Below are 72,089 nucleotides of genomic sequence, written 5' to 3' on the forward strand. Positions count from 1 at the left end.
CAAATGGGTTGTCTTTTCTCCTTTGGGTTCATTTGAAGCCATTGGCATGAGCTGGGATGAGACAGGGGAGGTCAGAGGGACAGGGCACAGATGGGAGCTAGCCCATCCATCCTACTTCAGCAAGTCACTGCTATGGCTTCAGCTGTGCCAGAAACCTTCATCCTTTAGACTTGTCAACTGGGCATCTCTGTCCACTGACTAAACTTCTTCAGGATGAGTTAAGTCCTGACTATGTGAAAAGGTTTTCTATGAAATTGAGATCTTGTCTTTTGCCTCTATATACAGATGAGGACAGAGCTTACATGTGACTCATATATGAGAGCTACAGTTAACATTTTGAATACATTTGGTGATATATTTTCCTTTTTTTCCCATATTTCCTGGTTTAATTTTTTTTTTTTCTTTAATTATCTGTTTTTCTTATCCTTCTTTCTTTCTCCTTTCCTCCCCTGGCAAGTTACCTAACATTTTTGTGTCTGACTGATTGTGAAACCGGAGTAACAATACTGCATACGTAAAAGCAACACTGGACATCTTAACCTTTGGAGGGACATGAACTCATTGTCCTGACTCCCACTGAAACATACCAAACTGGAAGAACTTTCAGCAGAGAATGAGGAGAATGAGACCACAGACATGGACACTGAACTCTCCAGCTGTGTGAAAGATTAAAATGATAGTTGTAAATGTTGCTGTAGTCACTTGTTTCTTATCTTAAAAAATAGCATAAAGCCACTCAAGTATGTCTGTGGGCACACTGAGATGTCTACTGACATTAATAATCACAAATTTGGGTTGTTCTTGCAACTAATAAAATAATTAGCACCAGTCATATAAATGAAGACAGAAACATGCTAATTCATTCTGTCTCACAAATGAAAACCAGAAAAGAACTAACCCATGAAGCTAGATCATGCAGGCTGTTTAGCTCCCTCCCCACTGAATTTGGTAGGGGGCAGCAGAAGAGCACCCCCATCTCCCACTGATGACCCTTCTGCCTTCAAAGCCCACCATGTGACCATCCGGTCTGTAGGGTTATTAGCTGGAAGTGTAAAACCTAACAAAACAGAGCATTAAAAAACAATCCAGAAAGCATTTGCACAGAGATCAGGTGACTATGGAGATTCAGAAAAAGCAATGCTGTAGGTTTCTTGGCAGCACAGCTGGGCCTCATGATCCCTAATAGCAGGCTGCAGCCAGGGGACAGAACATTTAAATGCTCATCAGTGGGGAAGGATACAGCATTTTGTTGATTGCGTAGCTGGAACAGAAAAGCATCCAGATATTCTTTCATTCATTTATTCTTTCGTTCCTATTGATTCATTCATTTATTTCCAATACCTAAGCTGGGAGCTTTGACAAATCGGGAGGGAAGGCACAAAAGCTGCTTTTCCCTCTGACCTGTGCTTCTCTCCTGGGGAGAGGCAAGCAATGATCTATTGTTCGGGGGCTATTCATGGGGTCTGGAGACGAAAGCCAGCTCCTCTGGTTGTGATTTCAACCAGCCACTGAGGCTGGTTGACAATCCATGCAGCATCGCAGCCCTTGCTGCTGGAAAAAGAAGCAGCTCTGTCCATCTTCCCAGCCACATGCTCCTTTCCTCTACATGGTGCCAGCAATAGCATTCACCCAGCCTTTGGCGAGCCTGGGCAGAAAACCAGTCCAGCAACCTATTTTGGAAAACCAGTCCTCATCTCCTTCAGAAAACATTCATTTTCAATGAGATCAGGTGCCCAAAGGCAAGGTCACGTTTTTCTGCAGGATTTCAGACTTAAGTCAGCTCAAAATGATCTTGGAACTTCATATTTTAGCTTTTTTCCTGCATACTTTCGAGACAGTTAAAGTCTCCTTTTTCACAGAGCTCTTGTTAAGACCATGAACAGAAGAGGTGACAGCACAAAGATAGGGACTAGGCTGTATCCACGTAGTCAATCACCACCCTAAGGGACAGCAGCATGGTCAAGTCATGCATTAGTTGGGCACAGTCTCCAACACTCTTAAAGGGTTTTTAAGCACCAGTCTTACCCTCAGAATCATAACGGTAACTTAAAATTTATGAACTTTAAAAAGTACATATTTCTGAGTTGCTCTTATTTGCCTTCAGATGTTACAGCATCAGTATCTTCAAGCTTTTCTCTGTCATCAGAAGGTGCTTCTCCCAACTTTTTGTGTGTGTGTGTTGTTTTTGGTTTTTTGTTTGTTAGTTTGTTTTTTAACCACACCTAAAAAAACCCAGCAAGTGGAGTTTGGAGAAATCCACTAAATGTGATGTTGGCAGCATTGCTCTAGGTCCACATGGGATGGTAAGGCAGGTGTTGTTAGGACAGAGCTGGTCAGACAACTCAGAACCTTTTCTTTTTTAACAATGTAGATAAGCACATGCCACTTGTATAATTGGTGAGGAAGGGTGCTTAAAACCTGTGAGCTTGAGTGTTTGTGCCAGAAGTGTTGGGTGTTGGGTTTTATGGAAGATTAGACACTGCTTGACACAGCACGTCCTCTTGCCAGATCCCTGGTGCAAAAACAGGTAAATGAGCCAAATAACCGCATCCATCTTAGCATGTCCATGCATGCACAAACAATTACTCTGTGGGACTGTTATTAAAGAAAATTAAATTTTAAGTGTGTACCCAGCCAGGAATCCTAAGAGAGACTAATTTTCTAGGAACCATCTAGTGGGCACAGCCTGGGTAGCCCTCAAAAGGTTTATAAATCTGCTCTTAAAGTTCCTAATCCTGTTTATCTGCTACTGTACTTCTTTTAAAAACCAAAGACTTCTGAGAAATTGAGGAATTCAAAGCCCCAGGGACTCCTGCAAGTCCTTTGGACTTGCAAGAACTTAGATATTTTTTCCAGTCAAGGCCATTTTTGGTCACTTAGACCTTCATCAGTAGTTTAATTTTCAGCTGAAGTAAGACTGGTTTCTTACTCTGTCTCAGCAGCAAACTCAGTTTTTACTGTTCTACACAAGATCTACTCATCTGCTTTCAAGGAGATGAAGAGTGGCAAAACCTTATAAATAAAACAAACCAGCCTTTTGCCCCCAAACAGACAGGTGTTGGGCTTTGCCTGGAACTTTGATAAAGGCGCTGAGACCACGTGAGTCCTTGCGATGGTCTGGTGTGTGGTATACACAGGAGTGGAGGTGGCCCTAGTGTATCTGGGACACAGAAGCTCCTGTGGTGGTATAGGTGGTGCATGCTTGGACATCTCGGTGGGGACTAGAAAGGACAGGAAGAGAGAGCTGAGGTTGCTGGTGATGTCTTCACTCTCCTGGCAGTCCACCAAACTCATCGAAAGGCTATTTGCTGCCAGCCTGCAGAATCACCACTCAAAAATGTTTGAAAAAAGGTGGTGGTGGAAGAGGGAGAAATAAATGCAAGTGTGCTCATGTCTTCAGTTCTGTACTGTGACTCCATAGGGAATGGGCAGGAGGAGGATGAGTAGGCTCAAAGAAGAGGATGATGAAACAGGGCTAGCATCGAACTGGAATCTGAGTGCCTTAGTCCCAGCTCTGCTGCTCAGACCACAGGGGTACTTTTAGCAAACCCTTCTGGGCTGGAGTGGGGGGTCTCCACTTCTCCACACCTAGGAATAAAACTGACCTCTTCTCTGCAAGCATTTTGAGATCTGCTGCTGCAAAGAGCCATACAAATGCAAGATACCTTTTTTCCTGTATATGATAAATGTTCCTTTAAAGTCTGCTCGGGCTGCTCAGATGATTCCCGCTCATAATGGGGACAGCTGGCTCATTGATGTAAGAGGCCAGGCTGACCCACTGAAAGGTTTCTACTGTGGCTCCAGTCATAGCTGCCAAAAGAAGCACTCCAGAATTGCCTTTGAAATTTTGTGTTTTTAAGTGGATAAGGAGGGACTGGAATGTCCTCATCCAGCCTTTATTATTTGGCTGCTTTTGAGTGATCTTTTTCAAAAAGAGGATGGGCAGCTATAGGGAAAGAAAGAAAAAAAAAAAGAGAGAGAATAACAGGGCTTAATGCTCCTTTATACATTTCATAGATTTAATATAAAAATAGTTACAACAAAAACACAGATCCCACGGTCTGCCTTCCTGCACAGGCTGTAATGAGCTGACATTTGAATGAGTCTGGAAAATTGTATTTAATAACTCCTCAGAGGCCCCAGAGTGGGAAAACCTATTATTGCTGCCTGATTTGGAAGTTATTGTTTCAAGGACGTTTTCAGAGTTGCACATCTCTTTCAGGCTGCAGTTCTACATCTTCTGAACAAGGCTTCCCCACTCATAATACCTATGTGACTGCCCCATATTTTGAAGCTCCCATAGACTGATAAGCACAGGGAACTGCTCCATGAAGCTTTGCTTCAGATTTGTTTTCAGAGGTGAAAAAAATGAGGTGAAATCCATTGACCTCTGATTTCTGCTCACATCGCTGAACACCCTACAAGTGAGAGGGTGTGAACCAGGAGAAACACACTGGAATAAATGGTATGAGACCTTAATGAGAGAATAAACTCTGTGTCGGTGAAGAAGCAGAGGTTTCTGCAGTTTGCCTGGACTTATTGCTTCACTGTGTTTCAGCAGGGAGTTTGCTAGAACAACCTCTGCCATTGTTAACAGTGTGTTCCCATTTGCCTGCTTGGATGTTAATTTTTAAAAACAAGCTTGTAACCTTCTTGTGCAACCAAGGGGACTAGGTGACATCTCCTGTCATATTCCAGCTGATCGGTGACAGCTGGCTCAAGTATTTCTCTGTGCTCTTACATGGCTGCATCTGAGCCCAGCTTACACCAACAAGTGCCAGATTTTTTTACTAGTTTCCAAAGAAAAAAGGGGTTACACGGATCATGCTGTCTCTATCCCCTCTTAACTAATTGATCAGGCTCAATCGAACTTGGCAGAAGTGCAGGGTATCTCACAGGAATGAAGGTCCTACATGCTCTAGGATCTGTAGCTGTGTGGACAAGAGAGGTCCTTAAAGTGGCACCGCTGGCAAAGTGAAGCAAAGGTGGCAATGGTGGTGTATGTGCTGTTTGGCATCCAGATCTCACTGACCAGTCCATGCACACATTACTCAGAAACAACACATCTTTTGCTAGGTACACTGTGGTCAGGACAAGGATTTAGATGGGGGATACAGCTGAGGATGTGATTATTTTGGCAGGAGGTCATGAGACTATAATAAGATTCATAGGAAACCAGCCTTCATTAGCTCCATTGCCTAATAACTGACCTGAATTTTGGAGATACATCTGACAGCTCAAACAGAAGTTCCCCAGGACTGAGAAATTATGAAAAATAGATTACCTATTTTAAGATACAAAATGTAGTTTTAAAGCCCAAGTTTTAGGTATTCCCTTGTGGAAAAAGCATTATCAAGGCCCTATGTATAAGAAGAAGGAACCAACTTGTACAAAACAAGAACTTCCACGAAGAAAAAAATGTACAGGTTTGAACTCAGCTATGAAATTTCCTTTTTGCTTGTCTGTAGGAGTAGTATTGAAATGGCAGCTATGGAGCTGGTACCTCCAAGGAACTCCATATGGATTTTGGTGGGAGTATTAGCACTGCATGATGAAACACCAGATACTGACTGCACAGGAGGCTATGTGACGAAGAACTGACTTCTCTTATCCCCAAGTCCAACAATTAACGAGTCACACGACTCGGATCAGGAGTACAGACATCCTATAATGGCCCAAAGCAATAAGTCATAGCACTGACTAACATGTATGCGTGCGTATAGGAGGTGAGTATTGCTGCTTTCAGGTGACAAAGAGTGGGACGTATGTGCAAACATTCATTATGTACATATACGCTGAGTACTGGGGGATTAAAATTTTATTAGCTATTGCAGAGCTCCTGCATGGTAATTCCAGGATGGCAAACACAAAGATCTGCAAATGAAGACACAAAAAGGGATTTATTTCTTCCAAGTGGAGAACAGCTTGTGTGATTTAAAAAAATAACATGCTAACATGCTCATTTTAGCTTTTGTAGTTAATGTCTGAATGTGGAAGTGTACCTAAAATGCATTTTACAGTAAATGTCTCCACTGGCTATCTCTTCTCTGTCCATTTGCAGAAGTTCTGAAGGAAGTCCAGTTTAACACCCAAATATCCAGCTCTTCCTATTCATGGGGTACATTTTAGACCTCTTTGAAACATCGTTTTCTCCATGTCCACATGGCAAACTAGACAACAATGACTACTCTTCCCCCACTTTGGGGGGGGAAACATCCCCTAAAAGGCCAAGCCGTGACCTCTCCCATTTGCCTCCTGTGCCAGCTTCCCCAGCTCCCAAAGCAGAGGCAGGAGCTGGCAGGGTTGAGGGTGGCTCTTGCTCCCCAGGGCGCTGCTCTTTCCTTCTCCCAGGGTCCGTCTCCTCAGTGGGCAAGCATCAAGCTTTGCCCGTCAGTGTTTGGCACAGCTGGCCATAGATTTGGTTTCCCTGGACAGGTACCATGTGGCTGCTGAGCCGCTGTTGTGGTTTAACCTGAGCTAGCAATGTAACCACGATAGCTGCTCAATCACTGCCTCGCCTCTCACCCGCAAACAGGGGAGAGAATTGAAAGGGAAGGGAGAAACTCATGGATTGAGATAAATACAATTTATTAAAATAACAAAATAACACTATTATACTACTACTAATATATATAAAATTAAAATAGAATATAAAATAAAAGATATGCAATGCAATTCATCTCTAACTCCGTCCACAACGAGCAGCTGGTCCCAGGCAGCAGCACCTGGTCCCAAAGCCAATCCCAGAGAGAGAAAAAGAGGGAAAAAGACAGAAAGGCCCAGAGGCCTCTGCAAAATGGCAGGAGGGAAAAAGGCTGAAATAAGGAGAGACCCGAACAGAACTCCCCTGAACAGGTCTCCATCCCAGCTCAAAAAAAAAACCAAAACACCAAACAACAAAGAACTAACCAGAAGCTCCCAATTCTCCTTAGATATGAAGCATTGATGCTAATGGGGTGGAATACTCTCATTGATCAGTCTGGATGTCAGTCAAGCTCCATGCCCCCACTTCCCACCTCCCTCACACCTGTGGGCAGAGCTCAGAGTCTTCTTGGCTCTCAGACCAGAGCAATTAAAAATATTAACTCTGTCCCAGGGTGTTATCTCTTGTTCTCAAACTAAATCCAAACAATGACAGTGTGACAAAAAAAAAAAAAAAAATAAAAGAGATTTCTAACTGCATGAAGGAAAATTTACTCATTTTCAGTCAAACCAGCTGAGCTGCTCTGTGGGGTCACTCTGGGCTGCAGCTCTTCCCCTTCCCCGGAGTCACAGAGGGATGTGAGAGCCCACAATTTATAAGCTCACCTCCAGGAACTGAATAAATGCTTTTGGGTAAAGTTTGGGTCAGTACCTTCAGTCCTTCTGGCACAGTGTCAAGAATAAGGAAGGGGCAATGAAACTGTCCTATGAAAGAGGAGAGGAAGATGCTGTGAAGTCCATGGTGTCTTTGTGCTGCTTTGTGACTCCCTGAATTGGGGGAAAGCTATCTTCTTTTAAGGGGCTTCACCTGATGACAGTTTAGCTCCATGATAGAAATGCATCTGTACATGTTGGTATCAGTCAGATTTATTAAACTGAAATGGCCTTTTCTTCTTCTCATTTTCCCTGGAATTTCCTAAATATCTCTCTTCACAGGAGTTGTGCATTTGTATGTAATTATTTCTTTTTTGTGTATATCGATCCTTTTCTCCTTCCCCCAAATCCACCATAGTTGTATTTTCTTTCAACAAGTGTAAGGAGCCAACTGTCACTAGCACACAATGGCTCAACTTCATCAAACCGGAAAAGAAAAAGCCCCTGTTTTGGGGGATGTTTCAGGTGGCGGGCTGACAATTGTGGGTTCTGATTCATACCTGTGCAACCGCTACTCTGTAATCAGGCTGTGATTAGTCACTGACTACCAATTACTGCGCCCAGCTTCCTAAAGCAATTTGTCTATTCAGGAACTTTATGAACCCTGGTTAACTCTGTAAAGAAAAGTCTAGTGGTCTGTGAGAGCATCCTTCTGCGTGCCATTCTTGGGCTGGTGAGGAGATTAGGTGGCTGCCCCAAGCCAGGTGGGTGAGAGAGCAGCATCCCTCAACAGAGAGGTGACAGTTCTTCAGGCACTGTCACTTTTATTCACCATTCCAGCAGAGACAAGCATTTTTTCTCAGTTTGTGGTGACAAACAGCAGAGATGACCCCTCCCTACATGGTGGGATCTTCCCTCAGAGGCTTTGCATGCTGGAATTATGGTAGGTGGTGGAACAGGTTTGCACAAGCTGCTACCTCACTGCCCTTACAACTACCTGTCCTCTACAGCAGGACCACCCTTCCCTTTCCTGTGGACCTGCTCCCCACCTTTCTCAAACCCACCACTTGTCTGCAAACTACCTGCAACCCAAGTTTTATCAAAAGCTTCATCACTTTGCTCATCCACAGTGATGCTCAGAATCTGCCCACAGCCCTCTTGCCCCCCAGTTCTGTGAGAGGTGAATGTGGTGCCACTGTCACCACAGGAGTAGTGACTTCAGAGGGAACTGGGGGTGAGAAAAGTTCTGTGGATCACCAGCAGACTTTCCTTAACAAGCTCACTGTGTGCCTCAACAGAGTTATCATCAGCCTTTGAAGTCTCTGAGCTAAAATGGTTTCAGAGGGAATGGTCAATGGAGCCTCCACTTTTGTCTCCTGCTGGTGTGAGGAGATGCCCTGCACTACCCTCAGGTTCAGGTGGGTTTTCTGCAGAGGTCAGAGTATCAGTGAAAACCCAAATACCACAGGTGAAAAGAAATTTGCTACCTGCTGGGAGGTTATTCTTTCCCAAGCAGAAGTGAGCAGTGTTTGCTGGAAGCACTTTTACACTTGTGTAACTCTAAAGGAGCAGGAGCTGCTGTTTTAACCATAGCAGCAAGTGTGGAGTGCCAGGATATTTCTGGATAGATTGACCACCAGTGTCTTCTTCCCTGCCAAGGCTACACTGGTTTGAACAGTAGTGGAAAAGCAGCTGCTGAAGTTAGTGTTTACAAAACAGAAGGCAAGGACCTTGGGTGGGGACGGGGTGCTCCAGGCTCTCTGCTTGGGAGGGCTAGAGGAGGAAAGTCCCAGGTGAACCTCAACGCTTGTGTGGCTGGAGCTGGGGTTGCATGGAGGGGCATGTGCAAAGGGAAATCAAGCCTCTGATGACAGAGATGGTCCTTCCTCAAATGGGCAGGGTGCAAGCACCTGAAGCTGGTTGGCTGTGTGTGCCACCTGGCAGCCCGTAGCCCGCCAGAGCATGCTTTGGGATAAAACTGTAGTTTCTGACCTAAACATTTATTTTCCTTCACAGGTCCTTCTCTTGTTGCCATGACTAGAGAGCCTGGCTTCTTGGACATGTTCCCTGCACCCTCTTAGTTTCCATCCATGTCCAGTGCCAGCTGAGTCAGACGATCATGCTGGAGCACACCAGAAAAACACGAGAGATGTTAGGAGACCTAATCTGAGCTCATCAGGCCAAAGAGCTGGGAAAAAGTAAGGAGCCCTAGTGAAACTAGAACAGCTATGCCTGGTTCCAGGCATTCCGTCACTTGTCCATTCCTTGGAGGGAAAGGGCAGTGAGTCGTGGCATTTTGGTTAACATGTCCATCTCACAAACGAGATGCTACCAATGTACAAAGTGTTCGAAGCAAATATGCCTGCAGGCACTGTTAAATCACTTCTTCACCACCACGCTGCAGCGTGGTTTCAAAGACATCAAGGGACTCCTGGATTTGATTTGTCCTCATAAAGCTATTTTTCAGGATTTTCATTCTGCATCCATTTTTGCTAATGTGCTTTGATTTTTCTTCACTTATTACTCTAAGGTCCATTATGATCTGGAAACTGAAAGAAAGGAGACCTTTACGTTATGTTGGATAGTAGCCATAGACAAGATGGAAATGCAAATACTGAATACTTCCTACTGCAGAACAGCAGTAATACAATTGCTGGTGCCTTTTTTCTTCAGAGGCTGGGGACATGATCCTCTCACACACCTTGCATGCTTCTCCTCAACCCCTTGTGACTGATCATGTCACCCTGGAGAGCTGGCCTTTAGGGTCAGCATCTTGCTGAAGGAAGATCACAGTGGCCAGCTGGCCACCAAGCAGAGAGAGGTGGTCAGGGATGCTGGAAGCAGGTCTGGTGCCAGCAGGTCTCTCCCCAGCTATGGAAGTTTGGGGATGTCTTTGCACTTTCTGTCTGTCATTTTTTGACAACATTCAACTATAGTTTCTCTTCTTGCCTTCTTTTTTTTCTGTGTGTGTGTGATGATGGGCGGGGCGGGGGGGGGGTGGTTGGTTGGTATCTGGTTTGGGTTTTCTTGTTGTTTTGGCTTGTTGTTGTTGTTCTTTGTTTTCCCATCTGTTATTGATCGGTTTTTAGCAACTGCAACAATTATCCAACTATAATAACATAAATGTGACTCTGAGAAAGCAGAGTAGTACACAGAGCCTGTAGCCTCTGTGAGGAGGAGAGGAAGGGTTTTAACAAAATTAAAGGTATCCCTTTCAGACTCCCCACCACATCACACACAGGTTTCTCTCCTGTACCAGCATCTCCAGAGGCACTGGTACGGGAGATAGGCCTGAAGACAAACACACACCATCCTTCCACCTACCTTTCCCCAGAGACCGATTGATTGCCTAAGAGCCAGCAACATGACTGGTTCCCCTTTGTTAATCTGGTTGACATATCAATGACATCCACAATGTCTACCTGCTATTTTTTTTTCCCTTGCAACAGAAAACAAGAACAGAAGTAGTTTATTTTGTCATGCTTTTCATATTTTAACTGTCTCTGTCCCAGAGGCCCCCAGCCTCAGGGTATTTGTTTTGCTGCATTATTTCTTGCTGCACATTAGTCCAATAAACCTGAACTCCCATAAATTACCGTACTGCATGGGGAAGGCCAAGTTTAGATCTTGCATATTTTAGACATCTGTCAGGATAAAACTGGGACTGGAAGGAGCCTCTGGCATGCTCGTCCATATTGAAAGTGGACAGTGACAGAGGCATTTCCTTATTCTGTCTCCGACTAAATCACTTCAATATTATTAAATTCACATGAAGTTTCTTGGTGCATGCTCCAGGAATCTGCTAGAGCACAGCGCACACTTGGAAATGAGCCCCATGACTTCATGGCTCTGAAGCATGACCCACTACATTCTCTCTTCCTTCAGCAGGTTGGGTTTTGGCCACTTCACACAGGGTGTTAAAAACTGGCTGTGTCAAGTACCCACAAAATTATGTCTTCACCCCCTTTCCCACGCCTTTGTTGAGTAGAGCTGAGAATTGTTTTGTGAAGAGAATATAATAAACATTCTGGAGAATATGGCTTGAGGAATTTTCTTTGCATTTATTTTTGCTTAAAAACACATAGGCCACCATTTAAAGGGTAAAAAAGGGTGACATTATTCAACAAATGAAATGTCCTATTTTGGATGCAGCAAAGCATTTTGTATCAACTCCAAATGAATTCTTTCATTTTTTGTATGTGACTGGAAAAGTAAATCCAGTTTGACCTCAGTTTTTTTCCTTTCCCTTTTCTTTATTGTAGTAACCAGACATAAGAAATAATTATTCACTTTCTGCTCTTCCCACAGCTGTTCATGGTAATCTTTCACCTTTCTTTATGTGGACTGTTTCTTCTTTAGGTTGTTTAATGATCTCCCTGGCAGGTTTAAACCTTTGTAAATACCACTCATTCTTTCTCTTGCTTCATCTTACAGTTTTTCAAAATCTACCATTGCACAATATTCATGAGCACAGCCCATTTAAAGAATGAGCGTGTGCAGCAAATAATAAAAGAGAAAAATCTCTGCTAACTACCACGGGAGAGTTTTCTCAGACCTTTCCTCTGTGTTCACGACCATTTACGCTGGCCTTTTCTGCTCTGTGAGGCGGAGGGTGGTCCTGACTGGCCCAGGCAATATCTGGGAACAGAGGACCAGCTTCCCTTCACAGCTTTGCCAGGTTGTCCCTTCTCATAGTGCATAATTTTGGCAAAGTTCTATATTTCTTGCCTTCCTCTTCTTTTTCTTTTTTTTCTTTTTTTTTTTTTTTTTTTTTTTTAATGAAAATTATAATGTCTACCCGGGTGAGGAAGAGAGAATGTCCCAATTGATTAATATTGCAAAAGGGCCTCATAAATCTATAATCTCTGCACAGTAGTACAGTTCACTGCTACTACTCTGTTCCCTGGGTTAGCCTTTGAACCTCCTTGCAGGCAGCTACTGGTCTTGATTTGCAATAGAAGTATATTTAAAATTACAGTAAAGGAAACAGAAAAAGAATGGGGATCTGGAGCTGGAAAAGTTTAGTATCCATTTCCTACTCTATCAACAAGCTTTTAGATTTTTTCATATAGACCTAGCTAAGTACCACATATTTGTCATACATTTGATATAAGACAGGAGTTTCTGTGGCTAGTCTTCAGTCTTGGCAAAACCTTTAAAATCTTTCTGAAGGCAAAGAGTTAATTTTCTATCTTTAGGAGTGTTTTAGCCTGGAACACTAGATGGGAAATATCTTGAAGTTTTCACCCTCAGATTGGTTTTGCTGCAATTCTTGTTATGGGCACTGAGATCTTTGGGGTGCAAGTGCATGAGAAACATGAGCCAGATCCTGCTGACTGCTCTGCTCAATGTGTACAGTGCAGCTCTGGCTGGAAAGACACCCAGGAGGAGGGATGCTCTGCAGAGCTTCACATGGGCGCAGGAATCAGAGAATGGTTGGCGTTGGAAGGGACCTCTAGAGATCATCTAGCGGTTCACCTGGAGCAGGTTGCACAGGAACATGTCCAGGCGCGTTTTGAATGTCTGCAGAGAAGGAGACTCCACAACCTCTCTGGGCAGCCTGTTGCAGGAAGGGCTGTGCTGGCACAGCTAATGCTGGTGGGGTGGCCGCTGCTCAGCCAGGCACTGTCAAGGAAAAGTAAAGTGGGGGAACACAACCTGTTGGGAATGCTTCAGCCTCAGGTCTCATGGAGCCCAAGCACCAAGTGTCTGGGTGTTCCCCAGGTGTCACGTCTTACTGGGAATGAGCTGGAGGCCAGGGTAAATATGGACACGGTGCTGATACTTGTCCTCATCATCGCCCTGGGCAGCAGTGGGACACTGGAGGGCAGGGCTGCTTGCTCCTCAGACACATCGGGGCAGGCTGTAGACAGGGGCTGACAGGACCTGAAGTGAAGTACAAAATCCTGTGGCAGGATGGATGAGTCCCACACAGCAGGGTGGGCTGGGGGCCAATGAGGAGGAAAGCAGCTTTGCAGGAGACGGTTTGGGGGACCTGGTGGCAATGAGCCCCTCTGGTGTGGGCCTGTGCAGAAGATTGAGACAGGCAATTTCTGAATATCCACAGCAGCAGGAGACAACAAACACAATGTGCAAGAGGGAAAACTCCAGTTAACTTTATATGAGAGTTGTTTAGCACTGGAAGAGTCTGTCCAAAAAGGGTCAGAAGTCTCTGTCCTTGGAGACAGTCACAAATGAACAACAGCACAAGGCCCCAAGCAACCTGATGTAACAGAGAAGCTGGCCCTGCTCTGAGCTGGGAATGGGACCAGGTGACATCTAGAGGTATCTTTCAACTTAAATTATTCTTTGATACTTACCCGAAAACAAACAATTTTTGAGATTAGTTATTTCACATTGGCTTTTTCCTATCAGCCAGTCTCAGAATAAATGCATTGCTTCATGGGCTGTAGGGCAGCTTGGAAGAGCTCTCACTTCTGGAGAAGAATAAGGGGGGCAAACCAAGGGAGATTTGGCAGAGTGCTTGAGGCTTTCATGACCTAATTGAAAATAATGTGAATTTTATCTGACTTGACCCCTATTTAAATCCTCCACTCTCACACGTTGAAGTTTACAACCTCTTATTTTACTCACAGTGCAGAGTTACACCTCCTTCAGAGCTGGAGCTGCTGTGACTCATCCTGGAGGGCACTGCTGTGCACGGTTGTTTGCCTGAGCTGTTGCCCTGCTGTGAGCAATCTGCAGTAAAAGAAAACTGGAAACAAACTTAAACCTCATTTTGGATTGTCCACTGCCACCTAGGAGCAGGGAGAATTAGGAATCAATTTTTATTTATTCACTTTAAAGTGAATTGTCCTGTCTGCTCATGGAAGCATAGAGTGCCACTAAAGAAGATGCTGCCTTTGTGCAAGAAATGCCACAAGATTGAAAGTTCACCTAGGTACAATGCATGTGAATGAGTCAGGAGAACCTAGCTTCAAATATGAGCTGTTCAAAGCAGTGTCTGCCTTTTTTGGTGAGCCTCACACAGACCTCTTGCTTAAAGAATGCAAAACTATAACGAAATGCTGAGCAGCTCTGACATGTGAACTGAGGCTGCCGTCCACCTCAAAGCAGGATTCAGTGAGGGTTTTATTTCTGCCCCAGGCAGAGAAAATATTATTGCCCATCTTTCTTGTTCTCTATGGAGATGGTGCATGTGGCTGCCCACCCGAGAGGTCTGCTGCTCCTGACAGCCAGGCATGCTGCCAGCTCTGCTGGGGCAGAAATTTCCTGCTCATTAAAGAGAGACAAAGGACAATTAGGTTGCAAATAAAACGTGTTATCTCCACTTGGAAGACCTGCCAATCCACCTGGCCATCACTTTCTCTGGAGTTAGAGAAGGTGCTGTGCCAAGCTCTCAGGTCCATGTGAGTTGCTCCATCACTGCTTGCAGCAAGCCTGATTAGCACCTGAATGGGAAGATCTGCCCCCGAATCCAAGGGCTGCCCTTCAGTGCCTGGTTCACAACGCACAGGGTTGGCTCCTGGCCTGGAGCCCTCAGACAATGTGTTTGTAATTAGTTTTGGTAATTAACCAAGCACCTCTACACCCTGTGCTACACTATCCTCCTCCCAGATCATCAGAACAACACTATCTCTTTTAGTATTACTAAACACAGCCCTATCCACGGCTTAAACCCTGGCCTCTTTAATTAACTGACAACTTTAATCCACATGTTACGCTCTGCTTATCTGGCAACTGACTTTTACTTCTGATAAGCCATGATCTAATTGCCTACCATCCCTGGCAAAAACACAGAGTCGACGCACCGCTTCACCCAGGTGGTTACCTGAGTAACAAAAGCCCTCTCGCTCATTGCAGCCCTGCATTAATCCGCAACACTAAAACACAGTGTGCTGGATGTGAGAAGCTCTCCTTCACTCTTTCCTTTCCTCCCTCTCTCTCTCCCTTCTTCCCACAAGGCATCACAACCTGGACTGCGCTCAGCTGGCAGGAGCTGAGGCAGCATCACTGCCTGATGGCGTTTTACCTTCCTGCCTGCATAGGGCACCTGTTCCTAGGCCTAAAAGCAGAAGTCAGTTTTACAGGAAGAGGTGAAAGTCTTGGTCCTGCTGAACTCAATATACAAGAAACTGATGTGTGTTTTGCTGATATATTCTGGATTTATTTGCCCTCTGTTTTCTTAACTTTTAGGAAACTTTCAGACCCCAGAATGCATTCAGCATATGCTTTTCAGGCATTTGCTCCTCTCCAGAAATGAGGGTTTTCCAAAAAACGCCAAACGCATTTGGGCTGTTTTTCTAAAGTATCTAAAAGAGTGTTTACGCTGACGCCAGGTTTATATTTTATCCATCATGAGATCCTGCTAGTTTTAGCCTGTCCAGCTAGCTCTTTGCTGTTGCACTGTTACCAAGATCTGGCAAACCATTTTGATTTCAAGCTGTGTTCCCCACCACAGATATGTTCTCTTTCACATACGGCCCCTCCCCCTCCCACCTTGTGGAGAAACAAATGAGAGGGAGGTTTCTCAGGGAGATGCAGCAAAAATGCCAGCTCAAAATGAGACGAGCCTGTGTCCTTCTTTTGCACTGTTGGGGACAGGGAAGTGAAAGGGCGGGGAATGGGAGAACTACAGAAATACATGGTGGCTGCATTTTAGGAAGGAGAGGTAGGAAGGGACTGTGTCAAGGAGGGCTCCACGGCCAGCATCAAGGAGAGGACGTAGAAATGGCTTCTCTGTGCAGGAAGCACCGTGGTGTGGATGCAGAGGGATGCATGTGAGCACCTGCCCAAAGGCTCTTCGCTGGCAGCAGCACAACACAGGGTAGGAGGCAGCACCACTGGCAAGGACAATGCTGGAGGCACAGCTTGGCTCAAACCTGACAACTCCTTCAAGGAGCAGGAGAGAGATGGGGACCTGTGCCCTGGGTGAGCCCTGCAGTCTGCTCAAGAGCTTGTACTGGCCCTTGTACTGATCCCAGCTAGGGTAGCTCCCAGCCCTGGGCCTCTCCTGTACCATACCTGCTGTGTACACAAGCCCAGGAGAAGAGCCTGCCTGCTTGCCTCCTGTCCTTGCATGGTTCCCCATGGAAAGGGTTGCTGCTTGCCATGGTATGGCAACCCACGCATGGAAACAGGTTGCTGCTTCACCCTTCCAGTAGAGCAGCAGCTTCTCAGTTTGCTGCCCACAATGGTATCACCTTTCTTCTTCCTCCATTGTTTTGCCATCTTCTTAGTGGCTCCAGCCCCTTTGTGCCATGTCTGCAAGCTATTTCCAAATGCTTACTAATCCAGAGCAGGAGGCAGAGCCACAAAACATGGAACTCACTGGCTCCCAGCCCCTTTCCCATTGCAAGCAGGGGCTCATCTGCTGCAGCTGTGCATTGACCTGACCTGCACAAGCCTGCAAGGAAAACATGGGAGCTGGGAGGATGCCTGGTGGATGCACTGCTGTTCTGGAGGCTGGACTTACAGTATTTCTATGTGTTATGAGTCTGCCTCTCAAGAGAATCAGGGGAGGCTACACAGTGCTTCTCTGGTGCCTGAGCAATTCTCTCCATCCCGTGCAGCTGCCTCCCCTCAGAAATGTAGGGACTTGGCCACTTCACATCATGAATTGCAGGGGCGAAAATCTTAGCAATGCTCTGAGCCATTTGTAACACTTAAAGATGATAGTATGTGTAATTGCTGCAGCGTGCCAGACACATAGACTGCGTTGCGTAGCACTTGCCCCATGAAAAACAGATTTCCATTATCTGTTCCTCAGGTGGCTTTAGAAGTGACAGCCACTGATTTTCTACCAGTCCCCCTCAGGGAGGGGCAGGGCTGCACAGAGGCCTGTGGGGATGGGGTGGAGGTGGGCTGTGAAGGACTCCTCACACAAGGACCTGCGTCAAAAGACAAGTGTTTTCAGGGAGCACAGTGAAAAATATCCTGCACAGCCTGGTGCTTTCTGCAGCTGAAACCTTGGATATTTTCCCTCCACTCTTGTTTCCTCACCATCCTAGTGCCCTTTTGGCCCCTCAGTCTTGCAATGTCAGCAACGCAGGGATCCCAAAATGCTTCAAAGTAATTTCCATCTTGCTGTCCCTGACACAGAGACCTCATTATCCCAGAGTGCCCGAGCCCATCTTCCCTTTCCTAGGGGATTTTATTCCTGCGTGGTACAGATATTTTTACGAATGACAGAGGCAGAGCTGTGGGAACTGGGGGAAGACGCACGTTCTTCCTGCCTCAGCATGGATGTCCTACGGACCGCAGACACACAAACTGGCCCCTGTTTGAAAGCTGCCATAAATATAATAAAGTGCCTAAACCCCAAGCAGAGAGAGAAAAACTCAGGATGCCAAAGTGAGCCTATTTGTGCCTGCATGACACCCCAAAAAACAGAGATAACCTCTTTGGCTCTCATCAGAAATCACAGAGTACATAAGTATGCACAGCTGTGACAGGGACTGAGCTGCTTCCTCTCATTTTCTCAGGCAAAGAAAGAGACTTTGGTTGGAGAAGCTGGTTTATGTTTTTTATTTATGTCCTAGTAACCTTTAAGTCATGGTTTAATCACATTTGATCAACAAAACGTGACTGGAAAATTGAAAGTCAGATGTTTAATTCCGAAAGTACCCAACAATGCTTCGAGGTTTTTTTAGTTCTGATTTTTTTTTTCTCCCCTCTGGATTGTTTTAGAAGAGAAACTCTGTCATTCTTTGGTTTAAATGTGAAAAGGGTTTCATTTTACCTAAATTTCCCCTTTTCCAGTGAGTAATTCATGCATTCTGAACACAACACACATGGCAGCTTCCAGGCAGAACACCGTCCTCACACTAGCATGGTGCTCTGCCTGAACTTCTCTCCAGCCACCCCTCCACTCCAGGTCTGGCAAAAAGACAGATTGTTAGTTTACCCTACATGCAAACGTGCTTTTCTTCACCTTCCCATTTCCAGCTTGAGAAATAAGCAGGCCCTGCCCTACACCCTGGTGAGATCAATATCGAACCCCCCCCAGATGGCAGCTATGCACCCCCTATTTGTGGCTCTTAAGGCTGTTTTGTTGTCCTTGGAAGATGCTTTTGGTCAGAGTGGCTACCCCTGGTGAGGAATTTTGCCTCAAGAGGCTGAGTCAACCCAGGGTACAGCAGGGCAGAAGATACAGGCACAGCTGTGCAGAGACGCCAGGCTCTAAGAAAAGGGAGATATTGTCATCCCCTTTGCTGGCTGGCCTCAGCTTTTTCTTGCCTGACACTCACTATTTTCTTCCAGGTCTGCATGGCATTGGCTGCTTGATGAAATTCTGTGGAATTGTGTTTATTGACTTGAACATGCACCAAAATGAAGGGGGAAGCTGTTTTATTATCAACTTCAAAGCCATAATTGAGTACCATGCATAAAAAATCCATAAATGAAAGTAATATCAGACCAGGATTTGATGAGAAAACCACCAGCAACCCCCATTTGACACTGAGCTCTTGCAAACTCTCTACCGGAGCTCCAGCCTGCCAGGCAACACTCACCATCCTCTCACCTTGGCTTTTCACCTTGTTACTCAAACTTTCACGGTTACAGAGTTCAAGGATATTGCCAGGTTTAAAGGTTGCTGGGCATATAACCGTGCTCCAACACAGTGGCTTCTCTAGTGGAGACAAATGCACCGTATCCCGGGAACTAGGAAAAGGGGAGAAAAGGACTCTTCTGTCAATCCTCTCTGTCTGTTCTCCTGGATTTCTCCATCTCTCTAATTCTGTGTCCAGGATAGCCTATTTTTCTCTTCTGTAATCTCATTTTAAACCAACAAGCTGAGTAAATAGCAGGAAGTATTTTTAAAGTGGGAAGGTAGGACATGAATTCCTGTGAAAGACTTGAGAGCCACCACTGTCCAAGGTATCTGAGACATTAGACATGTAAATAGAAGGAGATCAGCAGATAGATCAGGTTGTTTCACTTCACATATGACTCTTTCACTGGGCCAAAAAGGAAAACGTGAAAAATTGAGAGGAAGACTGAGCAGTTTGGTAATGCAGAAAGAGGCAGCCAAGACAGACAAATGTGGAAGACAACAAATCTCCTTTTCTGAAAAGAACATCTTAAAAAAATCATTTTTGAGGCATTTCTGCATGAGACAGCCGTTTGGCTCTTAGAGCTAGAATACGGGCCAGAAGCAATCAGGAATGGCGGGCAGAGGCAGCATACATTATGAGGGAGCCTGCATGTGGGCTCTTATCATTTGGAAGCTAATAGATGATGAAGGCAGCTTAATCCATGCAAATACAGAATAATGACAACCCTGACTTCATGCATCATAAAAATCGGAGGAACAGGGAAAAAAAAGGAAGAGAGAGAGAGATGGAGAGAAGTAAAAAGCAACAGCATTTGAATCAACGTGCGTCATTAATAGATGAGGCTGGAGAGAGGGACATAATCAATCCCGAGGCAGAGCGGAGCAGTGGCTGCCACTCATGTGCGCAGGGAAACCTGCGGGAGGGGAAGGCGAGAGCAGAGGACGTCAGAGGAAGCGCCTGGCCAGGCACAGAGATATGCTGACCTGCTTGATGCCAACCCGATTTCTCAGCCTGCATGCTGGCAGTGCTCACTTCAGCCTGATGTCCTCCTGCCAAGCCCAGCCAGCTGCCAGCCCCCGGCAGTGAAGGGCAAAAGCCCCACGGCACAGGCTTGCTGGGTGGGTAAAAGCTCACCTTTCCCCTCAGCGGCGAAGCAAAAGCTGCATTTTGTGGGCATCTGGTGAAAAGGCAGTGACCAAAACCCTGCCATGGTAACGACGAGATGAATTCGTTATCGTTGGAACAACTTAAGAGGAGTTGTTGTGGATTTAGTCATCGCTAGGAAATTTTAATTAGCCATCAGATATTTTCTTTCCCAGTGATAACATGCCATCTGCAAAGTGGTACCTCCTGTGGGCCAAAGGCGGTGGGAGCTGGGACTGGGTGGCTGCGGAGGTCCCCGATGCTGCCGACGGGGACATTACAGGCTACATGAGAGATGGGGCAGACAGATGCAAAGTAGCACAACTGATTTGCCCCAATATGAGCATCCACACGGAGGTGTCTGAGCCTTTGTTTGGAGTGTAAAAGCCACAGCTGGTAACAGAGAGGGTTTTCAGTGCAATCCGTAGGCATCTCATCCTTGGCCTACTCCTTACTTACTTAATTCTTACTAACCCACTCCTCCACTAATTACTGGAGAGGGTGCTGGCTACATGAGATCCATGGTATTTTCTTGTCTGGAACCTCAGCTATTTTTATCAAAAATACATTGAGTTAGTCAGGTCAGATCTATTTTCGGTAACCTCCTTGTTGCATTTTATAGCATTCTGTATTAAACTCTACATCTTTCATTATTCCTCCCTTCAAAATTAGTCAGATGATTGTCATACTCCTGAGGTTAAACTAACAGATCAATTATTGCCTAGATTAATTTCCCTCCTTACAACGTGCAGCCTCAGCTGTTCTCCAGCATTGTGGCCCCTGCTTGCTTGCACAGACCCATCTGAAAGCCTGGCTGTCAGCCAGGAAACGCCAAGCACCCACTTTCCTAATAGTTTGGGATGAGGTTAACTGGCTGGCTGAATCCATGGATTTCCTCTGCCTCCTCCTCAGATGTTAGTGTCCCTCCATACTGATGATCCCATTAAACTTCATGCCTTTGCCACATGTCCCGTCACATCACCCTGGTTCTGGTCTATGCTATTGCTGCACCTTTCACCTTGCCGATATCTTGGTGTACCAAAGTCTTCTCCTTGGCATCATAGTCAGATGTCTTCTAAAACTCAGCTTGGCATTGGTATTTTTCTTCAGCTACTCATGGTTCATCTGGTGAGAGCATTCAGATGTACTGAAGCTCTGCCAGTTCATTTGTGCTGAACTAGTATATGCTGTTAATAACTATATTTTGATTACCCTTTTGTCCAGTTTTCCCAAGCCTGCAGTAAGATTCACTAGGCTATATAATCACACTGGCATTCTTCTACACATGAGTGTTAGAATAATACACTTTAAAGAGACATTGCAGATGTTGTTATCAGTTTAGCTGTTACATTTCTTTATCCCTTTGGAAAAACTCAACCGTGTATCATTTTTTCATTGGTCAAATATCTAGATGTAACATGGTATTCAGTTCCTGGAGGATGCTTTTAAAATTTTGGGTCCCTACAACTTGTTATTCAATATATCCATTTGGGCCAGTTCCCTTCTTTGGTACCTCAGTTCCTGATGGAGGCTCAGCCTTTTTTGACCTGAAAATCGTATATCTGGCATGAAAATACTTCTCCAAACATCCTCTGCAACAACCCAAAGAGATCCTTCTCTCTGCAGCCGCTCATTTACAGACCTCTAGTTCTGCATCTCTCTGGCAAGCTTCATGCTTCCATTTTGCCTGAAATGTTTTTGTTTGCTTTAGCATCTTCAGCACTTGCCTGTTCTGGACCCTTCTCAGCCGTCATAATTTTTGTATCACATGTCACTTGATGTTGCCTGCACGTCTCTCCACTGGCATTCATCGTTCTCTGTAGGTCACCCCTTTCCAGAGGAAGGATATTTGGGCTCAGCCTTCCATTTAACCCTCCCAGGGTTTCAAGAGGTGTTAGCCACCATGGGTAGCACGTATCAAAAGCTGAACTGAGAAGAGGCCTGGCAGTGCCCTGAGTGCATGGGGAAGCCCTGCCTGCCCATTGGCATCCACCAAAATAGCTGAGCCCTTGCTTTGTCTGACCAGGGGTCTGTTGTTCTAGAGCAGGCTGTGAAGCCGGGAGCTGCAGTTGTTTTAACACCTTCCAGGTCTTTCTACCGGATCTCAATAATCAGGTAGCCAGGGAGGAAACAGAAAACAAAGCATTACTTGGAGACTTTAAGGCTGGTCATTCCTCCTGGACTTTACTAATATGGGATATCGCATCACCTGTCCCATTCTGCTACCGCAACTTCAAAGGCATTACATAGTGATGAAATCTGCTATACAAACAAGCTACACGCACTACTCAGGACTTGTACTACAAAAGCATTTTCCTGCATTACTCCCTGATGCTCCTTCTGAACCCTCGGTGCCAGCTGAGCTGCCTGCTCCATCCACAGAAAGTGGGGCAGTCCGCCAGGGACGTGCAGACCTCACTCTGGTCTCCGTGCCATGCTGCTCCTGTCCTGCCGTTCGTAGTGAGGGGCTGTCACTGGGGACACAGGAGCACTGCAAGGCACTAGGAGGTATTTTAGAGAGGAAGGTGCTTCAAGAAGGCAAACAGCCTGCCTGCCTTCTCCACTGGCTGCTGCAGACACTTTTGAAATGAGGAGTCACATTTGCTGTACAGATTGTCTTTGGAAAAAACATGGTCAGGGCAGTACTAAAAATCTTACATTATTTCCACTGACTGGTACTGAGCAGGCAAATAACAGTGTAGAAAGATACTATAGAGATTCTGCACGACTGCGTTTGAACTCTGAAAGTTGTCATCTCACAAAATAAGCACCTAAGCTCATTTCTCTGTAAAGGGCTCCAGCATATAGGATGAATTTGCTCTGCTTTGATACTGTGTTGAAGCAGGGATAATATTATTTTGTCACTTCCCTTGTGTCCCCTACCCTGTTCCCCTCCTCTTATGGAGAGGATCACCTGAGGCATGGGAAGGCTGCTTTTTGGGGTGGAAATAGGCTGAGACCATCCCAGCTGGGTCCTTCTGTCAGCAGTGGGGTGTGGATGGCTCAGCAGGGCAAGCATCTCACCAGTGTGTATCATCTTCTTCCAGTGCTTCAGGGCTGGGGTTGAAGGACTGAGTTTCTCCACTCTTTTCCCTGCTACTCTCCCCAGGAGGCAGGTGTTGAGGGCTGGGCACACCAATGGGTACCTGCACGCTTAACCTGCTGGTCATGGCTAGCTGCACAGCTGGCAGCAAGTCACTTTGAACTTCCCTTCCTTCCCTGTCTGCAAAATGGGAATAATCTTGCCCAGCCACTCACCCTTGTGAACAGCTTAAGTTATTGCTGCCCCACACTGTAAAAAGCAACCCACTACTAAGAAGTTAAGGGACAGAGACAGCCTGCTCAGGCTGTGGCCATCCCACTTGCTGCATCATCTGGGTTCAGGCACTGCTTCTTCTTGCTCCTCTGCCCAGCAAGGACAGAGCTTAGACCCCTGGAGCTGCCTGCACCTCTCCTGCTGCAGAGGAAAGGGGGCCCCTTTTCACCCTTTTGTGGCGTGCCAGAAGCTGCCCCCTTTTTTCCACCATTGTGCCTCAGGTTAATGAGGTCACCCTGTTTTCTGGTAAGAAAAATGGGTTTCACTTAACAGCTCCTCACACACACCTGCAAGTGGAAAGCAGTCCTTGTGGCACTTGTAAGCATGACGAGAGGAGTCATCTTCCAGGGGGAGGTTCAGATGGTGTCAGGTGAGCTGTGAACGCAGGCTGATGGCATCTTTTCTGCCATGTCAGGTCTCACTGATATTTGGTTTCACATGATGGCTGCAACAGGTGGAGGTTTGGGACATTTAGTTTTCCTGGAGAAAAACAAGGTTTCCTTTTGTAAGGCAAAACGCCACTCTGGGGCACAGGCCCTTGCTGCTGGAGGGGTGGCCAACAGGGTGTCTCTGCTTGCGCCCAGAACAGCGGCTCCTTCCTTGGCACTGAAGTCAGGCTGATTTTGGTTTAAAACTATTCTTTATTTTTTCATAATGAAAAATCATGAAATGCAGTCCCAAGATGGTCCCATACAGGAATGTCACTTCTCTAACCTCCTGTCCCCGCACTGTTGTGAGAAATAAGCTTCAAGCTGTGTGGTCCCCTGTGCTCCCAGCCCCTGCTACCCGCTCAGGCCATGGCCAGAGATGGGGTGCTGGGTGTCTGCAGGCAGCTGTGCATGGCACAGGGGACCAGCCCCTGCTCTTCAAGGGGGCAGACACGGTTTGCCTGCCACAGCAGTCGCCAGAGAAATCAGGAGGAGCGGCTCTCTTCTACAGCATCACTTGCTGGGCAGCCTCTCATCAAGAGAAAGAGAGGAGAGGCGAGCAGGTGATTGTGCTTGGGGGTGAACAAGTCACTCTTCCCAGCCAGGGCTTTGGCTCTCAAAAATGCTGTCTCTGAATAACCCATCCAAGTTTCACTTACGTCGCGGCCCGCATTCAACCAGAGCATTTGGAAATGGTTTTTCACTTCGCTAGGCACATTCAGTCAGGCTGCTGTGCTCAAAAGGGCTGCCCACTCTTTACCTCAGCGCTCAGGCCTCACTGCTGTAATTTGGCTTAACTGGGTCTCCTGCTTGTTTGCTCCTTACAGACGAAGCGGTAACCCGCTGCGAGGGATTTTTGATCCCAAATCTCATGTGTGCTTCTGCAGTGTTTGGACATCAGGCTGAGTATGCTGTCGCCTGCCTCTGCTCTTCTGAGGGGAAAGCTAAAGCCTGAGAGAAAAAGATAGAGCGAGAAATCCTATTATAGTTTCACAGGTCTAATCTGCCAAAGCGGAGCAGGAACAATTTTTAATTTTATAAGCACCCACTTCTAACCGTATTCAGTGATATTACCCTTTTCCACAATCAAATATTAGTTTAAACTATCTCGAGCTTAACACCTTATTACACAAAGCTTCTTAGAAATAGAAATAAAATAAATAATCTCACACAAAAGAGTATCAGGCCAAAAGGGCCTGCGAATGCATGGCTAATTCAAAGCCAATGAGATTTCAGATGTAAGGTACATACATTAATGAAGGTATTATTCTCCTTCCTCGGAAAATGTTCTCAGTTAAAATTTTAATCCAGTTGAAGTGTCTGCTGGAGGGGGGTCTTTCCCCACAAGGTGAGATGGAAAAATTTCCCCTGATTTCAGCCAGCATAAGGCTAGAGTCCTCCTACTGCAAACAATGGCATGACAGGATTTTCCCCTAATTTTACACCACTTTGATTGAGTATTTACCCTCTATTTTCTTCCAGGCTTCTGATACGGATTTTATTTTCAGAGAGGTAATTAATCTGAAACAAAGAGATGAATCCTCCTGTAAGCTCTGTAAGAGATCAGACCACTTCTGCATCTCACTCCAGAGATAATAAGAGCTCTGGGAGCTTTTCAGGGAGTAACTTATTGGACATAATGAGACTCTTACTGGGTCAACGGCTACCAGCGCTACTCAAGAGTGTCTGCTCCCAAATATCTCTTGAAATTTAGCTGTGATTCTTTTTTTTTTTCCCTAGTCAAGTGATGAATTTATCCCTCAGAGACATCACTGGAAATGGTTCTCTCTTGGAGTCCCAGGTGGCGTTTTGATCCGTGGCAGGCAGTGACCTTCGACTGTGTGTCTACAAGACTCAGATTCTCAAAGCTTAGCATGAAGGGTCCTTGTCTCTCTTAGCTCCCCCTGGAATGATGGCACTTATAGCAGACACTGGAAGCCCTGCTGTGTGTCATCAAGTGAGGTGCAGAGAAATGAGCAAAGTGGACCAGCTCCAACCCTGGGGTGTGGGCTGTGCCGTCATTGGTGAGCACACGGTGCTTGTGCGTGAGCGCTGTGAAAAGGCAAAGGATCTCCATGCAGCTGGAGACAGACAAGGGAGGTGAAAAAGTCCCAGAGCACTTACAAAGAGCAGAAACAAACCGCTGTTAGGTAGTCTGCAGGGGAAGAGTGCAGGGGAGCAAAGACCAGTCGAGTCAGCATCCTCTGCTTCTGAAAGGTACCGATTTAATTTGCTTTTCAGGTGGCATTTCAGGGCTTACACAAAACTGCACACATCTTCCAGGCTCCTTGAGTGGCTCTGCTCCAGCTCCAGGAAATGGTTGTATGTATGCACAGCATGGCAAAAATCACTAGGCAGCACTGTTACAGATGGGTTACATCTATATGGGCCCCAGCAACTTGCACCTATGCGTGAGCTGGGGCTACGTTAAATTGTTGAGGGATGTCTAGGTGGGAAGGTGCAGCAGCAAAGCCTTCAGAGTGTCCTGGGACAGCTTAGGGGGACTCTGCAATCACACAATGCTTTCTGCAAAGACATAGCTGTCACTTTGCAGCATTTTGCATGCTGCATCCAGTTTGGGGATGACAGGCAGCACTATGGTGCAGGTTCTGGTGTGGGCTTCCTCTGATGAGATTATCTTCTTGAGGGGACATGCTTCCTCCCTGGGAGCAGGACTTGGTCTTTGGGCTGATGTCAGGCTGCAGTTAGCATTGCCTTCAGCCCTCCATCTCTTCATCCGTTTCCCATTAACATCAAGGTAGTCCATTGCAATGGATGCTGCCCATTCCTCACTCTGCAGAGCTGTGAATTCCCACTCAGTAACCTCAAAACCTGTATGCCTGCCTTGCCTCTTGCTCCCTCAAATCCAGGACTGCTTTATTTGCAGCTCAGTGCATGGCCTCTCCTGCACTTTCTGATCCCAGACATCACCCTTGGTACCTCTGCAGAACCAAGCCAAGCTGCTCAAGGTGTAGAGCTGGGGAACAGCCAGAGCATGGTATTGCAATGGAGACCAGGCTGCTTGCAGGACCACCACACTTTGACAAGACTCCAAAGACACCAGGCCTCCCTGTACCTTGGGGATAACCAAGTGACACAGCTCTCACAAGACCTAATGGTACCAGCACTTCCCACTGCACTTCACTGGCCATGGTATCACCTCTGCCTTGACCCAGAAAGAGTAACAGACACCCTTCTGGTGCACCAAAGAGGTTGGCCCGTTTTTTAATTTGGTGACTTAGTAAAACAAGTGGCCCAGAAGAGGTAGACCCTCTTTGAAGGTTTTAAGGCTCCAGTAATTATGGCTGAGCTGATCTCATCTTGGCTATAGCCTTGCTTTCAGAGCAGGGTAGGGGTGAACTAGATGATCTCCATGGTTCTGATTCTGAGTCTTTATTGTTATACTGTTTATTTTAGCTTTGCCTGTATTCTTCACAGATAGAAATTTTGTAGCCCTAAGGAAAGATTTAGCAGGGGAAATGATTGCTTTTGACAATATTCAGTGTGGCCTATTGCTGAAAAGAAGACAGGTGGGCAGTGGCGCTGTCTTTTTAGGATGACAGATGGGGATACTAACATCACTGCTTTCAGTTTGCTTCATCTTGCAGAGAAATCATTAGAAACTGCTAGCACCTCTCACATAGCCCTGAAATATGGCAGCCATAAATCCAGATAGTGCCTCCTGTGACACTCCTTGAATTGTGGGCCTCTCTGCAACGACATCTCAACAAAGGGAAGGTTTGTGTGGAGGTAACAAGCGCGCCGTGTGCTCAGCTGATTGCCTTGAGATAGCCAGGAGCCAGTGCACACACGCTCTCTGCAAGAATCAAATTTCACTATGGAAACTTTTTAGTTGTTGCTGCTTTTAAATAATCCCCAACTGGGCCTGTCCTCTCTTTCTCCCCATCTGTTTCATATCTGTAGTGAAGAAATAAAAAAGCAGGGGAGAAAGGCTTGTACCTTTTTGCTTACTAACTAACCCAGCATACTAAAAACCCGTGGCTTTGTCTTTACCTTCACCAGTGGATGGTTTTTTTTTTTCCAAACTTCTCACGTAAACTCATTAATATCACTTTTCCATCTGACCCACTTAGAGACCTGCGTCACTGGTGATGCTTCAGCACTGAGCAATCTCCCTCCACTTTTCTGCTCATATCCTAGGAGGGGGGGAACCGGTGCATGTGTGTCTTGGCTGGACGGCACTGCCTTTGCGTGAATCTATATTTATACATTTAACGTCTGAATGGGCTCAGCGTTGCAAGAGTTGTCTAGGGCGAACTGCACTGTGTTCATGTCAACACCTAATGGGGCCCTTTCCACCCCTGGAGCCTGACGCAGTGAGCCTGCGCTGCTGCTGCAACGCCGGCTCTGCAGAGTCAAACAATGCTGCTTTTTTTAGGCTGACAACCTGTAATACTGCTGGTGCTGTGGAGAAGTGATAAAGGTAACATTTCACACTGCCAGTCAGAAACTGCCTCTCTTAGGATAACTTGGCAGGAGGGAAAAAAATAAATAAAAAGGAGGGGAAAAAGCACAGAATAGAGTGCGCATTTGTGAGCAGCGATGACGTCTGTCGTCACATAATCTCTCCTGAGCCATGTTTTGAGAAGCGTTGAGTGACATTGTTGGAGGGAAAGTAAGAACCAGACACCAAAAGGATGCTAGAGTCCCATTAATACAGTCCATCATCCTCCAAGCTGGAATGCTACTCTGCAAGTTGTACATGAAAAGAAAAATATTTCTAAAGCACTAGCTTGCTGTAAAAGATGACCGGTGAACATGCAGTTTTCTGTGGCAGAAATGGTGAGGCCGGTGAGGGGACCATGTCAGGAGAGGGTCTCCAAAGCCATGGTGTTTCCCTGGCTCTGACCTGCTCCACTTGCACTGAGAAGAAGGCAGCGTGCAGGAGAGGAGCTTGGCTCTCGCTGCCAGCTTGGCAAACCTGCCCTGGGCTCTGACAGGCAACCTGGGATCACTCCACCTCCTGCATTATCACCTATAATGGAGGAGCAGCTGGCCAAATTAGACCCTCTGGCCACAGTTTTGCAAGGCAAAACGTTCAGTGGTGATATGTGCCAGGAGCGGGCTCACTGCTCCGTCCCCGAGCTGCAGTGCTTCCTCCTGCTCTGCAAGAATACCCCACCAACACCTGTCAGTCTGTGCCCTGAGACAGGACACAGAACTGAGAGCACTTTGATTTGCAAGTTTTGGATTGTTTTGTTTCTGTTTTTTGTTTTTGTTTGTTTGTTTCTGGTTTTGTTTGTGGGGTTTGGTTTGTTTTTTGGTTTTTTTGGAGGGGGGGTTTGGTCGGATGGACTTCCTGCATCTCCATAACATGGCTCTATAGCAGAATTAGTTACATTTATACAGTCCTAAAATTACATTTGGCCCTTTGAAAGCAATCAGATATGACCCCCAGTGAAAATTAGTTCGACACCCCTGCTCTATAGAGTATGGTCCTAGCATGAGCAGGGGTGGTGTGTTACAGTTGTGGGGAATGGAGGTGCATCTTGGAGAGTGATTGAAAGAGGATTGATGGGGATGTTTGCTGAATGTGTCATGGGGTGAAACTGCCATGTTGGTCAGACCAGTAGTCAGAGGCATCTCCTCTACACCTTCCCTTGCCTTTGTGTAAAGCTGAGCTATAGGGGCTTGGCAAGTCTTCCCCAAAGCCTAGCTCACCTGGGGCTGACTGATAAACCAGGACTGTGTCCAGGGGGAATGCATGGATACTTGGGTCCCAGATGAACCCACTGATGTACCCCCATGGAAAGCTGTGGCCAAAGTTCGTGGTTAATTTTGTCCTGGGAAAGTCTCTTACATGCCTCAATTCACAGAGAGCTCTTCTCCAGCTACTTCTCTTGCAGGGTCTTGGTGAGTCCTTCAGCCCTACGCCTCCTCCTTGAGGTCTGGAGGAGCTTTTGGGAATCTCACATGCAAAGGCTTTACTTTGTCTTAGAAGAACTCTTCCGGATGTTAAAAAAGTTGAAGTTCACCTGACATGCTTGTTTCATGGCATATTGTGATTTTCCCCATGGTTTTCCCCCAGCAAGCCGCTTTACTCCAGCCCCATCAGTTGCGCCTCTCCACATGTACCTGGGCTCACCTTACTTGCTGGACCATGCCAGGTTCAACAACCCCTTTCCGAACCTCTATCATTTTACTCGGAAGTCCAGAAACTTTATGGCAGAAATTCTCCCCCAGCCAGCGAGCACAGGAGCACCATTTACAAAATGCTCCTTTTGCAAGTAGTTCTCTCTTCATTCAGGCAGCTTTTTTCCCCCAAGCAATCTGCTTGCAGAAGAAAGGGCAAGAGAGAAAGGTCCTAAACTCAGACTCCTCTACATTATAAGATCACCTGGGAGATTTTTTATTGCTGTAACAAGAGCTGTGCTGTGTATGCACTGTGCCCTGCTAGAGAAACTACCCATTGGAGAAATCCGAAGGATCTAAAAGTTCATTGCTCAGGGGTGAGAGGAAAGGGTCATTTGCTTGCTTTTTGCTTGGTGTTTTGGGTTTGTTGGTGGTTTTTGGTTTTCTTTGTTGTGTTTTTTGTTTGCTTTTGGTTTTTTAGTTCTGTTTTGTTTGGATAAGGCGTTTTAACAAATGGATTTTCATCTCTGGATGCTGGATGTCCTCTTGCCTCCTAGCTGTTATGCCCTTTCTTTGATCCTTCCTCAGGAACCTTCAGGGCTTCAGGTCACAGGAGAAGGACTGATCAGCTTGCTTTAAGCTCAGGTCTAGGAATGAAGTTGCAGCGGGAAGCTGTAGGCTATTGATCTGGTAAGATCTGAATGAACATGATATTTGATCTGTAATTATATAGCTGAAGAGGCTCTGCAGAGCAGTCAGAGTCAGCATTTTGAATTGGATATAATGTGTTTTTTTCCTGTTACTGTAAATTAGCTGCAAGTGGACCTTTACATCTCATCTTACAGTGCTCCCTATCAGACATCTCTGACTTCAGCCAGTGGGCAGAAGAGCAGCACCGAGCACTGATAAATGAAAAAGGGGGACAAATCTTGCTGCATCTCCTTCAGTGCCCTTTTCATGTATTGTTCTAAAATGCATTTGGCTGGCTTTCTGGCTAGGTTTCACAAGGCTATAAGAGTTAGCTATGTGCTGCAGTGGTACTTTATGAGGCTACAATTTAATTTAGAAGCTAATTTATGCAAATTATATGTCTCTCCCTCTCTTTCCATTAGAAGGCAGCTGTTGGGTCCACCCCGTGTGCAGTGGAGCGATACTGTGGATAACTGATGAACTGGGAACTCACCACTGGCCTCCAAGGCAGTGACAGGAGGTGCAAGCAAGGGTGGGCTATGAAGAAGGGATATAGAAACACTGCCCAGGTTTGTAGGGTGGTGCCAGGAAACACAAAGCTCACCTAGAGCTGACACTTTCCAGAGGCATCAAGGTCAACAAAGAGAGTCTACATTAGTAGTAAAAGGCTGAATAAGGAAAATGGGGACCACTGCTGAACGAGGCAGGTGACACCAAAGGCAGGTAAGGCTGAGGTAATCATTGCCTTCTCAGTCTTCACCAAGATCTTCCAGGCTTTCATGCTTAGAGAAAGGTTTGAATGGGGAGGAGCAATCAGAAGTGCATGAAGGTCGAGTCTGGGTTTGCTTCAGAGAACGTCCTGCACATGGGACCCACTGGGCTGCACCCAAGGGTTCTGAGGGAGATGGCTGTTGTCCTTGCCAGGCTGGTCTTTATCACATTTGAAAAGTTGTGGAGATCAAGGGAGACCTCCGGCAACTGGAGAAAGGCAAACATCGTACCCATCTTCAGAAAAGGACAGAAGAATAATCCAGAAGACCATATCCCAGTCAGCTTCATGTCATTCCCTGGGAGAATCACAGAGTGAGTCCTCTTGAAGCATGCTTCCAGACACAGGAAGGAGAATAAGGTGGTTGGGAACAGCCAGCAAGGGCTGACCAAGGGTAAACCATGCTGGATCAACCTGACTGCCCACTGAGTTAAAAATCCAGAGGGAGCTGTGAAAGTAGAGTCAGTTCCTCCATTGCCTGGGGACTGAGCAGATGAAGATGACACCAGGGCTCATCCCAGTTGATTTGGAGTATTAGTAATATCTTGTTCCATGCTAGCAGGCTACATGTTCCTGGTGGCACTGAACTGCCAAAGTGTCAAGCCCACAAGGCTTTCTGGTATTCTGCATTTTAGGATAGTAACCAAACAAATATCATTGCAAAATGTGTGGCTTTTTTGTTAGGTTTCAAGGAGCAGAAGGGTAATAAACTAGGCAGAAATTGGCCTGACAGCATATTCAGTTAATGATGCACTTCATCCCTTAGGAAATTTTCTCTCTTAGAGAAAATTATGCTTTCCAACCACTGTTGCTCTCCTTTTCTTCCCCCTTGGTGGTGGTGGCAGGTGAGGTGGTCTGGCAGTGCAGTGTCAGTGGACCATCACATGGGAACTGCCCATACTTCAGTCCCATAAATGTACATTTACAAAGGATTTGAGTTTCATAGCATCTAGGGAGCAGTGACACTGTCTGATTTGCCCAGGAGGCTTTACAGGCAGTGAGCTTGTCAATGAGAAATAACAATGCTACCAGAAAATCTAGGGCAGCATCTCACCTTGCTGGGGACAAATGCTCACCTGGTTGTGGACACATGAGACTGCAGCTCTCAGACACTTTAGAAAGCCTGGGAGCTGGGATTTCAAATGAGATGCAGCCCTATTGGCTTTCAGGCCAAATTTTCCATGAAAAAAAAGTTTACCTAAAAATAAAAAATTCAGACATGTAACACCAAAAAATCATAATAATAAGGTGGTTTCCCCAGATAATTGCATATTTCAAGATCGGAAGTTCTGTACTTGCACACAAAATATGCTCCCTGCAGGCATTTCAAAGCTCAGTTTTCTCTAAGGAAGCAGCACTTTTTCTGGTATTGTTGCTGCTGGTTTCCTACAAAGGGAAATGTTTGTTTGTATAGAGCTGTAGCCCTTTTTACTGGCCATTAATAACTATGTGCCAATTGACTAAAGAAGGTCTTAATTTTCAGAGTATGAATATTAATGTTGTAAATTCAAGTGGGGCATTTGCATTTATTACTATACATTATTTGCATAGTATCTGTTGAGGGTTCTGTACCCTTGTGGTGAATATGTATGTGAATACATCAGTGGCACTAATTGCTGAGACTTAGCCTGTGGGCCCTGCATTCAACTGGAGTATTGCTATTGAATTTATGAAGGCAGTGTCCAGTCCAAGAACACTACTGAGAGTAGACTGCAGTGAAAAATTGTTGAAACTGGCATAGTTTGTCACTGAATTGTAGCACAAAATGAGGTTTTGCAAGGAGTTTTGAGAGACTTCATGGGTCTTCCTGGTTTAAAAGCTTCCCTGCATGTCTCCAGGAGCAGGATCAGGGCTAAAAGCTGAAAGTGGGCTACAGAAAATCAAATCTTTTCTGTTAAGGTGCCATATATATCTATCATTCGGCTAGTGCTATTGCTTTCTTTGATATATTTGCAGGAAGGAAGTTGTTAGGATTTTTTTTTCTCTTGGCTCTGAACTTTCTCAGTAGAATTTCCTAATATCCCAAATGAATCTTGAAAATAAATGAGGATTTTTTTTCCCCTATATTGTATCATCAATGGATCTGGGAAGTCGGTTTCCTTGGGCAGCCCACTGAAACTGCTTCCCCAACAGATTTACCAAAACACATAGCTGTGGCAAAGATGGCTCTCACCCAGCAGTGAGGCAGTTCTCAGGCTGACAGTGGCACAGGCTGATTGATGGGGTCGGTATCTCTGTACCTTCTTCCTCTGCTCGCAGCCTGAAGGAGGAAGGACACAGTGCTAGAGGACAAGCATGCCTGTGCCCTGTGAGCCTGACCTGGATGGCTGCATGGGGGGACACTCACATTGGTACCCACCCCATAGGAGACCGCTGGAATAATTATAATGTGCGTTATTATCCATGACCACCTTCCTGAGATGCTTTCACGGTTTAACCACAGCTGACAACTAAGCACCACAGAGCAGCTCGCACACTCTGCTGCCCCATGGGATGGGGGAGACAACTGGAAGATGAAAAGTGAGAAAACTCGTGCGTTGAGATAAGGACATTCTAACAGGTAAAGCAAAAAACATGCATGCAAGCAAAGCAAAACAAGGCATTCATTCACTGCTTCCGATCAGTGGACAGGGGTTCAGCCATCTCTAGGAAAGCTGGGTTGTATCACGCATAACTGTTATTTGGGAAGACAAACACCATCACACCGAATATCCCCCCTCTCCCTTCCTTCTTCTTCCCACAACTTTATCTACTGAACGTGACATCCTATGGTATGGAATATCCCTTTGGCTGGTTTGGGTCAGCTGTCCCACTGTGCCCCCTCCCAACTTCTTGTGCACTTGGCATGGTGTGAGAAGCCGAAAAGTCCTTGACTGCTGAGCAACAACTAAAACACCAGTATATTATCAACATTGTTCTCATTCTAAATCTGAAACACTGCACTATACCAGCTACTAGGAAGACAATTAACTCTACCCTAGATGAAACCAGGACAGATGTCCCATCCTGTTTGCCTTAGAAACAAGCCCTGCTTTCAAAGCGGGTGTGCATGTGGTAGGAGGGGAAAATCTGAAACTCAGGTCCTGCCTCTGTGACCCTCCCTGCTGTCCCCTGCCCACTCACTGCTCTTCCAGCACAAAGGAGCAAAACACCGGCCCGCAGGCTGGGGGCTAAGAGCAAAACAAACAAAATGCTGGTGTCGTGGTGCACAAACCAATGAGCAATTTGCATAATCAGGGCAATGCTCATGTAAATACTAAGCAACTCTTTTGGGTGCATGGCAAGCTCAGAAGGATCCTCCTGGAGCTTCATGGCTTTTTGGTAAGCTCTTTGTCTGTCTTGCCCATTATTATTCTTTCACAGAGATTTTTCTTTGTGTTACCTCTCTCCTCTACATTTGAAATGTTTTTGCCATGCCTCATTTCAGACAGAAGCAAAGTTGCTTCTTACATATGCCACAAAAAAGCCCCTGTGGTCTGTTCCTCTCCTTCATGCAGGGGAGGCACTGGAGCTGAGGAAAGCATCTCCAGCCCTCAGACAAACCCCGGGATCCACACGAAAAGGCAGGTTTGTCCTTTCCTGCAGCGGCATGCCACGTCTGCCTCTGGTGGCAGCGCTGAGGAATGGCTGAAGAATGAACTCACAAGTGAGAGCAACATGTGTCCTTCCCTTTTCCCAGCTTCGAGGAGGCTACCCACAACCTCTTTTGCTTTATTAATTGCTCCAACCCAAGTGGTTTCTTACGTTTTCTAAATTTTTTACGTCATTAATAATGCCAGTTGCCTTTGCTCTGTCTGTCACAAGGACCATGAAGATTTGTGCAGATCTTAGCCTGCCGATGGCATTAAGTAATGACTCATCTGCTCTCCAGGCTGAGCCGTGCCCTGCTGCTGTCCTGAAGCACAGTCCAGCAAGGGACTATCGAGAGTCTGCACTTGTGCATGCACATGGTACACAGGGGAAGGCTCCTGGCTCCTGTCACATTGCATTGCCCTGCCACTTGGCTACTTCTCATTGGTGACAAAAAAAAAGCAGTTTGTAGAAGACAAGTCTCGACAGGAGTGATGATGGTGCTGCGTGCAGAGATGAGCCAGAGATGAGGTTCAGCTTTAAGTGATGCGAACCTTAAAAGAGAGAAAGAGGAGATTAGTATAGAGGGAGTGCTACATTTGGACTTTGCCACCAAAGCTGGGACTATGAGTCCAAGAGCAGTAGCTACTGAAAACCCCTCCACCTACTGCCACCTGAAACCCCAGACCTCTGCGGCCTGGAGGTGTGTGACATTGACTCTGGATTCATGCACCACAGGTAAGAGCAGAAAGCCTGCAAGTTTCCAGGTGCACGCCTTTGGCATTTCAGGTCTGAGTGAATGAATGATTTAATTAATTAATTAACTGATTTATTAATTAATTGAAATGGCTAGGCTAAAACTCCCGTCCCAGTCCAGGACTTGTGGGTGCCTGGAATGCCCTTTGGGTAGGGAGCAGTGTGCAGGGTGAGAGGAGGAGGAGGAGCACCAGCCCCAGAACCGGAGCAGCTCTCAGCCAGCCTCAGGCAGCACCGGCTGCAGGATGAGCCCTGGAAGCGGTGTGAGCCACAGCAAGGTGAATGCTGAGGTTCGGCAGCACTGGGGCACATCCTCGTGCTCCCCAGTGCTCACTTTGCTCGAGTATGCTTGAAACCAGGCTGCCGAGGGTTTATTTTTCTCCTCCATGTCTGTCTGGCTTTTCTTCCACCTGCTTCTCCCTGAGGGAGCTCAGACAGGGCGGGAGGAGGGCAGGGAGCCGGGGGAAAGGATGCTCCACCTGCACGAGGCCAGCGCCGCAGCCACCAGGATCAGGATTTCACTGACATCAGCAAGCGTGGGATCGAGCCTCTGGCCCACTCAGTGGTGACGGCTGAAAAGCAGATGATTAGCTGGGTTTGTAGAGGTGTGCTGTCCAGGACCCAGACTGAGAGAGCCAAGCAGGGCCCCTTCAGGCTGTGCTGTTTGTTATTCACCCTTCCCCAGGAGGATTAGAGCATGTGGCAAAAATTTTTTGGCGTGTGATAAGATTTTCTCCCTGAATTTCATGCCAAGTCTGAGCTCACTAATCTTCCCCTCAGAGCATGACAGACAACGTCTCATACCGCTGACACAAAATTTTAATCCCACTCCCAGATCCGGCTGCGTGGTACCCACTCGGAACATTCCTCTCATTACTCAGGAGGCTCCTGTGGAGTCTGCCCACCCCAAATTAGGGGTGGAGGTGAACCCCCAGCCCACCCCTTGGCAACTGGTCCCTCTCCTCCCCATCCTGCAGCCACTGACATCAGCAGACGTCGGTGTAAAGCAGCTCAGGAGGTGGCATGAAAGGATCAAGGAGCAAAGCTGAAAATTGAATTAGCGCTTATTAAAAGGGCGGCTGGCAATGCCCTGGAGAGGCCATGTGTGAAGTCACAGGTCCGGTGTGTCACACATGAGCGGCTGTGGCACATGTGGGACAGCCAGGAAGTGCTCCTACACCTCCCACGGGCTTCCTGAATCCAGCCACGGCATGAGAGTCAGATCCAGCCCTTCTCCTCTTCCTCCTCCTTCTCCTCCTCCTCCTCCTCCTCCTCCTCCTCTGTGAAGTATATACGTCAATACCAAGGCGGTGGCGTCTGCATGGGAAATACTTCATGTAGGAGAGGCAAGGGAGGTGGTGGCATCAGTGAGCAGAGGGGACCTTGGTGTCACAGATGTGGTGACCATGCATCACCCTCGCCTCCCCCACTGGAGAGCAGTTGCTCACAGCTCTGTAAGCAGGTTTATTAACCACTGAGCGACTGCACTAATTGTATTACTAAGCATGGGCAAAGTTCTCATTAGAAAGGAGACCAAATGGGAGTACCAAGTTCATATCAAATCTGTATTTGGGAAAATTTACATCGATGCTCCTATTTAATGCTCCAGCTCTGGCACGTTGCTTACCCTGGGATGAGCAGGACTGATCTCTACAGGGATCAAAGCAATCATCATGGGAGACATCAGCATGATGTAGCAAGTCCACCAAAGCATGTTTTTGTCTGCAGCCAAGCCATATCATGGGTTTCAGGCAGTGGAGCTAAGGACGTTCCATGCAGGGGCTAGGTGGGCTTACCTTACACTGTTGGATTTTATTTCTGTTGCCTTCAGCCCCGGATGGATTGACACATCCTCTATAATGAGGCCCATGCCACAGGAGCGATTTGCAGTCCCGAACTGAATGGAAAACACTTGACTACTCTTAAATACTGGGTCTGCTTCTGCTTGGTTTTAAATGCTAGTCATTAATTCAAGGAGTTTCTTCTTCGTTCAAAGGGCATAAAGATCTCTTTCCTTGCTTTTGTAACTGCTCATCCTCCTTGCAGGTGGTTTTGCTTGGTGAGCCTAAAGATTGCTGTTTTACCACATCCCATTTGTTAAAAATGCTGCCTGCCTCAAATACAGCATCCTAATATTTAATATTTCACCATGCCACGTGGGAACATCCTACCTCAAAAGCAATTTAGTGCTTGATGCTTTCGACGCTGAATAGTCAAGAGGGCTCAAAACATGGGATCATGTGGCATAAGAGGAAAACTTCTTGAGGCCAGTGTGGGACCTGGTCAAGTGCGGCCTTCCTGAGGGTCCTGCTCCCTGGGACAGGCACTGTGCATGGGAGGGGAGCACCTCAGAGGCAGTCTGGAGCCCCAAACACATTCCCTTGGTCTTACGTTACCCCTGTGTTTGGGTCTTGCAGTGGTGTTGGTGGGATCTCAGGTGGGTGTGAGATCTTCTGGAGCTTCCTCTCCCACCAACACCCATATAGGGTGGACTGACATTTGATGGAGCTGGTGTGATACTGCTCACCAGAGCAAAGGCTAAGCACGTTGCAGATTCTGCAGCATGCTGGCCCCAGCCCGATCCCTCCTGCAAGGTTTGGTGGCTTCTTGTTTGCTTGCAGAATAAGCTGTCTTCATCTCCCTTTTAAATGTCGACACATCACTTGCTAATCACTGGCTTGACACGAACAGTGTAATCTTCCAGCTTTATTTATCTACTGCCCTGCCGTTTGGGAGGGAGGCTGCGGGCTGGTGGGGGCATAGGGATGGGACATACCTGGGGAGGAGCAGGAGAGAGATTTGACCTATATGGCTTCTCAGGGCTCCTCAAGGGCACAAGGCAGCCACTGGCCCTCTCACCAGCAGCCAGTGTTTCACAGAACCACAGAGTGGTTGGGGTTGGAAGGGACCTCTGGAGATCACCTGGTCCAACCCACCTGCTAAAGCAGGTTCACCTGGAGCAGATCACACAGGAATGTGTCCAGGAGGGTTTTGAATGTCTCCAGAGAAGGAGACTCCACAACCTCTCTGGGCAGCCTGTTCCAGTGCTCTGGCACCCTCAAAGTAAAGAAGTTTCTCCCCCTGTTCAGATGGAATCTCCTGTGTCTCAGTCTGTGCCCATTGCCTCTCATCCTATCATTGGGCATCACTGAAAAGAGTCTGGTCCCACCCTCTTGACACCCACCCTTCAGATATTTACAAGCATAAATACCTCAGTTTGACCATGCACATGTAATTCTCAAACTTTATAGCACATCTTACTCTTTCCCTTCATCATTTTTTTTTCACATGCACTGACTCAGATAACATGTCCTAAATCTTGCTGGTTTGAGATTTGCCAGCATGTATTGGCAGAGTGCTGCTATTTCCAAGCTCTCCCCTCAGGGCACACGGTCTCAGGCTGTGTCACTGCTGGACTTTGATGGTCTAGCCAAAGAAGGGAAAGACAGTGTCACTGTGGACAGATGCGAAGGACTGCCTTTTTCCTTTGGCGAATGAGAAAACCTGATGACCTTGAGTCACTTAAAATATCTAATTCAATCTATAATAAATGCTTTAAAATGCTTTGCTTCTATATCTTTCATTTTCTCTTCTTTATCCTTTTTAATGATGTTGAGGAAGTTTAGATATGTCCCAACAGTAAGCAGGGTTTTTTTAAATGTCAAAAAGAGAATGCTTGGACTTTTTTCCTTGGGCTAAAATATTTGCCTGACAGAGCACAAATCTACTGCCAGTTTCTTTCAACTCAGGACCACAGGGTTTCGGGACTTCTTATAAATGATTTGAAAAACATGGGCCAGTTTTATCTGTCAGGCTCAGCTCCCCGTCACTCCAATGAGAACACTGTGTCTAACAGGAACCTCTTGAGCTCAGTTATACGGATATTAACATTTACTCTGCTGTGACACTCACAGCTAAAGATGATAAGTAATTTTTTTTTCTTTTTCCAGCACTACCTTAGCAATCCTGGTATCCATGGGGAAAAACTAGCACACGGCATTTTGCACTGAACACCTATTACCAACTTTGCTGCATCAACTATCGTGATCTGGCTCAAATCAGGCAAACACATCTCTGCTACACCTTTGTCTGGCAGGCAGGGAGTTTCTATAGTTACTTATAATCCTAAGGAAGCCAAATCAGCCAGTCAATTATTTATCTTTGTAGCCATATTTAGTGCCCGATCTGCAACCAAATGGTCAGTAGAATCACACTGTACAAGCCTATTCATTTTGAACCAGACTTGGTACGGGGCTACATGGCAAAACACCTCCAAACAAACAAGTTTTGAATGTATCAGTCCCCTGCTTCATGCCCATCCTTTGGTTTGTTGGGGCAAGGAGGAGAAAGGAGAGGGCATCTCGATGCCTTCTGCACGTTAGTGCTGCAGACATAGGAGAGATCTCAGATGTTAGCACTGGGATGGGGAGGGATTCAGACCCTACTGCAAGCACGGGTCTGCAGGAGGATCCCTGCAGTGGGACTGCCAGGCATAAGCCTTTCCCCCGTGCTTGCCAGGTGCCAGGAGGGGCACTTGGCAGCTGGCAGCGCAGGAAGGTCAAAGAGGGAATTTTTTGACTGGAGACTCTATCTCAGTCCCCTGCTTTTCTATCACCTGGGTACAGTGGAGATGAAGACCAGACTTGTATTATTGAGAGGATCATAGAATCATAGAATACCAGGTTGGAAGATGTTGGATTTGGGTGAATAAAAATATTTCCAGATGCTTTCGGTGAAGAAAATTGCCCATATCTTTCCCCTTCCAACGTCCTTCTACAAAGATAAAATGAACATGACCATCCAGAAAAAAAAAGAGGGAGGAGGGAAAGAAAAAAGAGTTAAATACTCCTATCTTGTAATTCAGGAGTTCCTTCGCCATCAGTGAGCAAGCTCTAGGGTGCCTAACAGGGAGCATAGAGATGGCTCAGGCTTGCAGACTCCATGACGGCAAAGCATTTGGCTAATAAACTGAAACCCCTAATAAAATCTTTGTCCTTGCTTCTGCCTGGATGAACTAGAAAAGTGTGTCTTTCTTTTCAAGAGACAGTACTACAGATTTAGCTGTGCCTACGGGCTGCAATTGGCTTCTTTGTTTCTTCTTTTAATTTCCCACAAATTTAATCTATTACCAACGCCATGCTTTTCCTTTGTTAATATATTACTGGGCTTTATCAGCAAAGCTTTTATTGCAGCTTTCGCTGCAATGAGCCGGTGAATAAAGGTTAAAAAGACCAACCTCGAGCGTATCTGCAAACGTAGCTTGCATAATCGGGGAGCGCTGCTGGTGTGCAGGGCTTCACTGACGTAACTGGCTGGGGAAAATTACCGAGACGCCTGCTGAGGGACAGAAGTGACTAACTCTCATCAGCAGAGTCTCAGCTTCTGAAGGAGCTGCTGCTAAGGCAATGGGCTAAAATAGACCCAGAGGGAAGCTGATTTTGAACAGCAAGGGCCCTTTTATTTATTTTTATAAAGAGTGCTCTGTGCAGATTGCGTGTGGACTCTTTTGTGTGCCTCTGTAGAAATCAGAGGAATAAACAAACCTGGAAGCAACTGCTCGCGCTTGACATCTTTTTGTTGGCATTTATCAGCCGCCGGCAGGATCCTCATGAAGTTCCCAAGGGCAGCCAAGACCCGTCCAGATCGCAGGCCTCCAGTTCTGCCTTAGATAAGCAGAGCTGTCCTCCAGAGCATCACCCCACTCCTAAATGGTGCAAAGTATTGTGGCCGAGAGCTTGCATAAGGAACTGGAGCTGTCAGCTGCAGATCGCTCACCTCCAGCCGGCTGCGTGCCACCAGGGATGCTGAATGAAGCCTGAAGTTGTGCAGCAGCATCTGGCTGGAAACCATGAGGTCTTGAGGGTGAGGAGAGCCAGAGCAAAGCCCTGGTGAAAGCCTGGAAGCCCACCCTTGCCTAGGGGTTCAGGATTTGACCCTTGATCTAATCCAGGAATGATCCCACTTACATTACATGGGGTGGGCTGCACCTACTCAGGGCTGGAGGAGGGAAAAGATAGTTTTCCAGCCTTGCACCATGGCCTTTGTGCTTGCTGTGGGCCAGGAGGGCCCTCTGGTGCTTCCTGCAGGACGAGTAGAAGGAATCAAGGAGGGAGTCCTTGGCTGTGAGTGCCTCTGGCACCAAGCTTCAAAGTGAGGGTGTCCCCACTCTGTGCACACCCCATAGCCAAAGGCAAGGCACATCTCATCCCCAGTCCTCACAGAAGGCCATGCCAGCATGGTCCATATCCATGCTGTGTCTCCCAGCCCCCCACCTGGCCCTTTCACTGTATGACCTCTGGGCTAGAAATGTGCAAATGCTTTCCTGTCCAACACTGTGCCACTAAGAAAACCCATCTGGGCTCAGATAAATAGGAAATCAAGCCATGTTTCATCCTCTGCCAAGGTGGAAGCCAGTTACAGACACAGAGCAGAAGCCTCCTGCCTCAGCTTCCTCTGGAAAGGCACGAAGGACTGGACATAGGGAAGGCAAATCTGTGACACTGGAGCTGGTAACTATTGGGAGAAGGATGCCACCTCATCCCAGCTGTGAGAGGTAGCAATGACTGCTCTTGCTGTCACTCTTAGGGTCAGAGTGACTGCCACGGTCCACCTGATGCTTGGATGCCAGAACTGAGTGTCACGGAGATGACTTATGTGGGACACACTTGAGCTAAAAGAGACCCCTCTGGCACAGCCAGAGCATCACCTCCACCAGCTGTGAATTGCATAAGCAAGCAGGATGCAGCTGCTGAATCTCTCCGGGAAGATGGACAGAATGAGATCTAAGGATGGACAGCCACCCCACAGGAGACTGGAAATAGTTCCGAGGATTCATGATCTTCCCCAGCTACTTAGGAGGCACAAAGCTCTTCCACAAACATTATCTGAAGTATGGACAAGTGTAACAAATAACCACCTTCTACCAAATCCTGTGCGCAAACTACATTACTACTACCAAGTGTACAGAAGCTGTAACTGTATTTGTAGAGTATGGGTTGTTGCAAATGTACCCAGGCAGGCTTTAAATGAGGTTGTTAACCTATGCCTGTTTTTTTAATAATTGTTTTAGCCAGTGCTAATTGGCTGAAAATGAATGAAGCTTCTCCTCAGATGTTTCTCCTAATGAAATGTGCTTTTTCCCTAGATCAAGAGGTATCCTGGGAGGGAGAGAAAAGCCCTGGGAAGCAAGAATAGCTCACATCACAGCCATGAGTCTGTGGGGAGACCAGAGGTGCCCACCACATGCTCAAAGGCTGCACAGCCCCCGGGAAGCCCTGGCCCCTCTGTGCCCTGAGCATTACTGGCTGTCAAAGCACCAAGAAGAGAGACATGGAGCTCTCTAGCTAAGCCGGATCAAAAGAAAGCTGTCCCCACCACACATGGAAAAAAAAAGACAACCTCTTCTATGCATCTCTGCCTTGCATTCATGTGAATCTGATCTCCACAGGAGAGCTGGGACCACCCCCTGAATGCATTGCCATCCCTGTGCCAAGAGCAGGTAAGGCTGTGGGAAGTGGTTAAGGGGTTGTGGCCCTGCCCTGGATCCCACCACATCTTTGTCAGTCCAGAAAGATGTTTTGTCAATTCAGAGAGTACACAGACGTGCCAAACCACCGGGCTGGGTGGCATCCCATTTAAGACCTACACAAAGCCTTTTGCTGTCTGCCCATACACAGTAGCTCGTTCTTGTTACTATACATGCGGCAAGCATCTCTGAGCTAGATGTGTATCATATCATAGAAAAATGGTGATTAAAAAATAGCTTTGATGGTGTTTCATGATAGCAACCACGAGCAGCTTGTGCCATGCATTGTAAGAGGCTTTGAAACTTGTATTAACGTGAAGTGGATGTGAGAGTACATGTCATGGTGCCATGCAGTGGCTGAGTTAAGGTTTAATTGCTAAGATAACTCCCTCAAGTGAAACTGAAGTAGACATGACTGAAAACTGGAAGTCAAAGAAACTGCCTTTCCCCTCTTTATAAGTGAATCATCTTTTCCACACGTTTTTAACTCACCTGCTGGCAGGAGTGTGCAGAACTGAAAAGAGATGGAGAACTGGTGCTTTGCATGAGTGTCAGCCAATCCTAAGGGTACCAAAATCTCCACAGAGGTAAATGGTTAGGCAGTGGCTGATTGCATTTTGTTATATTGACTAGATGAAGGCTCAGAATTAGTGCGTGGGGAAGTGCTGCTCTGCTACAGTCCTGCATGACCTTGTGCTGGTCATGTAACTCGCTGTGTCTCATTTTCTGGAATAGCACCACCTATCAACCCAATCTGCTGCCAGATCACTTGATAATTACTAGTGAGATGGCTGAAGAAGCTGTGCTAGCATTCTAGAAAGAAACCACCACTGAAATTATTTCAAAGCTCAGCACCTCGGACTGGCTGAAAATGGTTCAGGACAAGAAAAATGGACCTTCGTGATATGGGGTCCCTTTAGGGCACAGCATTTGAGCTGGCTTAACAGTGAATAAAGGATTTGTTTGGTGAGTGAGCACAGGTGTACTTTCCCCTGCACTGAAAAAGCTCTGAGACTGTTTTCTACAAAACAGGTAGAAAGAGAATGCCATATATTTACCTAATACTACTCCTTGTGCACCTTGAGGGTTCTTTCCATCCAGCCCACAAATTCTCATCCATTCTCAGGGTCTTGTGCATAGAGCTGATATCTGATCTACTTTGCAAAGGAAGGTTTAGATTGGATATGAGGAAAAACTTCTTCACTGAGATGGTTTTCAGGCATTGGAACAGGCTGCCCAGGGAAGTGGTGGAGTCACCATCCCTGGAGGTGTTTAAAAGATGCTCTTCACAGTGACAACCAATGGTAGGACAAGGGATAATGGGTTCAAACTGGAACACAAGAGGTTCCACTTAAATTTGAGAAGAAACTTCTTCTCAGTGGGGGTGACAGAGCACTGGAACAGGCTGCCCAAGGGGGTTGTGGAGTCTCCTTCTCTGGAGACATTCAAAACCCACCTGGACACGTTCCTGTGTAGCCTCATCTAAGTGTTCCTGTTCCGACAGGGAGATTGGATGATCTTTTGAGGTCACTTCCAATCCCTAACATTCTGTGATTCTGTAATTCTGGGTGGTGCTTAGGAACATGGTTTAGAAGTGGACTTGGCAGTGCCAGGTTAACAGTTGGTTTCAATGATCTTAAAGGTCTTTTCCAACCTAAACTATTCCATGATATTAGGAGGTATACTCCATCACATCAAAAAATGTCACCACTGTGCTGTTTTGTTTTGTTTTGTTTTTTTTTAATCAGACTCATCTTGGTGACAATGTGATGAAAACCAAAAAGGTGAGATTTTTAAAGAGATCACACTCCATCCTTCTCTCAAGCAAGCGACCTGGGCATCTGTCACACCACAGGAGATCTGTTTCTCCACCCTAGCTGCACTCCTAGAGCATAAGGCCAAACGGAGCTGAAGCACAACCTGCAGGATACTCATTCACCCACCCTTGCCAGCGCCCACCTCTTTGGCTGGAGAGTTTGTGCACCACACTTGGTATGGTTGCTTTTTCCCCAGCTGCAAGTGGCAGTCACCTTAGTGACTGCGGGAGGTTTCCAGCTCAGAGCTTGAAAAAGCTGGTGGCTCTCAGCTTCCCACAGCACAAGAGAGAGCAACTGGTGATAAGTAACTCCCAAGCAAGTCCAGGAGGGAGAGAACAGACCAAATGAATGTCACAGAGTTAATTTCCCAGCAATATTAGTCATCTATTGCTTTTCCTCTGTTTCCCCACTTTCTTTGCACTCAGTTACACAAGCACACTCTGACATTAAAAAGTTTCAGAGCTCCAAAATAGGGAGGAGGAGGAAGACAGTTTTTTTCCCTCACTTAAACTTTTAAAGACAGATCCATCTGAAGGAGCCAACTGAAGGAGCTTTGAGTGCGGGAAGAAATAAAGATAACACTGCAAAAACATTCTGAAATGTAAGAATATTACACCCATAATAAAACCAGCCTGAGCTTATAAAACTTTGACAATGGTAGTATTAAAAATGCAGAGGGGACCAAAAGGGAGACCAAAGGGAGGAGTGCAAAAGTGAGAATCATCATCAGCAATGCATTTGGCCTAGAAACTGCTAACAAATATACAGTGCGGCAATGGTTCAGGAAGCTTCACAAAGGAGAAGACAGCCTTGAAGATGAGGAGCATAGCAGCCTGCCATTGTAAGTTGACAATGACCAACTAAGAGCAATAATCAAAGCTGATCCTCTTACAACCACACGAGAAGTTGCCAGAGAACTCAATGTTGACCATTCTATGGTCATTCAGCATTTGAAGCAAACTGGAAAGGTGAAAAAGCTTGATAAGCAGGTGCCTCATAAGTTGACCTAAAATTAAAAAAAATCATCGTTTTGAAGTGTCGTCGTAGTCTGCGTAACAACAATGAACCTTTTTTTTATTGGATTGTGACATGTGACAAAAAGTGGATTTTATACAACAACCAGCAATGACCACTGTTTGGTGGTCTGCTGCCAGTCTGATCCGCTACAGCTTTCTGAATCCCAGCGGAACCATTCCATCTGAGAAGTCTGCTCAGCAAATGGATGAGCTGCACTGAAAACTGCAACACCTGCAGCCAGCATTGGTGAATAGAAAGGGCCCAATTCTTCTCCATGACAATGCCCAACCACACGTTACGCAACCGATGCTCCAAAAGTTGCACGAATTGTGCTACGAAGTTTTGCCTCATCCACTATATTCACCTGACCTCTCACCAACAGACTACCACTTCTTCAAGCATCTCGATAACTTTTTTGCAAGGAAAATGCTTCCACAACCAGCAGGATGCAGAAAATGCTTTCCAAGAGTTCATCAAATCCTGAAGCACGGATTTTCACACTACAGGAATAAACAAACTTATTTCTCATTGGCAAAAATGTGTTAATTGATAATGGTTCCTTTTTTGATTAACAAAGATATGTTTGAGCCTAGTTATGATTTAAAATTCACAGTCCAAACCTGCAATTACTTTTGCACCAACCTAATTGCTATGGCCTTTCATGAAACCACCAACCCAGAGACTGTGGAAGGTGATGGGAGAAGAGTCGATGTTGTACCTGAGGTCAGGGAAGCAGAAGGATCTGGGGAAGGCAGTGGGGGCAGGCATGCATCGATTCATCTGGCCTCCACAGAAGAAAGGTTTTGGGAAAAACTCTGCAGGAAAGATGAGGAAATACAAGATGGCACATGATAAATCGGACAAAGGAGATGATGGGTTTCCCAGCTGTAGTTTGTGCCTGACTTGCTTGAGTCAGGACACAGGGGAGAACAGGTCTGCCTGATTCCTTGTTGCCAAACAAGAATGCTCATTAGTGTGAGGTGTAGTGAGAGAGATTTCGTCTGGATCAAGAACTAACCAATGGGTAGAAAACAGGCTGTGCTGAAAAGGGAATTAAAATTTGGCAGCAAGCTCCTGATGGAGTTCATCGAGGAGCTGTCTTGGACACTTGCTTAATCTGTGTTTTCTTTAAATGACCCTAGCAGAGAGAGCGGACATGATGTGAAGTTGGGAGTCACTGCTGGTACTGATAAGGGTTGGAATATTATACAGGGGGAGCTGAGTGCCCTTAAGGGTGAGACTGAGACAAATGGGATGTAATTTAGCAGTAAAAAATGTGCCACCATGTACTTGGACACTAGAAACAAGAGTTTCTGCTATATGCTGGCAGCTTACCCACAAAGCAACAGAGATAGATCACTCAGGCATGAGATGGCTCTGAGCCATGAGCGACTCATGGCTAAGAAAAGGCACATGCAAATGGAGGTGGCGTCAGCTAGAGTATTTCCAGAAGGGCCTGGAGAGAGCCGTGCCAGGGGACGAGGACCCACTGAGACCTTGACGTGGTCAGGACTGTGCTCGAGGGGCTGGAGACATCTCCTTGTGCCAGCTCAGCCCTCTGCCTCACACCCCAATGGACCACACATCTCCCTGCAGCCTGAGGGGCTGCATGGGGATATGACCACCCTCCATAACCCACTGTTTTTTTTTTTTTCCAACATGACCACCAAGAAGGGAGATGAGTTATTTAAGCTTGAGGATAATGTTGGCCATTGAGTAAATGCCTCTAAACCATCCCTGACTATGTTTAGATGAGAAATGGCAGAATTAATAACAGCTGGAGGAATGATACTCTGCAAAGGCTTTCCTGCGGGAATCCTAGGAGCAAAGTACTGCCTAGTTTTAAGCTGGAGCTTTCCAAGCCCATGAAGGGGATTGCATAACATGACTATGTGTGACAGAAGAAGATGCAACACAACAACCTAGGAGATCCTGTCTGGTCTCATGATTTTTAAACTCATTATCTCTAAGCAGATGTATAGAAATTGATAGAACAGGGGCATCCAGATAGACACTGGTCTTAAATCTGCAGATGAATCATGGCCAGCACTTTGGGGCAAATAAACAAGGTATGGTTTATTTCAGACTAGTCTTTGGAAAGCCCCAGTCATGACCTGAGAATTTAGAGTCTCCAGGGCAAGAAAAGGAAGCCAAGATAGACAAAGCCACTGCATCGAAACGTCTCCTTTGAAGGGCAGTGCAGATCTCTGCTGTGCTCCTAAAAAGGCAATATCAAGGCAGAAACAGTTCTTACCTGTGCCAGCTGTACCACAGGCTTGAAGGGACGTCTATTCCTGCCAGGCTTGGCCAGACTAGAAAGCCCCAAACAAGCCCATTCTCTTAATCCAACTCATTAGTCATATGAAGTGGGCAACAAACGAAGCCATTTCAAGAATCTGCCTGATGGCTATTAGACCTTATTCTATGTTCTTGCCTCAACACAAACAGAATTTTTATGTTGCTCACCTGGAGTCAGCTGAAAACCATTAATGTTCCTATCACACCCTTTTTAATCAAAATGACCAAAAGGGCAGAGACCAGCTCTACCCATCACTGCATGCCCTGTGAATGGGGTTGGGAGGGCCAACACATGTCAAGGCAAGCAGGGTGGTCACCCCTCAGGATCAGTAGCAGCTGAAGGGTTCAAGCAGGTCCATAGCAAGTGGAGCATCTCAGGGCCGTGGAACATCCCTGCTGTCCCCAAGGCTGGAGTTTTGTGGCAGGCTGGCCTCGAGGCCAGCTAGAGACAAACAGAGGGCATTTGCAAGGCCTTGTGGGATGCCATCAGCATCTCCAGTTTGGCAGACCCATCTAGCTGGCCTGTGTACAGAAAGGAAAAATGTCCACCTGAAAAAGAGGCTGAAATACCAAGGGTATCACAAGAAAGTTCATGTAAAGGTAAAGGGTACCCAGCCCACAGTGTGGGCACTGACTCCAGAGGGTGTTGATGATACCTCCAGTTATTGGGCATGTTCTCTTCATCCAGAGGGGACCCACCGTCCTTCAGTCTCACGTGTGTCGTGGTTTAACCTGAGCTAGTAATACATCCATGATAGCCGCTCACTCACCCCCTCCCCCACAACAGGGGAGAGAATCAAAAGGGAAAGGAGAAACTTGGATTGAGATTAAAAGAGTTTAATAAAATAAAAAAATACTAATACACTACTAGTAAATATATATATATAATAGAAATAGAATATAAAGGAAAAGATACCCAATGAAGTTCCCCACAAACTCCATCCACACTAAGCAGTCAGTCCCAGGAAGAGACACCCCAGTCCTGAACAGCTGATCCAAAAGAGAGAAAAAAAAGTTTAAAAGGCAGAAAAGCCCAGAGGCCTCTGCAAAATGGCAAAAGGCTGAAATAAACGTTCCAACGAAAACTCTTCCAGCTGCCCCCCAGAGAGAGAAAGAGAGCGAATCCAGAAGGCCCCAACTCACCTTAAATATGAAGCATGACACTAATGGGATGGAATACTCTCATTGATCAGTCTGGATGTCAGTCAAGCTCTGCCCCATCCATGCCCCCCTTCCTTGCTGCCTCACACCTGCGGGCAGAGCTCTCCTGCAGAGGAGAAATTCTGGGGCTTATGATTGCACTGAAAATAGCAGTTGGCTTCTTCTGTGCTGCAGATTGGCTTTCAGAAAGCTTTAGGATCATAGAACAGTTTGGGTTGGAAGTGACCTTTAAAAGTCACCTAGTCCAACCCCCCTGCAATGAGCAGGGACATCTTCAACTAGATCAGGTTGCTCAGAGCCTCATCCAGCCTGGTCTTGAATTTTTCCAGGGACAGGGCATCTACCATCTCTCTGGGCACCTGTCCTTCTTAGCCGTCCTTCTACAAGTGTGTGATTAAGTTTTTTTATTCTGACAGTGACAGAACCATTAGAGGGAGCAGTAAATTAAGAATAATTGCAAGGATAACATGCAAGAGATCATCACCTTTTGCTTGAGGTCTCCATTTTTCTCCCTTTTCTTAGGTACTGCAGAGGGAATTATTAGCAGATAGAGCCTGTGACATGAGAGTACATCGGGTTCATGGATACCTTGGGTCTTAATGCTTTAGGACACTAAGACTCCTACAGAGAGTGACTTTCCAGCCACACCAAGAGCTATACTTCTTTTTGTCTGCAGAGGCGTGGAAATCTGGTCTTGAAAGTCAAAATGTTGGGGTGCCCCTCCAAGTCCCCTGTAAGCATCCACCAGCTTTGCTCTGAATACTTCATCTATAGAGTACTGAGTTTGGCACAATATCAAAAGTACAGCAGAAAAGGGGCCAAATAATGCCCGCACCTGATTCCCACCTGTCAAATCCCAGACCACCCAGCCCTGCCGTAGTCACTCTCTGTGCCCTCTTTCATGATGACCTGATAGCAAATACGTGCATGCAGATTCTCTGGTAGTTGCCCCCTGTCCCTGACATCCCTGCACTGGAGACCCAGGCATTGATACCTTCCCTGATTGCTCATTGCACAGGCTGATAAAGCCATCAGCCCCACTTTTCAGGGGCCAAGTGGCACTGAGAGACTTGTCCTAGCAGACCTCTAGCTCTCCCAAGCCTTCCTTCTCCACTGCAGTGAGACTGTGGCACCTGATTAAATCCCTCACCGATCCTTTCCCTTTCCTACCATGTCTTGTGGTTGAGGGATGCTTGCTGAGGTGACAGCCCACCACTGAGAGATATACCCACCCTGGAAATCATCTTGCCTCCTTGACTCACAGCAAGGGAAAGGGCAGGCTGGTGCACAGGAACAAAAAGCAGGAGAACTTCTTAGACCCTCTAGCTAATATTAAACTTGAAATGGGGTCATGAAAGATTAGCTGCTGAACATCCAAGTATCCAGAGCACTCCATCCTGCGGTGGCTGGGAATGCACAATGATGTCCAGTGAAAAGATGCAGACCGATTCCACTATCGTTGACCCTTTTAGAGGAATCTGTTGTAGGTTGGTTTGCGGGGTTTTTGTTTTGTTTTGTTTTGTTTTTTCCATCAAGACTGGAAGAATCAATTTAAAATCTAGCAGCCTCTAGATTGCTTTTAAAGCACTGGTCCTGTGAGAATCCCCCACTTCTCCTCCTGCCCTCCCCAATGCGAGGCAGACTACTCTGGCTCCTCATCGATCAACCTGACAGCCTGAAGTAACCCTCCCTCCAGCAGTTTATCTTCTGCCAAACAAAAGAAAATCAAACCCCTTGATCCTCGCTCAGCAAATGAGAGCAGTTCTGAATAAACTTGATGTGTTAACAGGCTCTGGTCCCACTTAACCCAGCTGTAGGAGGCAATAACTTCCTCGGTAGCCAGATTCTCATTCCACATGGCAGAAGGACTTGCATAGCATGGGGTGGGCTGGCTTGAGGAATGGGTCTGGGTCACCCCCAGCTGATCTGGAGAGGGGTAAGCATCCCTGCAGTCAGGCTGGGGCACACTTAGCTCCTGCAGCTGTTGGAGAAGCTTCGGCTTCTTTCAGAGGGTCAGAGGTTCTCTCATCCTTAGCACGAACGCTCCCTGCCCTCCCAGGACATAATTTTCAGAAAAACTGTTCTCTGCTCTTCCCCCTGAGGCCATAAAGTTCACTAGAAAGGATGTTTCTCTTCCACCTGCGGGGAGTGCCTTTGACTTGCAGGTAACTGCAGGTGAGCCTAGGCACCCACCTGAGAGCATGGGTGCTGATGTGGCTTGACCAGCAAAGCTCATGTTCCCTCTTCCACTTTACATTTGACTCAGACCCACATGATGTGCTGATGTGAGAGACATGCTGCATGGAAAAAAAAAAAATCAGTGTAGCCTCATTACGCCTCTCAGAAGTAAGCTGATCAATCAGTCTAAAGAAATTCAATTTGTTCAGCTTGTCAGAGGGAAAGCCAGGAGGTGACTTGACCACAGCTGACAACCCCCTCAGGAAGAGCCATGTGCCTGGTGGATCCATCACTACAGTGAGAAGAGACGTGACATGGTGCTGTGGCCACGTGTGCGCCCAGGCAGGCCAGCTCGGATCAGGGATACAGGTATGCATTCACGCCATGAGGATAATTAACCATTTCAACAGCTTACCAAGGGACACAGCACAATGGTTTGCAGCCTTTAAATCAGGACTGACTGCCTTTCCCAAAGATTTATTAGATCTCCAAAGAAAGACCTGGGCTTGACGCACAAATCATTCTCTGTGTTATATCAAGGGTCATGCCAGCCGACCGTAATGGCTCCTTCTGGCTTCAAAATTTATGGCTGGTGTCAGAGGGACAAATAACTCCTCCAGAAGGCATGGCTGGAGGAGGGAGAGCTCCAGGGGCGTGGGCATCTTCAAGGACACAGTGACAGAAATGCTACCCAGGTGGCCCAGTCTATCCTGCATGGCTGCATGGCAGAGACACCACAGCCACTGATGCTGTGGCGTGGACCAGCGTGAGGACATGGTCCCCATCCTCCTCTGGGATTACCACAGAGTGGGACAGCCCTATGCTACCCAAAGCCCTTGCTGAAACAGGGAGCATAAGTTGTCAGAAAGAAAGGGATGATAAATGTTCTGCTTATCTTTTAGATAGATTTTCTTTTGCAAACAAAGTTTAAAAAAAATAGAAAATAAAAAAATTTCTCCTCCCAATCCTGTTTTAATACCTTCTCAGCACAAGGATCTGAAGCATCTCAGCACATGTCATCTGCCTTGGGATGGCACAGTGAGACTGAAGGGGGAAATTCAGGCTCCTCCTTCTTCCCCACACCGCCTGTCCCTCCATAACACTCGTCTGATGTGAATTTTAATTTCCTAAGCGAGTCACTCATTCCTTTTGTGCAGAGACTTCCAATTTTGTCTACACGCAATAACTGCAGAAAAGGCACTGCAAGGGGGAGGGGGAAATCTCTGAAAAATGATAACCCCAGGGGTAAATCTTCAACAGGATCTGCACAGTTTTAGCTGTGCAGCTGTCATTTACATTAATGGGAGTCATGCAGCTAAATAAGTGTACTGGAAATACTCTGGTCCCCAGCTGCCCAGTCTAAATAATAATAATAATACAAGAAAAAGCAGAGAGGAAGGAACAAAAAGGTTCTGTTCTCCCACTGCAGGAAGCCAAGAGAAGACCTGTGGCAGAAGCAGAAATGTCACTCACTCCTCACCCGTCACAGTGCAGGGCAGCAGGGAATAAGCATTTGTGGTGCCGGGAGAAGGCTGCTAGCTCTCTGGGCATATGTTACTGTAAATTTGAAATTAGAGCCACCAAGGGGATGCAAAATGACAAACCCAGCTGCCAGTGGGGGTGCTGGCTGCCAACAGAGTAAAGTGTCAATTATTTACCATTTGCTAAAGGACACCGCTTTCTGCAGTCACGCTGAAATACGTGTGAAGCACATCTTAATCCCTCCAGCATGTGGGCTGATGGAGCCAGCCCCAGCCCTTCTCTCTGCTGGAGAAGGGCTTGAGGTTGGGACATCCCAGTGTGACTCCAGGCTGTGACGACACCCAGCAGTGCTGGCACCGCTGGAGCAGCCAGAGCCACTCGGGAGTGTTGCCTGCCTGCCTGGCTCCCCGCAGGCCGGTCCTGATGGCCAGGGCAGGGAGCAGGGCTGCAAAACCCCTCGGAGGTCGGGGCAGGGATGGGGGATGCACAGCCAGCTCCACCTGACACCCCAGCTCATGAAATCATGGTTTCCCCGGTGCGAGCAGAGAGCAGCGGGTACCAAGAACTGCTGCGGGACTGCGTAGGGCAGGGCAGCTGTGCACAGGCACAGCACGCCTGCTTTGGGATCCAGGCATGCATCCCTGCTTGGGATTGCCCCATCCCAAATTGCTCCGCTGCTCCCATTGCAGCAGGATGTGCGGCTTGCAAAAGCAACAGGGGAGAATTGGCATTTTATAAACTGTGTGTGTGTGTGCAAATAAAACAGATGGTGAGGGTGTTTACATTAGCACTCATGCTGGAAGTGCTTAGACGATCTTCCTTCTTAGCTAAATTAGAGCCCAATTTGGGCTGGGAGCACCATTTGAAAAAAAAAAAACACTGTTCTTCCTGCTGTTAGCAAACGTGGGCTCCTGTGGAAATCTTTATTCATCAAATCTTTCCCCCGATCCAACCAAAACCTTCTATATTTGGGGTTCTGACAAGTCAAGACACTTTGTGAGCAGTGGTAGCTGCTTAATCATAGGGGCCTCATGAGGTTCAGCCAACCTAAATAAGTCATCAAGGCCGTGAGTCATGTCACAGGTGGGCTCCACAGTGATTCAAGGATGAGGTGATCCATCCTGATTTACTTAATGATATCATTACCTGGAAGAAAACTCATTTCCAAGCTTTACATCCCACTTTTCCACTTGAGCTAGCAGTCTCTCCTCACCGATTCCTCGGACAGCTGGCCAGAGGAGCGAGAGATGCTTCTCCAAGGTCTGGGCTTGAATGGAAAGGTTTTAGCAGAGGTCTCACTTGACATCCACTTGCTTGTTGCCTACCCAGGCTTTCCTCCAAGGGGTGGGCACTTGGGAAGGCTTTTCCCTGGCCGGCTGGGGACCTGCAGAAGTCAGGCACAAAACTAGCGCTGCTTCTTTGATGATGAGCCAAAGAGGAGGTTTAAAGCCCACATAAAGCTATCTGTTGAAACGCCTTGGCTGCAGCATTAATACCCATGGTCCTGTGTCACCACAAGAACAGCCACACGATTGACACTTGGCCACGTGTATCGGTGGATCATTACTGCTGGCTGCAAGCAGCTGTTTGAGAGCTGTTTGCACTCTCTTGGTATGCTCTGTGCACAGTTGCTGAGGGTCAGGAGGAGTTTTATGGCCAAAATTTCCATGCTTGGGAGTATTCAGGCAGACGACTGGGCACCTTGTGCCCATCTGCAGTGCTGGGGTCTCAGGGGCAGCAGCCCAGAAACACGGGGGAGCCGTGGCCAGTGGCACCCTGCTCAACATTTGCACACCTCCGTTTTTTTGAGAGCCACATCCAAGGTGGACAGAGTGAAGACATGAAATTTCTGCATGCCCTAGTGAAGCAAAAATTCCCAGCCATCCACCTTCTGGTCATGGGCATGCAGTTTCTGCCTACTTATTTAATAGTATCAGGCTGAGAATAAAAGAAAGGTTTCTGCCTGTAATTCATTATAAGAAGTATTAGTGACAACTCCTCTGTCTGCATTTCTGGTGAAAGGTAAGGAATGCCACACCCCAGCAAAACTAGCTGGGCACTTGAAAATAAATGATTCTTGATCTGAAGTCAGCCTCTTTTGTTATACAATAAACAGGCGTTGAAATAATGCTGTTTTATGCTCTGTGTGTTCATAGCTGGACGTGTGCATATGCATATGCAAAAGGATAGGACCTGTAAGATAAACAGCAGGGATAAATTAATCTCCTGGGTATAATCTAGGTCTGCACCATGATCTGTGGGAATTTTATGACTGATTTCAGCATGGCTTTACCCTGCACTCTAGCAGCAGTTGTGACCTGGAACTTCGTACTGCCGGAAAGGGAAAAATCTCAGTATAAGTACCTGGCACTCACTTCTGGCCTCAGGAGGACCAAAGATGTCAGAGGCTGTTGCAGGGTATAATTCATTTTACAGCACTTGTACAACGGCTGTTGTCTCCCAGTGAGCCCCGCACGTTTGGAGGCCAGGATGACTAAGTCAGCTGGCCAGCTTGCTCTCTGGCCAGCTAGGAAGATCACTGAATCTGTGAATGAAAGAATGGGTCTCCTATCTGAGACTTGTTTGTGCAAAAAAGTGGATTGAAACGCCCACATTTTGACTAAAATACTTGGCCAGTGGAATGTGGGAATCATGCAGAAGACAGCGATCAGTGGGAACAACCAGCACCTAAAGGTACCCCAGGCCTGGTGGTGAAAGCTGCTGCTACCCTCATTGCTGGTCCAGCTTCCCAAATAGAGCAGTGGAACTTCTGAAGGATTGACCCCGACGAGGCCAAGGTCCTTCTGGGCTTTCACAAGAGGCTCTTTGCTCACAGAAACTCTTTGGGAGCTGAGGAGGAGGCCATGTGACATCTTTGCATGAGGGAGACAGTTGCCTGGCCACCCCCACAAAAGCTGAACGCAGTTGCAGGTACTACTTTTGGGGCTCATGGCACCGCTGGCACAAGGGTGGAGAGGGCTGCACCATGTCCCACAAAGCTTAAGGGGGCTCTAGCCCCTTTGCTGCTCCCCCCCTACTTTAGCCAGCCAAGGGCAGCAAGACGTCTGTGTTCAGGTTAGTTAGCCATAGACCTTCCCACAAATTTTATTAAACTTTTTTTCTTGGTCAAGCCTAGGAAGGATTTTGATTTGGTTTTGATCCATCTTATCTCAGTAGCAGTCTCTTTTTTCACATAATCTCCTCATTTCATAGGTGACGATATCCCTTTTTTATAATAACTCACGGGAGCAGTGGGCTCAGTAGAGTGTGAGGTGGCTCCTTCCCCTGCCTCCTCACTCCCCTCCTGCCCCATTGCCAAACCCACGTCTGGGCACCCATCAGCTCTGACTCAGGCACAGAGCAGGCAGGCAGGCAGCATCCAAACAGCTACTGCAATGGGTGAAATATCAAAGGTGAAAGGTTTGGCTATTGACTGAGAAACACACAGGCAATTTTGCAACGTTTGACTTTCCTCTGCTTTGTATTGACTTCTGTATTCTTGTTTTGATAACAGGTAAGAAATCACTGCCTGTGTTCTAACTGAGACAACTCTTCTGTGAATAGACTCCAGCGCTCCTGGTCTCCTCCATCCTCCCTTTTCACAGATTCGCTTCTCACCAAAGTGGAACACTATCTTCACACTAAGTCGGCAAAGGCAAGGCTGACAGGAAGACAAATCAGACGGTGAACATGAACCATAAATATTGTTAAACACTTATTTTAGCTTGTGTTGCCTGACTTCTGGGAAATTAGATATAGTGTTAAAAAAAACCCCACAGCTGCTGGTGAATGTGCATGTTAACAATGGCATGGAAGAGCATAGTGTTGCGTTTGCCTCTCTATATCAAAGTAACGCATAGGCACTCCAGCAAAGAAGAACTGAAACCCATCAGGAAAGGGGTACTCTTCATCAAAGACCAGCATCATATGGTTGGAAAATAGCTTGCGTAGTAAAGACAGGGGCAAGAACAGGGAAATTATGATTGCATTAAACTGATCTCAGTCACACACAGGCTCAAAGTAATTGTTTCAGGAAAGAATAACTACAAGGGTAGTAGTAAAGGAGGAAGATGCACAAGACAGTTGAAACTTGTCCAGAAAATCAAGCTAACCTCCATCTCCCACTGAGTTACTTGAACTTAAAATGTTTTTAGGCCTGTCCTAAGATGACCTTTCCATTGGAGACAGTTGATATTGTCGTACCAGTCACTTACGAGAGTTCAACAGGAATGTACAGGCCATGCTGCTGGTTTTCCAGTGAAGTGACTTGACCCTGGCACTGGCACACAACAGACTTGTACAGCGACCTCCTTACAGGAGGAGACTGAGAAACCTGAGCTCATGTCTTTTTCTACATCTTCCCACTGAATACAGGGGAAAAATAGATCTTATCCCTTTGTCAGCCTTATTTACTAAAGCGAATGAGTTAAGAAAATGAGAAAAACATGTTAGCTAGAAGTTCGTTTTGAAGACTGGGGAGGTCCTAGAATTTTTTCCAAAGTGCAAGAAAGGCAGCAAGACCCCTCCTGCCCCCTCCTCCCTCAGCACCTATAGGCTGCAACCTGGTAAATTTGTGTATAGGCTTATGTAGCTTGGCTGTCTTTCAACGCAGGGACCTGAATTCAGAGACCCAGGAGTTCCTTTCACCTCTGTGCTTTGTATGTGCCTCTGACACACAAAATCATGATGACCCTCAGAGCTTGTAAAAACACTTCTGTTAATCCATTAATAAATTCTGCTTAGTGCCCACAACGCAGGGTCTTAAAAGCTCTGCGCTGCTGAGGTTTTCAGAAGGATGTTGTGTTCTGGGCTCAGGCAATAGAAGGCAGCAAAACCTGTAAGAGTCAGAGGCCATTTATTTTTGCAGGGCCCCAGCATTTCTGGATTGACTGTCAGGGAGGAGCTTCTTTGATTCATAGATATTTTTGTGAACTGAAACAACCCTGCTGAGTGGTCACATTTTGTCTAAGAACTGGTTTTGCCCTCTTTCTAAGAGATAACCAGACACTAGCGAGTGCCATAAAAGTGTAGAGTGGAAAGAGACCAGAGAAACTGCGTTAATTTTTAAAGAGAGCACATAAACGGGGAAGATGGAAATCGGACACCTTGACATTGCTTAAAATGCCTGCCTTTGAAAAAAGAGAACAAGAAAACTAGAGGTCAGTACTACTAAGCCACGAATGGCCTCTTAGGAAAGACATCCAAATTCAAATCCAATGCTGTCATAAGCTAAGCAAGCTAATGAATCATATTTTGCTAGGGAGATTTTATATTAGATAACTTTATTTTTCTAGGAAAGCCATGTAGGAATTAAAAATCAGGCAAATAAATAATGCTTTCAAGTCTATATTTTGATATGAAAGACAACAAACTCCAAGCATAACTCTTACACCTTCACTTAAAAGTAGAGCTGTTCTTTGTCTTTTTAGTGGCCTTTGCATGTATCCTCTACCAACCTTCCTTCATGGCCCACAGACTAAGCCCATCCACTGCTTTTGTTTTATTCTGCAAAGACGATACATATTCTTGATGCCTATTTTTGAAGAGCCCTTTGGAAAACATGGCTTGAAGGAGGAATAAAAAAGATATAGCAAAGGACTCCATTTCTAGGTAATTTCTCCTATATCCTGCTTTCAGTTTATTACCCTGACAAAGAGTCTCTCAGTTGCAGAGCAGAGCCCTACCTCCTGCAGGGGATATACCGAGGATTATCTACCCTGAAATGAAAGTCTGTTGACCCAGGGAAAACATTTCACCAAATGACAGCAGTTTTGAATTGAAGGGACCTGTGGGGTATTAGACACAGTGTAAACATAATTTAAGTGGAGTAAGGAAAATATCTGGAAATAGTTTTGAGCAAGAAAGCTAAAGTATGTAAATGAATATGTTTGTAGAATAGGTAGAACTTCTGCAAAAGGAAAATATGCTCGTTTTTACACTGCTGAAATAGCAATTGCAGAGGTACTCCAACCTGAGCAGAGTCCCTCAGTGTCAGGAGGATGCTGCCCAATAAGAGGCAACATGGCCCCATCACATCTCCCACTCCCCAGAGGGATTCACCATTCCCCATGGATCCTGGGATGCTCCTGGCACTGGCACAGCATCTCCTAGCCAGCGTAGTCCTGGGACCTCACACCTAAAGGCATCACTCTGCATTCTGGATCTCTGTAATATTGGATATGGCCCTTGTCACATACCCACAGATAATCCTGCCTTGGCCAGGAGCCTCCACATTTTTAAGGTAGCCACCAGGGCTTGAGTTATGCCAAATTCAAATCAGAGGGAAAAAAATCAAACAACAACAACAACAAAAAACCCTTCTTAGTCTTGAGTCCATCTCCCCAGCCCACAGCCTAGTGGAAATTCAGACATACTGGCAACCTTGGCCAAGGAGACTTTTATGTTAGTGAACCTAAAAGAGAGCATAATGGCGCCAGGATGGTGCTGTGACACTCTTTCTTTGGTTCATTAAGAGCAGGAGCATCTAGGTGCTGGTATCCCACATGGCCCCTGGACCACAGGAATTAAAGCATTTCTGCTGTTCTGAGGAGTGTTATGGAGATGCTGTTGCTTTTTGCCCTGTGTTACAATGATAATGTGCCCTGCCTCCTCCACTCCAAGTAAATTAGTTAATTACTTCCAAGGTAAAGGTGGCATCACAGAGGCAAAAATGGCAGATCTGCTAGGCTTGGTTTCCATGTTCATAAAGATTTTTATTTAGGCAAAAATGGCAGATCTGCTAGGCTTGGTTTCCATGTTCATAAAGATTTTTATTTTTTTTTTAATCCTGCATAAAACAAAAGGTGATGTGAAATATGTTATTGTATTGGGAAACATCTCTGGCAGGGAAATTTTTCAGTTGTTGAATAACAGTCTGAGGCAGTGATGGAATTGCTACAGCCTAAGTCATAAAAAGTGACGGTAGAAAAAAATACTTTGACTGTTTTATCGAGTTCCTACAAATCCAGGGTCTCTGGCTCTGAACTAGGCAATATAAGTTACAACAGTGGCAAAAGCTTTCAAAAGTAACTAGTGACGTCCACAGTTCTCAGATTTTGGGGAGTTCCCTTCCAAGACCCTTCCTTTTTTTTTTTTTTTTGAAACCTGATTTTATTTTCCCAAATAATACTGAGCAGCATCTCCAAGATACAATCCCCTCCATGTGCTACATATTGGTCAAATCAAAGGTTCAAAAACCAATTGGCGAGCCTTGACCAGAGCCATAGGGTGTTCAGTGGTGGGGCAGGAAGGGTTTGGGGGTGCAGATCCCTGAGCAATGGGTGCTCCTCCAGCCCTGCCTTCTCCCAGCCTCTTGTTGCTGTCCTTGCTGCACATCCTCCTGTTCGGGATGATTTGCATGACTCAGCCAGGGATGAGTAGGAAAATTAATATCATCAATTTGATCCCATTAAAAATATTCTGTCTGGTGCTTTCTCTCTACCCCTCTTTTTTTTTTTTTTTCTTGAAGAGAACTATTAGCACATATTTAGGAAGGTAAATTGTTCCATGAGTTAAATTAGCGCCTGATCAAATGTGCGGAAAGTGCAAATTGCACTTTGCAAGCAAAAACAACTGAAAACAAGCTTTTGAGGCTTCGGCAAGCAAGTATGAAAATTGAGGCCATCCCAAAGAAAGGGAAGCCTTTTCAGACAGCTGATAAAAAGAATGTTTCATCCTGGAAAAAGGGAGCAGGCAGGTAGTCATTTCTAGATAAGTATATTGAGCAGCTCTTTTGACCCGCACTCTCCACTTCTAGATAGGACAAAGTTCTGCCTGAAGGGAGAAGGAGGTCCGTATGTTGGGCCTCAGGAGTGGGGCACACATATTTCTCATGGTTTGCACAACCTCAGGGAGCACTTCCTCAAGGAATGACTCCAGTTACTCCTTGCATGCTGGTCCTCCTGTTCCTGGTGGTCTTGGCAGGATCTATGGGGAGGACACAAGGCAAGGTAGATGCCCCTGGGACACCCTGAAAGATAGTGGAGGAAACTGATAGGACCCTCCAATGCTCCATTTCTAGCAAAACTAAACATCTGTATTTATTCAGAGAGATAAATCAGATGGTTTGAAGGTGTGGCTTTCTGAGAAGGGTATCAAAGCTTTCAGATGAGAGCCTCCTTTGAAGATGCAGCATGTGGGGACGTGGCACATGATGCCAAGGGGACAGGAAAGACCCCCCTGCAGACATGTGAGCCAAAGGCTGCTGGTCCCAGAGGGATGTGGCACCCAAAAAGCCAATGGGATGAAGTGTGCCATTCATTTGGGAAATAGGGGCCGGAGATCCCGAGCACTGCAGCAAGTGGCTGTGGGGTCTGTTTGGTTTCACTGAGATGTCAACTGCTGACAAGCTGCTGTTTCTTTTCTCCCCTTGTGCTCCTTCTAACAAATTCAAGGGGAAAAAAAAAAAAAAGAGCAACAGAAACCTTGGGAATTTTCAGTCAAATAACAATGAAAAAAATGTTATTTAGATTGCAAAGCCAAACACTCTGAAGGTAAGCAGTGTGAAAGCTGCCTGCACAGCCTCCTCTTATGTACACTTTGTAAAACAGACTTATTTCTATGAGTGACAATAGGGGGTTTTTTTTCCCACCTTTGAACATTGAGGATACACACTCAAAGGGCTAAAGTTTATGGTCACTCATGCAAGCATAGATCTGACATGTCTCATGATTAGCATTCCTGATGCTGCCACCTTTCTCTTAACATCATTTTTGTGTGTTTCACTGGAGTCTCACACCTCCCTTCCCATGAGGAACAGCCCAAGCTTCCCTTTTGCTTATTAAAGCAGAAAACTAAAACAGTCTCATTAGGCAGCTGGGAGGTAAGCAGCTTCCTCATTGATACCGATGACCATACAGAAGAGCTGTGCTTTGTGCCGTCCTTACGACAGTTAGTTTATACAACTGGATTGATACTTACGTACTTTTTAAAGTCATCCTTTCTCCTAATTTGCTTGCTTCCATAATTAGCCAAATGATGTTACTACTTCTCCTCTCCAAGTAATCTTCACCTTTGTGCAGGAAGCATGCTAATTTGCCAGAAAGCTACATGGCATTTGCATGTTTTTCCATCTAATTTGGCAGCATCTGCACTTAGAGCAGGTGCATGCTACTAAAGCAACTTGAGCAATCAGCCCAGATAGAGATTTCTGGATTGCACAAGAGTTTGTTTGGAGTGTTTTACCGTGTCTGCGCTCAGCACTAATTATAGCTGGGAGAGGGGGGAAGGAGGGAACCTGGGCAAGTAAGATGGGCTAGTGGAAGACCACAGCATTTGGTATTGCTAAGTGCCTTTGAAAAGAGGGTACCTGCACCTCAGCTCAGCCTGAGCATCTCCTCCAGGGCTCTGCTCAGGAGCAGAGATATCTCCAGTGGGATTGAAGGGTATGTGGGCCCCTGCTGCCTCTTCCTTTGGTGCTGAGCAGAGCACACAGGTTAACATGGCTGGTGATGGAAGAACTGGGAAAGTTACTGCTGGGAGTTTCAGCATCTGCAGGCCCAGAAGCATGATATGCTTATAAATGTTGATGTCTCAAGCGTGGGTGTCAAGAGGATGAGACCAGACTCCTTTCAGTGGTGCCCAATGAAAGGATGAGGGGCAACAGGCACAGACTGAAGCACAGGAGGTTCCGCCTAAACACGAGGAGAAACTTCTTTACGTTGAGGGTGCCAGAGCACTGGAACAGGCTGCCCAGAGAGGTTGTGGAGTCTCCTTCTCTGGAGACATTCAAAACCCTCCTGGACACATTCCTGTGTGATCTGCTCTGGGTGAACCTTCTTTAGCAGGTGGGTTGGACTAGATGACCTCCAGAGGTCCCTTCCAACCCCAACCATTCTGTGATTCTATGATGTTTCTCCTGTCCCTCACAGACATTGCTATTGACCTCGTTAAAACCCTAAGCTGCTCCACATAGGTCTTGTAGGATTTTCTGGCATGTGAAGGCAGGGAGGGCAACAGCCTGGCCAGCTCTGCTCAGACAGTTGGTTTGATGGGGCTGAACCAGGCTCAGCCCTCATGGGTCGCCTCAGCACAGCACTGCTCCTCAGCTTCCTCCAGCCTGTTCCTTCCTTGTCCCCGTTAGCCATTCCTTCCCTGCTGTTGACACCCCTGAGCTGTTCGTCCCCACAGACGAGTGGGGTGGATGTGGGGTTTCTCCCAGGGGGAGGGACATGTGATGTAACCTAATCTAGTTGAAGATGTCCCTGCTCATTGCAGAGGAGTTAGGCTGGATGACCTTTGAAGGTTCCTTCCCACACAAACTATTTTATGATTCGATGATTCTATGCTTCCCCAGGGTAAGAGACCAGGTTCAAGACCTGCTGCAGCTTGTTACCCAACCCATTAGTAACAGCATCCTTTGGGCAGGCAGGGATGTCAGAGCTGTCTCGGTAAATTAAAATCTGTTCAATCTTTGCTGTCACCTCAGCTCCTGCTCTGCCTTTCTCACCTGCTTGCTTTTCTTACTTGGTTCATGTTGGCACTGAACATTTAAACTAACAGGTACCTTACAGTTTTCCATAAGCAAGACTTCAGAATGCTCTAGGCAGAAACTGCATTTCTGAGGCTAAAGAGATTTATTTTCCTCCTCAACTTTACTGTTATTGTTGTTGTTGCCATTTATACCATTACTTATACTATTACTGTAACCATAACTATTACCATTATTACTATTATTTTATTCCATCTGTGCTAGGTTATGAGTTGAGAAAGAATTTGACAATAACTCCTACCTGCTTTTTGTCACCCCAGGCACTACAGAGCTAGGATTCTGGAGTTTGTGATGGCGCAATCTGTCTGAGGACATGGAAATGAGTTTTGAAGATGGTCTCGTTATGTGTTTCTCAATATCCCAAATTATTGAAGACAGTGGTGGCATCTGACTCATGCCTGAGTTACCTGAACAACTTTTGTCATTATAATACTGATGAAGTGGATCAAAAGCCCAGACTCCAATCCTTCCTCACACTGCAGTGTTTGCCATCTGCATCTACTAGCACCATATATCAGACATTAGGAGAGAAAATCTGAGGAACCAGTTGCATTCAGACACCCACTAGGGAAACACAGCTCATGCCAAAACCCTTTTGCACATCAGAAAAGGCTCCTATCCTGTATAAAGGTGTGAAGCAGCAGTGCACTCATCTCATCTCCCTGTTCTCTTTTGGACGAGAGCAACAACCCCAAATCGCTAGAAAGGGACCTTTTTCCATGGGATTTCTGGCTTGATGAAAAGCAGAGATATGTAGGTGTTTCATGGACAACTCCTTCCCGTCCTGCCATCTTCCAACTTGTGCTGGACCAGGGTGAAGCTCACCTCAGAGGCAGGGGAGAGGGCCACAGACATTGTGTCCCACAGCCCTCGTGTCCCACATAGCAAGCCCTGTGGACTTTCCCACTGCTCTCAGCACTATTCCAAGATTAAATCTCACTTGACTTAAATTTCCTTCCACTGCAAACACTTCCTTGAATTAATAGTTTCTCAACAATAGATAATCAAAACTCTTGCCTGTATTTTACTTTTAAATACACCAGGTGAGGGTCAAAAACAGATAGAAAACAGACCGATTAATGAGAAGGGGTGCTGGGGTTTTTAACTTTCAACAGATGGAAAAGCAATTACTTTTCAGTCTGATTCTGTTGTTTTGATTTATTCTTCGTAAGAATCCTTATAAAGGCTTCCAGCGAATTGTGGCCCCAGTTAAAAGCATGGCTGAGAAGGAGGCCACAGCCCAGCCCACTGCAGGAGAGCCAGCATGGTTCCCTGGGGAGGATGAGAGGGGACGAGATGTGCCAGCTACTTGAAGCAAACCAGGAACCCTCATTTGTTCTGAATACCTTCTTAATACAAGTAAGACGATCCTGGGTAGGAACACAATTAAAAGGAATCTCGCTCTCTCTCTGAAGAAAGCCAAATCCTGATGACTTTCACCTCTATATTCTTCCCAATGTTTCCTTGAAAGGTTTGTCTCAGCAAAGGGTAGGCAGAAGACCTGGCACAGTACTGGGTCTTGGGGCTCTGGTCCTGCTTCAGTAGCATGTCGGCACCCAGCCTGCACAGTCACTCCAAAGACACAAGGCAGATGCCCGCAGCAGGGGGTTGCATATCCTTGGCTTTACACTGGAAGCTGGGTTTTCACTGGGAGACACAAGTCTCCACTTGCAATCATACGTGTGCTGAGGATGATGTTCCCAATATTTCAGTTGGGAAGCCCCAAATTAATATATTTTGCCTGCTTTGATTTCAGTGGGTGACAAAGACACTGTATATTTCTAAGGACAGGTGTTTTCAAGCTGGAAATATTTTTTCCCGGTTGCTTCAGCCAGACGTATTGTCACCCAGCTCAACGGGAGCAAAAGAGCATGGCATGCAGGGGCTGCCTTGCTTCTCCAAATGTCATCTCACTGTAACTTCTGCCTTTCTTCAGAGAAAATACAAGCCCTGCTTTTAGAGCAGTTAAACTCACCAATCTTACCTGAGCTGACCTTGCCTGTGACCTTGAGCCAGAAGAATCTCCCAGCTCTCCCACGTGATATTTGTGCCCATAAACACCTGGATTAAGTGACCTGTGTCAAACATGAAATGACAGCAACGTGGTTTGCTCCGCACTCACCCGTGGCCACGTACTGCAGCCCTTCCCAAGCAAGAAGGAGATGGTGCTCAACAGGCAACCACTCGTGGCCATGCTGGCAGACCTCAGCAGTGTCGAGCCTGGATGATGGGGGCAGAAATAGTTGGTGGGGATTCCCCACCAATGGACCCAGGTCCTCTTGCACCATCATCTCAAGAAGGACTAGCTGCTCCCAGCTTTCAAAGGCTGGTGTCAGGAGCTGGGCTCATGCTCCCAAGCCAAGGTCAGAGCTGATTTTCTTTTCCAAAGAGCACATACTTGCTGGTGAGTTGTCACAGATTTGCAGTACCAGGAATTAGGGGCATTTTTTTTTACGTGAACACAATATTATCTCATTACATGTGCTCTCAGGGCACCATGGTGTGAGGAAAGCAATGAAAATGCTGCTACCCCTAGGGCAAGGCGATATTCTAACTAGGACAAGAAAAGAGTTGTCCTGGGCCAAAGCCAGGCAGGAGGGATTGCTGGCCAAGGGAGAAGCTTTAGTCCTCTAAAGTCTCTCCAAAATCCCATTAGCAAAGCTGAGTTACAACATCCTCATTTTAAGATGAACTGCAGTGACCAAAGGTGTACAAAACCCAGGCAATGGGCACTAGGATTTGGCAGGCACTCCTCACGTTTCTCTTTGGGTCAGTCAGAAACAGTTATGGACCTTTTGCCTGGCTTGACCCAAGGCCATAGTGCTTTCCTAAGATCCAGAGAGTTTTCTTAAACTTGGTCCAGACTCACAGGCTTCTCACCTCAGGTTTACTTAACTTTGTAAGCCAATCCTTTGGTAAGGCTAAGGGACTCCTGGGCTAGTAACTAGACCTGAAACTTTGGGACTGTTGCAGAGCATGGCTGAAAAGAAAGCTTCAGTCTGTCCAGTGAAAAACTCCCATCAAGACTAAAGGCTGCACTGTGGAAACACACTAAATAAAATCTTGCCTATGCTAAAGCCACGATGCAGATGAATGACCTGTACTGCTTTGAAAACTGAATACAATTCTTCCCTTTAGATTACAACACAGGAATATATCTTTTCCTATCAGTGAAAGCATCCTCCTGTTTATTTTAGTTGCCAGAATTTCTACCAGAAAGGAAATGAGAATATTATTTCGAACGAGTCTTCTCATAATGGCAGTTTTCTAAAAGATATATCAATTCTAGGTTTGTGTCAAGAGTCCCTCATCTGCAAGCCATGAAACAAACCTTCCAAGCCTTTTACAGTATGCAGCCTCACTTCTCCAGAGCCAATGTGACAATGTCTTGACAGAGCATCAATTCCTACTTGAACAGAGTTATAGATTCTTCCCACATGTGTACAAACATTCTGGCTGCCCACCATTTAAAATGTAACCCTTTAGTGATGGCATCCTGCCTCATTTCTTTTGAGGCTCCTCTTTTTAGCTTATTTGACACACATCTGCCAGAGGCAATATCTCAGGAGGTGTCCCTGGGAGGCACAAAGCCACCATGTCCCTCACTACATGTACAAGTGGGCCAAAGAGTCCACCTGCCTCCTTCTGGATCTTGGCCATGGTTGGATGAATAAAGCTGTGATCAAACAGCCTTGTGTTTTCAGGCTTCACAGAACCAAGATTCATCGCATTTTAAGCCTGCTTCCAGGCGTGACTGGGATGTGTCAAAAGTCTTTGATCCTTGCATGGTCTGGCAGGTGATGAGAACAAGCAAGAATATCTGCAAACTAATCCCACTGCTTTGAGTTCATGTTTGGTAATATTTTTGCAAAACCATCTTCGTGTCTGGCCTTTCCACAAAAAAAAAGTTGTGTTGATCTGAATGCCTAATTAGTTCAGCTGGTCTAGGTTTGAACACTTTGGGCCACTTTTCTCCATTGAGAAGTGTATGTGTGTTAAAAAATTAAGAAATTGCTTAGGGGGTACTCAGCAACTTGGAGGTCCTACATATCCCCATATGGAGAACGTTGTTTAAAATGTGGCAACACTGTTAATGATAAAGTTGTGCAGCTGAACAGGGCAGGATTGTACCAGACCACTGAGAAAGAAACTTCAGCCGTGGCATACATACTAAACAAACATTACACTGGCTTGTTTATCCCAGTTGCAAAGACCCCAGCAATCTATAAAGAACCCAAGGGCATCTGAAACCTTTGCAGGATGCCCTTCAGCAGGACTTTGCAAACAAGCACTCCTGGTCAAGGACATGCTAGTTAAGTATACCCCCAGGGAGCAATTAATTCCTGTGCCCTGGCATTGACTGTAAACTCAGAAGATATTTTGAGTTGCCTCGTGGTGGGTCTTGCCATTCACAACCTGATCCCAAGCCCTTTTTCAAGTGTATGTCACACATGCAGGTGGAGCTTCCCCTCGCTTCCTCCCACCTTCCTAAAAGTGTGAGCAATCGCAGAGCAGGTTTCCCAGGATTCTTTCTCTGCAGACTTCTCCCTGCATTTTCATCTCACAAGCATCCTTCTTCTGCCAGACTGCTGGGACACTGACAAGGTCCTGGAGCTCATCTGCCATCCTCCTCCAGTGCTGCAGAGTTTGTGGATTTTATCTTTCACCCTATCGATCTAAGTTGGCTCAGAGATGGTCAGGAAGTGCTTTGTGGTCTAGAATGCACTGAGACATGGGAATAAAATGTTCTGTGAATCCTGCTGGGCAGGACAGGCTTTTATGTGGTTGCAGGGGACTGGATGGAGTAACCCAAGTGGTCACTTCCCCACCAACATTCCTAAGTGCATCATTAGGACAGGTCAGCAGCCCGGCAGCATCCAGTTCACCTGTCCTATTGACATGCAACTACCTTCTGATTTTTGCCCACAGCTTTTGAAGGACAAGCATGGGAAATCTCACATTACTGCTGGCCTCCTCTAAGCACAGGGGAGACTTGTTGCCAAGCAAGAATGAGCTGCAAGAGGAGTAAATGTACACCCAGCGTCCAAGGGGAGCGCTGAACACCAGCCAGCATGTTGGTGGCAGCCAGTAAGTTTGTGGGCTCAGGAAGGACATTACTTGGAAGGGTTACAGAAGACCTTGATGGCTCCAGACAGCTCTGTTGCATGTGTGCGCAATGGTTACCTCAGTAACAGGTGTTAAGAAGTCCCAGCTTGCTCAGGAATAGGCTTCACCGCCCTCCCTCTCCCCATAAAATCCTATTCTCGGCATGCTGGCAATAAATAACTCCCTTGTCATGCACCATGGGCACGCCAAGTGCTCAAACAGAGCCATCCTTTGGAAGGGAAGGTTATTTTCAGCAGTGGATTTTATCTGAAAAGGGGAAGCTCTGAATAGAGCCCCTGGCATTTTGCAAGGCTTAGCTGAATTGGTCATGTCTGCTGGTTCCCACAGTCCTCCCAGCATGGTGGTGTCACTATGTCCACAGGAACAAAGGTAAAGTGATAGTTAATTCATGTCAGCAGTCCAGCACTGCCGAAGGTGCAGTCTTAGCCCTTTCCTCAGCTGAAAAACAATCTGGCTTTTTCACCTTTCAGCAGGGATGTATCCTGAGAACTGGCTGAACCCAGCAATTTGGTGAGGGGGAAAAAACAGGGCGGTGCGAGGGGGAACAGTTGTTTTGACAGAGACACGCTGTCTCTATGATTATAGAATCATAGAATCATTTTGGTTGGAAGAGACCCTCATGATCATCGAGTCCAACCATAACCTAAGTCTAGTACTAAACCATTTCCCTAAAAACCTCATCTAAATGCCTTTTAAACACCTTCAGGGATGGTGACTCCACCACTGCCCTGGGCAGCCTGTTCCATGCCTGTTGGAGATGTAAGGAAAAGGAAGGGCCAGATGCTGGTAATGGTCAATGGCAAGTAGGATTTCAGTCTGACAGTATATCAAAATGGCCCTCTAAAAGATCACCAGATCAGTCTCTTCTTCCTAGAGGGGATGTATTTCTTGGTTTCCAGTTGCAACTTGAATATATTTCTTCTATATTACATACTTCTATAAACCACACTGTCTGCAGGGCTATTTTCTGGCCTTGATTCAGTTGGGATTAACATGAGGCCAGTTGCTATTCACCATCCTCCTATTTTCCATGGCTCCCACACACCTCCATCCATACGTTTCTGTAGGGAAGGCTGTCTGCTTTCCAGATAGTGTCTTACAGTGTGGTCTGCATTGCCATGCCTCTGTCCTGGCAGGTATGGTCCTGCCACAGGCACAACATTAACCCCACATGCAGGCAGCTGGAGCCCTGGCTGCACTTGCAGGCAGGGTTTTCATGTGAGCTTTGGTCTGACAGAGGTGCTCTGGGGACCTGCAGAGGCATTGCAAGGAATGCCCAGAGAAACTGGAGCTGGGCAGGGTGCTGCACAAGGGTAGATACATGGCTCAAGCTAGTCATGCCTCCTGGACCTGGCAGCATTTTACGAGTGATCTGCTGCACAGGCACAAAGTGGTCACAGCTGGGGAGAATTTGAGTCCTTTGCAGGCAAGAGTGTGGCAAGAACATGGGTTTCCCCTGGAGATGCAGCCCTGGTTGCCACCAGTGCAGAGTGCAAATGTATTGCATACACGTGTAGGTGCATCCATGCTGTGTGTATCACTTCTTCAGCATTCCCTCTGCATGTGTCCAGCATACAAATCGGTGCCTTCCATTATGCACATCAGACATGTCCATTCATTGCTTTCCATCTGTCCTTCCCACCCCAGAAGCCTTTAGGTCCTTGGAAAGCACTGCTGCCAAGTTCATCCTGCTGAGCGGTTGCCCCAGGGATGCATCATCAGGAATATCACCAGGTGAGCAGAAGCGAGGTGGTGCGGAGGCAGAGTGAGAGCTGGAGTCAGCAAGGCTGTGACAGTGTGGGTATGGGGCAGTACCAGGGACTGGTGGGTGGATCAAAAGGCAGTGACCTTCAGAGGGAAGATGCTGATCAGAAGGAAGATTCAAAGGCAGGCCAGTGAATAAACCCTTGAGCCTCCCTGGAGCAGGTGAAGTTAGTGTTTGTTGGACATAGCACACAACAATAATAAAAAGTAGCTGTTGTTCCCTCTCTTTGTGCTCTCTGCAGAAGCCCAGCTAATGTCCTGGAGCTGCTCCAGGTAGCATTGCTGTACCCTCACCTACAAACCCAGACACAAAGTCAGGCCCTGTGCTCTTCCCCTGGAGTGGGTAAGGGGGTTTCCACCTATGCACAACTTTGTCTTTTCCCTTGAGGCCTCTTCTCCACTGCCTCATGCTGGGATAGTTTGGGGCTTTCCTAGGGAGTCTCTGAATTGCTAGCTACAGGGACTTTCCCTGAGAGCTCTTAATCCCCATCAGGACATGTTTGAAGTTTTGTTCACCCGGACAAGCAGATGCTGCCAAAATGCTGGCTATAATTAGAGTAACAGCACTCACACTTTTTCCCAGGGCACCCACCCACCAAGTTTAAAATACCACAGAAGCCATACTCCAGGCATAGATGTGTCTGGCTCGTGTGGCATGGCAAACCACGCCAGTGTCGCTGGCTGGCATCGGTGACAGTGCCACATTGGTGCTAATGAAGCTAATGGAGAAATTTCAGCTCAGTTGACTTTCTTCCTTAATATCCTCCTGGGTGCTGCTAACCAAAGAGCTGTTCCCGGCCTCTGGTACCTTCCTGGACACTGGGTGCCCTTGGCAAGAGCTTACTCGCAGACTGGCCCTGTAAAAGCAAATGTAGCTGCCAGGATCCCCCTTCCTGCCCATGCACTTACTCATGCGCCTGCTCTGGCTTCTTAAATATTGTCACACTTAACATTCGGTCCCTTCTGTCAAGGGACTCAATAATTCCCTCTCTCCAGCTCGACTCTGCCCGCACAGGGCTGGTGCAGCTGCCTGAGCTCCTGTGATGTCTCTGCATGGAGCCACCCGAGCAGAAGCATTTCATGCAGTTTCTGTCCCCAGTCCTTCCAGGCGTAAAGCAACCCCATTTACAAGCAAAGTTTTCTCTCCAGCAGCTGTATGTTGTACATCTACAGAGCACTTTTTAACATAAAAAATATGCTTAATTTTCATGCTTATCTTATAATAAGAAGTAACACAGTTTGACTGTGTCACACTGATCTTTTTTTCCCTCTGTATTCTCCAGACTTCTGTCTTTTCTTTCCTTAAGATTTACCTGAGAAGTGGGCTAGAGATTAAACCAGATTTTTGCTGCTGCTGCATGGTCTCCTCATTCTGTTCCTGTTTACTGGCAGAAGCCTTGTGTTTCCTGAGTGCTCACAGCACCCATGCACCCACGGAAGGGCTGCAGCATAGGAAAGGCACAGGAAAAATCTGGCAGACAGTCTGGCAAACCTCGCTGCCACTGCTGTCCCCCCGTGTGCCACCCTGCCCTCTGCAGAGGTGAGCGCTGCAGACCGGAGCTTACAGCAGTGGAAGGGGGAAATGTCTAACCCACCATAACAACCACGGTCAAGGTTCTCCTCTCAAAGCCCTCACTGACTTGTAGATTGG

This window comes from Nesoenas mayeri (genome assembly GCF_963082525.1).
Source record: "Nesoenas mayeri genome assembly, chromosome: 1".
Taxonomy (NCBI): Eukaryota; Metazoa; Chordata; class Aves; order Columbiformes; family Columbidae; genus Nesoenas; species Nesoenas mayeri.